The sequence below is a fragment of the Salvelinus namaycush genome, chromosome 30 (assembly GCF_016432855.1).
Source record: "Salvelinus namaycush isolate Seneca chromosome 30, SaNama_1.0, whole genome shotgun sequence".
NCBI classification, from domain to species: Eukaryota; Metazoa; Chordata; class Actinopteri; order Salmoniformes; family Salmonidae; genus Salvelinus; species Salvelinus namaycush.
Genome location: NC_052336.1, coordinates 32,104,959 through 32,177,047, shown reverse-complemented (window position 1 = coordinate 32,177,047; position 72,089 = coordinate 32,104,959). Strand labels below are relative to the sequence as shown.

Sequence of the window (72,089 nt, the reverse complement as noted above, 5' to 3'; positions counted from 1 at the left end):
GAGAAAAGGGTGTCTAGCCCCCTCAAGCCAGTGTCTCCACGCTTTCAGAGCCATGACAACAGCCAGCAACTCCCGGTCCCCCACATCATAGTTTCGCTCCGCCGGGCTGAGCTTCTTCGAAAAGAATGCACAGGGGCGGAGCTTTAGTGGCGTACCCGAACGCTGAGACAGCACAGCCCCTATCCCCGCCTCGGACGCGTCCACCTCAACTATGAATGCTAAGGAAGGATCAGGATGAGCCAGAACTGGAGCCGAGGTAAACAGAGCCTTCAGGTGACCAAAAGCCCTGTCCGCCCCAGCTGTCCACTGCAGTCGCACCGGTCCTCCCTTCAGCAGTGAGGTAATGGGAGCCGCTACCTGACCAAAACCCCGGATAAATCTCCGGTAGTAGTTGGCAAACCCTAAAAACCGCTGCACCTCCTTTACCGTGGTTGGAGTCGGCCAATTACACACGGCTGAAATGCGGTCATTCTCCATCTCTACCCCTGACGCTGAAAAGCGGTACCCTAGGAAGGAGATGGATCGTTGGAAGAACAGACATTTCTCAGCCTTGACGTACAGGTCATGCTCCAACAGTCGACCAAGCACCCTACGCACCAGGGACACATGCTCGGCGCGTGTAGCGGAGTATATTAGAATGTCATCTATATACACCACTACACCCTGCCCGTGCAGGTCCCTGAAGATCTCATCCACAAATGATTGGAAGACTGATGGAGCATTCATTAACCCGTACGGCATGACGAGGTACTCATAATGCCCAGAAGTGGTGCTAAATGCTGTCTTCCACTCATCTCCCCCCTTAATACGCACCAGGTTGTAAGCGCTCCTGAGGTCCAATTTTGTGAAGAAGCGCGCCCCGTGTAATGACTCGGTCATACTGGCTATGAGTGGTAGCGGGTAACTGTATTTTACCGTGATCTTATTTAATCCTCGATAATCAATACACGGGCGCAAACCTCCATCCTTCTTCTTCACAAAAAAGAAACTCGAGGAGACAGGTGAGATGGAAGGCCGAATGTATCCCTGTCCCAGAGATTCGGTGACATATGTCTCCATAGCCACCGTCTCCTCCTGTGACAGAGGATAAACATGACTCCTGGGAAGTGTAGCGTCTACCAAGAGATCTATCGCACAATCCCCCGGTCGATAGGGTGGTAATTGAGTCGCCTTCTTCTTACAGAAGGCGAGTGCCAAATCGGCATATTCGGGAGGAATGTGCATGTTGGAAACCTGGTTTGGACTTTCCACCGTAGTGGCACCTAAGGAAACACCTACACATCTACCTGAACACTGACAGGACCATCCCTTGAGAGTCCTCTGTTGCCACGAAATAATCGGATCATGAGAGGCCAACCAGGGAAGACCCAACACAACAGGAAACGCAGGAGAGTCGATCAAAAAGAGACTAATTCTCTCCTCGTGATCCCCCTGCGTTCTCATAGCGATGGGCGCTGTGACCTCCCCAATCAGCCCCGACCCCAAAGGACGACTATCTAAGGCATGTACAGGGAACGGAACATCAACAGGAATAATAGGGATCCCTAATCTATGTGCTAAAGAGCGATCAATAAAGTTCCCAGCTGCGCCTGAATCTACTAGCGCCTTATGCTGGGGATGCGAGGAAAACTCAGGAAATTCTATATGTAACCACATGTGCGCAACAGAAGACTCTGGGTGAGTTATGTGCCTACTCACCGGAGATGACCCATCAGTGCTCCGCCTGCTACCTCGACTTCCAGGAGAAACACCCCAGCACCGGACAGCAGTGTGTCCTCTGCGTCCACAGTTGGTGCATGGAGTGGTCCTCCCTCCGGTCTCCCTTCTAGCAGCCCCTCCTAACTCCATCGGTGTAGGATCCAAGGGGCTGGGTAATGGAACGGGCGGACCCCGATCTAGACGTCCGCGGGAGGCCAACAGGTTATCCAGCCGGATAGATAAATCCACCAGCTGGTCCAGGTTAAGAGTGGTGTCCCTGCAGGCTAACTCCCTACGAACGTCCTCTCGTAGACTACACCTGTAGTGATCGATCAGGGCCCGCTCATTCCATCCCGCACCAGCGGCCAGAGTACGGAAGTCCAGGGCGAAATCTTGAGCGCTCCTCATCCCCTGTCTGAGATGGAACAAACGCTCTCCCGCCGCTCTCCCTTCAGGTGGATGATCAAAGACCGCCCGGAAGCGGCGAGAGAAGTCATCATAGTCATCCAGGGTTTGGCCCTCTCTTCCCCAGATGGCGTTGGCCCACTCCAGGGCCTTACCAGTCAGATAGGAGATGAGGGCGCCCACTCTCTCTCGTCCTGAAGGGGTCGGATGAACAGTTGCCAGGTATAACTCCAACTGTAGGAGGAACCCCTGACACCCGGCTGCTGTACCGTCATACGCTCCTGGGAGCGAGAGCCGAATCCCACTGGGTCCTGACGATGGAGGGATGACCGGTGGAGTAGGGAGAGGCGCGGGTGGGGGTGATGGGGTATGATTTACCGGGAGACCTCCTCTCTCCCATCGGTCCATTGTCTGCAGCACGCGATCCATGGCGGTCCCTAAACTGTGTAACATGGTCGCGTGCTGTTGAACTTGCTCCTCGACTGGGAGAGAGGGGCTGGCTGCGCCTGCTGACTCCATTTGAAGTTTGGGTCCGTGATTCTGTCAGGGTTGTGTGCGGCGAAGTAGCAGAGTCAAATGCAGGACACAGGTGTTGAGCGAAACACAAAACGAAGGTTCTAGATAGTGTATCCCTCTGTCCTTCGACTCTTGTTGGATGTAAATGTCCGGTTTATCAGGTCCCAGGCTCCCATAACTGTTATGATCATTTATTTACAAGTTAGCTAATTACAATTAGCTGTTTGCTTTAGTGCCATCTGTACCTGAAAGCGCAGATCTAGTCTCACGTGCGGAAGACTCATTGGGAGGGAGAACTTGAATTCACATTGAGCGCCCCAGGACGGTCCATTCACTTTGTGCTATAATTTATTATTATGAAATCCAGCCATTTCATTGGGGCAGTTCCCCCTCATAGCAAATAGCTGACAAAAAAATCCAAGCAATTTTCGCACAGCCTATGCACACGCTGTCAGGGTTGTGTGCGGCGAAGTAGCAGAGTCAAATGCAGGACACAGGTGTTGAGCGAAACACAAAACGTTTACTCAAAAATCACAGCAAAATTCCACAAAGGGAATAATTACAAAACATAATAAGAAATAACAACAACCACTAACGTAACAAACAATCACGGACAAAACAGAAATGAAAGCCAGAGGGTTAAATAGGGAACATAATAGGGGAATTGAAACCAGGTGTGTATAATACAGACAAAACAAAACGAAACAGAAAAATGGATCGGTGGTGACTAGAAAGCCGGTGACGTCGACCGCCGAACACCACCCGAACAAGGAGAAGGGCCGACTTCGGCGGAAGTCGTGACACACGCAGTGGTGACGCTGCTGCTGCTGACAGTCACTGAAGGGCAGAGGAGTAAGTAACTGAACAACTTGTTTTGAGCAATATATTTTGGAAACAGGGAAATGTACGCATTTATCACACTTTTTACACATAAGCCATGAATTGTATAATATATACTGTACAAGAATATAAACGCAACAAGATTTTACTGAGTTACATTTCATTTAAGGAAATCAGTCAATTGAAATACATCCATTAGGCCCTAGTCTATAGGTTTCACATGAGTGAGAATATAGATATGCATCTGTTGGTCACTGATACCTTAAAAAAAATGGGCCTCACATCAGCAAACGGCGCGCCAATGCAACGCCATACACACGTGGTCTGCGGTTTTGAGGCCGGTTGTTGGTACTGCCAAATTCTCTAAAACAACTTTGGAGGCAGCTTATGGTAGAGAAATGAACATACAATTCTCTGGTACCATCTCTGGTGGACATTATTGCAGTCAGCATGCCAATTGCACGCTCCCTCTAAACTTGAGGAATGCTCACTAACAGGGATGGATGTAAACAAATTTGTACCCAACATTTGAGATAAGATATTTTTGCGTATGGAAAATGTCTAGGATCTTTTATTTCAGCTCATGAACAATGGGACCAACTCTTTACATGTTGCGTTTATAATTTTCTTCAGTGTATATTATTATTATATCACAAGTGGGTCGAAACTGAAGGGAATACAGGCAGACACCACATTACTACAAGACAAACTGCTCACTCAAGTTAAAATGCAGTACAAATCACATTATTGTGGGAGCCCCTCCTCCAACCGTATGAATTATGCTGATTGAGAAGGTTTGAATCCTAAGCAACCTGCGTACAATAGACCAACATAGCTACTGTAGTAGGTCAAAGCTGTGGGAAAACAATAATTTGGTTGGTGGTTATATTTGTCTTATTTCATACACGTACATGTGTGTATTAATACGCATGTGTGAATTGGAAATGTGTTTATAGCATACCCCAATATCCCAAGTGCCTAGCTCAAGAGCACATCAACAGATTTTTCACTTTGTCGGCTCAGCAATTCAAACTAGCAACTTTTCGGACACTGTCCCTATGCTCTAACCAGTAGGTCAGAGTTCCAAAACATGTTTTTTAATTTTTGTTTTGGAATTTTGGAAATGTGTTCCAAAGTATTCCCACTCATAGGTTTATTAGGTACACCACCCTGTTCACGAAATTGGATCTCTCCTACAGACTGTGAGACTTGCTATATAAAGCAGCCAGACAGGCATCGAGGCAATCAGTTACTGTTCAATTGAACGTTAGAATGGAAAAAACTTGTAACCTAAGCAGCTTTGAGGGTGGTATGATTGTCGGTGTCAGGCACGCCGGTTCCAATATCGTAGAAACGGATGCCCTCCTGGGCTTTTCACGCTCGACAGTGTCTAGGGTTTACCAAAAATGGTGCGAGAAACAAAAAACATCCAGTAAGCGGCAGTCCTGTGGGCGAAAACAGCTCGTTGATGAGAGAGTTCGAAAGAGAACGGAAAGAATCGTGCAAGCTAACACTAACAGATGAATAATGGCGCGGTGGTGTGCAGAACGACATCTCGAAGCGCACAACTTGACGGTCCTTGTCACGGATGGGCTATTGCAGCAGATGACCACACCTGGTTCCACTCTTATCAGTTAAAAACAAGAAGAAGCAAGAAGAGGCTCCAGTTGGCACACAATCACCAACACTGGACAATTAAGGAGTGGAAAACATTGCCTGGAACATGACAGTGAGTTTGGTTTACTTGAGTGGCCTGTGCAGTCCCTAGACCTCAACCCAAGAGAGCATCTTTGGGATGAGATACTATAGAACGGGCTGTTCACAGCATGAATGTACCGCTGTCCAATCTGCAGCAACTGCGTGATGCCATCGCGTCAGCATGGACCAACATCCCTGTGGAACGTTTTTGACACCTTGTAGAATTCCCCGAATAAGTCAAGCTGTTCTGGAGTTAAAGTGGGGCCGATCCAGTTGTAGATGGGTGTACCAAATAAACTGGTTAGTGAGTGTATGTGGTTATATACAAATGTAAGCAAGGTTTGAAATGGTTATGTTTTTGTCAAATATTGTATCTGTTTGGGTTTCTTGCGGTCAATTTGCAGTCTACAAATTATTTGTAATTATGTTCCGGCCCCCGGACCATCTGCTTAAGAAAAAATCGGCTGAATCTAGTTGATGATCCCTGCGTTAAGCTACAGTATCTGCCACCTTTGTAGAGCATGGGTGGAGTAAGCAATATGTGAATCTCCTTTATTATTCGGCTTCGTATCAATGCCTACTTTTTGTTTTTAATAGATTTGGTTCAATTGAGGCCATTTCTCATATTGAAGAGCTGAATGTTAATATAAATAAAATAAAAAATAATATGGGTGGCCCAGGGAATCTAATCCACAATCCTGACGTAGCAAGCACCATGCTTTTCCAACTGAGCAATACAGGATGTCATGGGATGGCATTGTTTCACCCGAGATTCTTAGACAAGAGTCCCTGCTGAATATGCCTGACACAAACAGCAGAATTCTACCACTCATTCATCTGATAGGACTCTTCTGACCCTCTTATCTGACTTCTCTGACCATTAGGAAGTAGTTTGTGTCCCCCCAGTGGCATGTGGACCTCCCTCTTCTCTTCAAAAGGCCACCACGGTGGCCCTCGATAACTATCTGTTCTACAGTCACTCCCAAGCGGTTAGGCCTTTCTACTAGCATTGACATCCTGCTGCAAAGAGACTCCCACTCAGGTTTTATAATTTTAAAGGGGCAATCCAAGGTTGGAGCAGCCATTTTTGGACTTCTAAATCAATAATATATCACCATTAACTCTTCAAGAAAATGTATTATAAATGCCTCATGAGCTAGTTCAACTGTCGTAGACCATCAGAATCCAAAATATAAGCTTGTAAACAAACACTGTATAGCTTCAAAACATGGTTAAAACTATAATTTTGATCTAATGGATGGTCAGTTTCCATAGCTCTGTCGATGAATTTGAGTCATTACAATTCTCCACCCTCATCCCTTAGCTTTGTATTAACTGTGCAAACTGTTTTTCGAATCCTGGATTGACCCATTAAGTCCATAACAAGATTGTAGTTATGGTCTATCGTTTGTTGGCAAGCAAAGCAAACTGTTTACAAAAAATGTTGCACTAAAACTGATAAATGAAATATAGTATCTCTCTCTGTGAATGCTGACACATTCGTTTGATATGGGACGCATTTTATAAGGTACTTATTTTCTCACAGCTAATACTATTATATAACCCATTTCTGGTTACCCATACGAGTCAGAAAATAGGCTAATCATGTTTGTTAATCTAAGGCAACTTCGTATACATTCTAATTTTTATTCAGCGCCAATTGATTTATTTCAGAGTAAAGTTGGCAATTAATTACACTTAAGACATTCAAGTAAAAACTTGTAACGATTATTTATGAAAAAGGGAACGGAGAAAGAATATAGGTTAAATCAATAAATAAAACGAATCTCTTTACTGCCATTATATTCATATTGGGCTTGCATAAGACTTAAAGTAATTCATGGTCACTATTGTGCCTGTCAGTGGAAAACAAATACCAATGTAATACTTTTTTATTTTATTTGGACTTAAATCAGCAAATTATGAAAACTGCAAAGGGTGTGAAGACTTTCGGGGCTCCCGAGAAGGTGGCCGATGAGACGCCGCTTACTGAGGGGTTACTCAGGGTTACTGCGGGGCTACCACCGTGGTAGGCTGCCTCCCAGACAACCCACATAATTGCTCCAGCAAACCGTCCAATGCCCGGTCATGGTGTTCAGCCAACGTTTGGACCCTCTCCATAGGGCCACGAAGCAGTTCCTCGTGCCTCCTGATGGTGGCTCCTTGGGAGGAGATGGCATCGCGCAGCTGGCCCGGGTCTGCTGAGTCAGTACGAACTGGCCATGACTATCAAGATAAGGTAAGACCCAGATGCAGACCGTGTCGAGGCTAACAATATTTATTACAGGGGCAAAGGTACAGGACGGCAGCTAGGCTCAGGTCAGGCAGAGGTCGGAAATCCAGATAGGGGCAAAGGTACAGTACAGCAGGCAGGCTCAGGGGCAGGCAGAGTGGTCAGGCATCTGGGTTCAGGGTCAGGACAGGCAAGGGTCAAAAATCAGGAGGGTGAGAAAAAGAGTCTAGGGGGAAGAAAATGGAGCTGACAGAACAAATGCTGGTAAGCTTGACAAGACGAACTGGCAACAGATAAACAGAAAACACAGGTATAATTACACGGGGGATAATGGGGAAGATGGGCAACACCTGGAGGGGGGTGGAGACAAGCACAAAGACAGGTGAAACAGATCAGGGTGTGACTTTTGTTAATTTACATGCATTACAATGTAATTTATTGTAAATGTAATGTAAAGCATAGTGCATATCCTGCAGACTTACAGGTTTTCTTGGTGAAATGTTCTCACGATCAAATTGACAGCGGATTTTTTTCAGATTGGGGTGAACTAATCTGGCAGCTTCTGCCATGGTAAGGCCTCTATTTACCACCTGGTCAACGATGATGGCCCAGACTATTAGACACAACAGTTCCCTGCCGTCTGCCTCCCTCCGATGTCCACCTCTTTGACAGGGCCCATGCCCACCTCTTTGACCTCTTTGTTGGGGGCCATTCCCACCTCTTTGAACTTTTTGATGGCGCCAATGCCCACCTCTGATTGGCCCCTTGTCCACAAGCTCGTTGATTTCTTCCTCGCTGTCTATCCTGCTCCATGTTGAAAGAAAATTGTAAGTGTTCACACACCCTTTTATATGGTGACCAGTTGTGGTTACCACCATGTGAAATTTATTAGCAATATGGTGTAGTCATTATGTACTGTTATCATGTATCATACATGTAATTGATGTTTATACCTTACAAACACACCTTTTATTTCTGTAGTTCTCAAAATCCATATGTAGTAGACAAATCACTTTAAAATCTATAGGTTTACCAAACGGTTAAGTGATTAACCATTAAGCCCGGTTGTATTAAATGGTCAAATTTATTTTAACAAATGAGAAGAGAATCATATGAAAGGTATTGTGAGCACTGCAATGTGAAAAGCAATTACTTTATATGAAAGGTATTTCTAGATGAAACACTGATTAGGTTTGGTGAAAAAGTTAGTGTGATTTTGTGTGTGGTCTTTAGTCAATTGAAAATGTGCTTAAAGTTAGGAAAAAACAGCCTTTTTGATGATCTGTTTTGTACTAAGAGTTGTGAAATTTTACCACAAACTTGTGAAAATAGTACCAAAGCGATAAAAAAAATATATATATATATACTGCTCAAAAAAATAAAGGGAACACTTAAACACAATGTAACTCCAAGTCAATCACACTTCTGTGAAATCAAACTGTCCACTTAGGAAGCAACACTGATTGACAATAAATTTCACATGCTGTTGTGCAAATGGAATAGACAAAAGGTGGAAATTATAGGCAATTAGCAAGACACCCCCAATAAAGGAATGGTTCTGCAGGTGGTGACCACAGACCACTTCTCAGTTCCTATGCTTCCTGGCTGATGTTTTGGTCACTTTTGAATGCTGGCGGTGCTTTCACTCTAGTGGTAGCATGAGACAGAGTCTACAACCCACACAAGTGGCTCAGGTAGTGCAGTTCATCCAGGATGGCACATCAATGCGAGCTGTGGCAAAAAGGTTTGCTGTGTCTGTCAGCGTAGTGTCCAGAGCATGGAGGCGCTACCAGGAGACAGGCCAGTACATCAGGAGACGTGGAGGAGGCCGTAGGAGGGCAACAACCCAGCAGCAGGACCACTACCTCCGCCTTTGTGCAAGGAGGTGCACTGCCAGAGCCCTGCAAAATGACCTCCAGCAGGCCACAAATGTGCATGTGTCAGCATATGGTCTCACAAGGGGTCTGAGGATCTCATCTCGGTACCTAATGGCAGAACCTATGACTGATGCTGTAAGCACCATGCTCTACCAACCGAGCCACAAAGATGATGTGTAAACAGTTTAACTTGACCAGATAACCTGATCATGTTCACCTGTGACACGTGAGCATCAGTGAGGGGCAATGGATTGAAAAAGCCTCCATGAATTTAAAGGGACAATCTGCTGTAGCTACATCCATTTATAGACGTTTAAATTAATGATATATGTTACGAATCCCTTTGGCCCGACCGTCTAGGGGGGGATGGTAATGGGACCCGTAACACAACTCATGCAAATTATAGTGAAAACGTAACTGAGAACAAATAACACAGACAACTTAATTACCGTCAAACACTAAATGTTTATTTATAAACACACGGTAAATGGGGGGGGAGCAGGAAAAGGGGCTGAGCGGGACCCAAGGAATGAAAGAATAATAATTCAAAAACACCCCTAAGCTAGACTAGCCTACTTCACAAACAGCTAACTAACCAAAAATACAGGGTGTGGTCCGCCCAGTTCTAACTAGGGTTAACAATGTTTAACTACGGGTAGTGTAGCCCAAGGGCGACTTGTCTGGTTACCCCCTTTTCCCACCATCAATCAAACACCATAACAATACTCACAGGTGGGGACAAAGTGACATGTAGCTACAAACCACACAAGCGATCTACAGACAGAAGGCATGTTACAAAGAGATTGAGCTGGGGAGACAACAACTGACAGGGGTTTTAAACCAAGGGAAAGGGACTGTGATTGGGTAAGGGAAAAGGAGCAGGTGTCTTCCGATTAGCGACTGATTGATGACTGATTGGGGAATGATTATTGTCACCTGTGAGTAGGGGAGAAGGAGAGAAAAGAAATACACACAGGATACACACAGAACACTTGTATCCGTAACAATATAGTACACATAGATTTTCCTAGAATATAACTTATAGGCCTCACGAACCTAGTTCAACTGTCGTACCCCACCAGAACGCAAAATATAAGCCTGTTTCACTCCTTTGTTGTAAACAAGGTAAATGGTTTTTTTTTTAAACACTGTATCGCAGGAGGTTAGTGGAACCTTCATTTGGGAGGGCGGGCACGGAGTAATGGCTGGAGTGAGTAGTATTAGTGGAAGGGCAAAACACACGCATACACGCACGCACACGAAGAGAGAGAGAGAACAGAGGGCCAAGCTGGTTGGTTCAACATGAAAGAAAGGCTCTGTTTAATACACAAGGGCTTAAGATAAAGACGTCCATCTCACAACGCTTCCTTCCCCCACACCTTTCTTGGCCTGAAAGGCAGATACAATAACAAGGTTACAAACAGGGGCCTGCATCCCTCAGGTTAGTGGTCACAACAACATCCACTTTGTCCTGAGAAGGGAAGCCACATCCAAACAGTGCCCTGCGTTTGTTTACCTCTTTATCTGACATATGCTATTCGTCAGGACAGCAAGTGAAGAGGAGGCGGTGTCCCAAACGGTACCCTATTCCCTATCCAGTGGACTACTTTTGACCAGAGTCCAATGGGACAAGCACCAAACTGTGGGTGGGTGAGTGGTCACATGGAGCTTGTGTTGTCATGTGTTGTCTAGGACAGTGTTTCTTAGTGGGTCGGAGACAGACTAATGGGTTGCAGCTAAATACTAGGAGGGCAGCTAAATACTGTGTGGTGGTCTAGTCCGGGTTACTGTAAAGCACAACTTGTGTGTGTGGGGGGTGGTTGGAAGAATTGCTTTGTTGGTGGGTCACACACTTTGTGACAATTGTTGTAAAAAGAGCTTTACAAAATGAATTTGAATGTGTTGTGGTTAGGAACATTTATTTGTTTACTTGGTGGGTCACAAAACTATTTTAAAGGCTTCAGATGGATTGTCAAAAGTGCTTTATCAGACAGTCGTAGTCGGACTAGATAAATGAGTCGACTGTACAGTAGATGTTTTATTATAACTCCACTACTGATTCACAGCTCTGGCATTCGACTCCAAATGTAACATCCTTTAGAGAGGTTCATATTAATTGCTTCTGTTTCCATTGTGGTTTACCACAGATGTGAGAGGATAGTCACACGTTGCTTGTGGGCTTGTGTTGCGCTCGGGAGATGAGTCTTATTATGGCCATTGTTCTGACTGCTGCGTGATAACTAAGTAGGATTCATATTTTGGCTCAATTGACCCCATCAGACCGTCTTTGTATTACTGGTATTCAGAACTGGTAAAAGGCATGGACATTTTATAAGCCAGAATTTTCCTGGTGTAATTAAGAGTATTAATTTGCCAGTAATGACAACATGCAATGTCACAGACCTACTCAGTCTGGTCTCATAGACTAGACGTAACATAGTAAATATAAATCTGGAACACTCAAATTAGTATGATATTTTACATTTGGTATGTGTACATAAGACAGATAGTTACTTAGAGTAGTTGGTGAAAAGAACATATGTACTTCATAGAAACGGTTACCTTTTATATATTCTAACAACTCACATTTGTTAGATTTATTCAAAATTAAGGGCCCTAACCTAGGAGCTAAAATATTTGTCTCCCTCACGACATTGCATGCAGTTGCAATTTGGTAGGCCGTCATTGTAAATAAGAATTTGTTCTTAACTGACTTGTCTAGTTAAATAAAGGTAAAATAAAAAATACTTGTAGACTTTTACTAAAGTAGTATTTTACTGAGTGACTTTCACTTTTACATTAGTCATTTTCTACTAAAGTATCTTTACTTTTAATCAAGTGTGACAATTGAGTACTTTTTCCACCGCTGCCTGACATAGTACATTTTTTTTAGATAGGCCTCTGCAATGATAACAACGAAAGTCAGCTTCAAATGAAAACTGAAACGTGAAATAAAAAGTAATGCTTTCAATTTAGTTTCAATTTAGGCTGGAGGAGCAGGCATTACCAGCAGAACCCCCACCCCCCAGACTAGGGCTTGTGACTAGAAGACTAGAAGAGCCTATTCTAATGGGCGGATCTTTTTGTGCGTTTCTCCACTCCCCCACAAGTTTCAGTAGTAGCCTTGGCATCTCCGTAGCCCGTAATCATTTGCAACCGAGCAGCGCACGTGGAGAGCAAACTGCGGCACCGAATAAACACGCATCTGTGTTGACATTTCAGCACAGCCTTCCCATTCGCCCAGTTCGGATACATTTATGTACACTTTCTTATTATTTTCACCAGAGCAAATGGTACCAGAGGTATTTTCGACAAGTTTTTCAAAAGACTCGTAAGGAATAAAAGTCAAGCCGCCCCAAAAGACTGTTGAGCATGTGCTTGGGACAACACTTACACATTTAAATTGGGACCTCTCTCCCGCAAATTGAAAAGTTGAGCCATTTAAGTATGGTGGATAAAGGTCCTCTATTGACTTCTGCGATCATTTTTTATCTGTCCATCGGGGCAGCAATATTCCAAGTTCTCGAGGAACCGAATTGGAAACTTGCTGCAAAACAGTACAATGCACAAAGGGATAAAATACTAGAAGACTACCCCTGTCTCACCAAAGATGACTTGGACAAGATTTTGGAGGTATGATGATAATAATTTCAGAATATTCTATTGGTCGAAATGTCATTCACGCTGATTGCGAGATTGCACTAATAGTGGTAATTAGCTGTGTTATCTGGTGTTGTTTTGAGTAGCCTAAAAGTCACAGTTCTGGGTGCATCATTCACTTACTGTATGACAACAATCCCTCATTTGCTGTTGGATATTTTAATGTAGTATATTAATTTGTACCTGTAAAGAGAACAAGAATTCTTTGAAGATTGATTCATGCATTTAACTAAATACTAGACATCTAAGCTTGAATGGTGTTTGTCTTACAAACGTCCTGAGGAGTGATCAAAATGTTTATGATTTTACGTAACGGAATCTAGTTCATAAAGCCAAAATCCTGCCAATGTCATTGTATATTTATTATCAGAAGAGTGCACACCTGGCCTGTGTAACAGTTGGGAACTAGATATTAGGTACATAGTGCCTAAATGCATTGAGTCAATCTGCAAGTTCACTGGATAAACACCTGTCATTATGCTTACTTCCTCAATTAATTACAGCCTGTCTTTTGCAAAATTGTTCTTAATCTTGAAGTTGCAATTTACCACAAATCTAGAATCAGCTCATCCCAACCTTATCCTCAACTCAGTACCCCATCAGTGAACAGCTCGTATCTCACCCTAAATCAGGTGTGACTCCTGACTCCACTTACGAACCAAGCTGATATGTAAGATCCCGATGGGACCATTGTTGACCAGCCAAATGCAGATATTTTTTTAATAAGATTACACACCACTGTAGAACCTATCCCACTCATATTGATCGCATATGTATCCTGCTTTGTGGCTACTTGTATTTGTCTTTGTGCACTGTGTACGGGTACTCAAACCTGCACTTTAGAGACCTGCTGCCCTATGCACACAGTCGTTGAATACTGGTCACTTTAATCATGTTTACATGCTGTTTTACCCACTTTATCTGTATATACTGTATTCAAGTCAAGGCTCATCCTATAGAACTACTGCTGTACACACCTTTTCTATTCGTATACCATCCAAAATGTCTATACACACCATCGTTACATATTTATATTCTGGACTCTGGTATGGCTCGTTCTAATATTTCTTAATTCCTTTATTTACATGTGTTTGTTGTGTTGTTAGGTGTAACTACACTTTTGGAGCTAGGAACATAAGCATTTAGCTACAACCACGATAACATTTGCAAAATATATATACCAATCAAATTTGATTTGAGTGTTCATGTCACTATGGGTTGTTTTCTCCACATAGACTTGTCTGTCTAATTTGGCTTAATTGGTTTTATGTAAGATAGTGTCCAGGCCCTCTGTTGTTTTGACTTGGCTATAACCTGTTTTATGACCTGGTTAAGTTGCATTTATGTGGTTTAGATTATGGTGCCTGTGTGTTATAGAATATCCTTTTCTGGAGCAGGGACAAAATGTGCCAATATGTTTGGGTGTGTACTGTAGGCCAATCCATAACCTTTGTGTCTTTTTATACGTTTTCGTACACAGTGTTGTTCCAATGGCAAAGATTTTACTCCCTGTACAAATGATAATGCTCCCAGCAGCAAAGTAGGTGTAGTGTCATTGAACTCCATGCATGGCCTCTCTGTCAGAAGTGTGCTGTGCTCAAATGACCAGAGTCAACACCCCATAATTAAGTGGGGTGATTTGACAAGCCCTCTATGACATATTTTGTTGTTATCCTCAAGTCCCTGTCAGTTGCCACACGTTTTGATGACTTGGCTCAGTTTTTGTCAGGGATGTGGATGTAGATATTTATAGATGAAGACAGTTTGAGAGAGAGAATATTACAACTCACTCCCTTGAAACTTTCAAGTCTATTGTAAAATCCATGCCTTATCTTCATGGTGTCCTTTGAGATGGAAGACGTTGCGGAATCAATGTTTTCTGTCTGTTTTGCTTTCTGTTTGAATGCCACCAGGAAGAGAATGCCATCAGGAAGAGAATGCCATCAGGAAGAGAATGACCTCGAAGCAACAGTCTTAAAACACATTCTGACACTGAAAAATGTATTGTGAGGTGAGGGATCCCAGGTGAGGGATATTATAATATTACATTTGTGGTTGTGTTTGAAGGCATGGATACTATTCTCTATCGCCTGATTGCGTCTGGCCAAAAACAGAGTGCATGTCTTAACATGTCCCCCTCTCTGCTCCACATATGCTGAGGAATTAGGCTGATTTAAAACACCTACACCCATACCTTTACCCCACACCCTTCTGTCTCTCCCCTTCTGGCTGTGGAGTGAAATGGTATATGCATGCATGCTCCATACCTATTCCCCCACCCATGGTACTTTTTAAAATGAAATCAACGTTTATTGGTCGTGTACACAGATGTGCAGATATTATCGCAGGGGCAGCGAAATGCTTGTGTTTCTAGCACCAACAATGCCGTAATACCTAGCAATAATCCAAAACAAATCACTACACACACAATCCCCCTAAAATGTAGTTTTATTTATATATACATACATACAGTACCACTCAAACGTTTGCACACACCTACTCATTCAAGGGTTTTTCTTTATTTTTGCTATTTTTTACATTGTAGAATAATAGTGAAGACAGATATGGAATCATGTAGTAACCAAAAAAGTGTTAAACAAATCAACATATATTTTATATTTGAGATTCCTCAAGGTAGCCACCCTTTGCCTTGAAGGAGTCTTGAAGGAGTTCCCACATATGCTGAGTACTTGTTGGCTGCTTTTCCTTCACTCTGCGATCCAACTCATCCCAAACCATCTCAATTGGGTTGAGGTTGGGTGATTATGGAGGCCAGGTCATCTGATGCAGCATTCAATCACTCTCCTTCTTGGTCAAATAGCCCTTACACAGCCTGGAGGTGTGTTTTGGGTCATTGACCTGTTGAAAAACAAATGATAGTCCGACTAAGCGCAAACCATATGGGATGGCGTATCGCTTCAGAATGCTGTGATAGCCATGCTGGTTAAGTGCGCCTTAAATTCTGAATAAATCCCTGACAGTTTCACCAGCATAGCACCCCACACCATCACACCTCCTCCTCCATGCTTCATGGTGGGAACCACACAAGCGGAGATCATCCATTCACCTACTCTGCGTCTAGACACGGCGGTTGGAGCCAAAAATCTTAAATATGGACTCATCAGACCAAAGGACAGATTTCCACCAGTATAATGTCCATTGCTCGTGTTTCTTGGCCCAAGCAAGTCTCTTCTTCATATTGCAAGCAAGTCTCTTCTTCATATTGGTGACCTTTTAGTAGTGGTTTCTTTGCAGCAATTCGACCATGAAGGCCTGATTCACGCAGTCTCCTCTGAACAGTTGATGTTGAGATGTGTCTGTTACTTGAACTCTGTGAAGCATTTATTTGGGATGCAATCTGAGGTGCAGTTAACTCTAATGAGCGGTCCTCGTGAGAGGCAGTTTCATCATAGCGCGTTTTTTAACGACTACACTAAAGTAAAGCTTGTTTCTGGTCACAGGTTCAGGAATGGTTAAAAAATCACAACATGCACTTAAAATGTACCTTACAAATAGCAGTGTTGGGCGATTTGGAAAGCCTCAGTCAGTCAATAAATAATATAATAATACTCGTAGGAAAGGTTTTCATCTTTAGCTCACAATCTATGGAAACTATACGATTAGAAAGGTTTTAAAAAAGTGAAACGTCACAGCAAAACGGAAAAATATATGGCACATGGAAACCAAACGAGGGTGCTCTATGGTGATAGGTGGGATGGGTTGGGATTAAAGAGCTTGTTTTATTGTTATGTGACTTCTTAAAATGTATGGATATGTAGCAGAAAAGCTGTCGAAAAACAAAGATATTTGTCCTCCGAAGACGTGTGGTGGTGGAGGGGTTAAAAATAAATTTAAAAAAAGGTAAATTACAGATACTCAAAAAACTACTTAAGTAGTACTTTAAAAGTATTTTTACTTAAGTACTTTACACCACTGGTAAAAACATGTTGGCCAGTGGATTTTGTCAGTGACCAGTAACTTCTCAGCGCATTTTTACATTCCAAATAAACATTCACCTGCTCTGTTGCCAAAGATAACCATTGAAGACTACACGCGTAAATGTCATGCTATTTGTATTTAAGCAATATTCTTGGCTGTTCATTCAAGCACCACCACGCTCCCGCGAGTTACAACTTCTCGAGCAGTACATGAGTTGATGCCTTCACACTTTAGCTGTCCAGATCAAAAAGAACCGCCCATCAATCTACTCGTTAAGTTGATTTATTTTAGGCATTTGATTTACAAAAGTAAACCTTCAATAGTGAACATACTAGCAATATGCTGGCTACTGTTGATAGTCTGCTAAATGAAGAAAGAAAAAAAGGACAACTCTATTGGCCTACGGTAGCCATGTTGATATCTATTTTGGAACGTTTGTCTTAAAGGGGCAGCGTCATATTTTCAATGTCATGCTTTAGAAACAAAAATGAATGCAGAAATGAATAAAACAATTAAATTCTAAAGTATAGTTATGACTTGCATTGCTTAATTATACTAAACAGCTTGTTAATACAAATTAATCATTTTAATAGATATAGGAGAAGGGTGCAATTGCGGCCTGCAATTCAGGAACCCTTTATACTTCTATTGGTCAAATTTTAAGTTAGGAGAGGTGGGGGCGCTCCAGTACAGTAGGTGGCGTTAATGCACAATAACATTAGTTGCCAGCCGCTGATAAACCCCAGAGAAGAAGGGACAGGGGTGAACACTGCTAGCCGGAATTTGGCCCAGTAGATTTTTGGCCAACCGGACCAGTGACAAAACAACAAAAGTTAACGTTGGACCCTGGCGTGTTTCATATGCAGCCACGGAGTTCTTTGATTGACAGCAAGCTTGACTAGTTTATAAAAGGTATAGAACCGACTGAATAAAGTATATCCTTGCTATTAATAAAATCATACAAAGTTGTTATGTCCACGGTATCGCATCTGGACAAGTATACTAAAGATCTCATTTATTTTCAATACGAAGTCCATCAAGACTTTCCAGACAGTGACGTTCAATTGAGTGACTTGTCAGTAGCTTACCGAATTGCATTGGTAAGAAAGCTGTTCATTTGGCTCCCAAATTTGGCTTTTTGGTTATTTAATTGCAGATAAATTATTAAAACATTTGATGAAGATGGTGAATCCTCCTCAGGATTCTTTTAAAGGCCAAGTGTAGTCAAAATTAAGTTTTTCCTGTGTTTTATAGGACATCTGATAAGACTAACACTGCCCTATTTGGCTGTCTAATCCATGGAAAACACTGACTCTATGTACGTAGGGCATCAGTTTCTGAGGTGCAGGGTAGAGTACCGGGTGGTTGCCGGCTAGAACAGTGACTAAGATTCAGGGCATGGTACTGGGTGGAGGCCGGCTAGAGGTGACGATTGTTCAACAGTCTGATGGCCTGGAGATGGAAGCTGTTTCTCAGTCTCTCGGTCCCAGCTTTGATGCACCTGTACTGTCTCCGCCTTCTAGATGGTAGCGGGATGAACAAGCAGTGGCTCGGGTGGTTGAGGTCCTTGATGATCTTCTTGGACTTCCTGTGAATCCGGGTGCTTGTAAATGTCCTGAAGTGCAGGCAGTGTGCACCGGTGATGCATTGGGCTGTCCGCACCACCCTCTGGAGAGCCCTGAGGTTGTGGACGGTGCAATTGCCGTACTAGGTGGTGATACAGCCCGACAGGATGGTCTCAATGGTGCATCTGTAGAAGTTTGTGACTGTCTTAAGGACCGCATTTCTTCAGCATTTCCGGTTGTCAGTAATGTGCATGCTGAGGAACTTGAAGCTTTTGACCCTCTCTACTGTGGCCCCGTCGGTGTGGATGTGCACGCTCTGCTGTCTCCTGTAGTCCATGATCAGCTCCTTCGTTTTGACTTTGAGGGAGAGGTTATTTTCATGGTACCACTCCGCCAGGCCTTTCACCTCCTCCCTGTACGCTGTCTCGTTGTTGAGTTTGAGACATGCGTGGCCACGCTGTCATGGGTAAACGGGAAGTACAGGAGGGTGGTAAGCACGCACCCATGTGGGTTTCCCTCGTGTTGCGGATCTGCGTCCAGGATCCAGTTGCACAGGGAGGGGTTCAGACCCACGGCCCTGAGCTTAGTGATGAGCTTGGAGGGCACTATGGTGTTGAAGGCTGAGCTGTAGTCAATGAACAACATTCTTACATAGGTATTTCTCTTGTCCAGGTGGGATAGGCACTGTGCAGTGCATTGGCGATTGCGTAGTCTGTGGATCTGTTTGGGCGATATGCAAATTGTATTTAGTCTAGGGTGTCAGGTAAGGTGGAGGCGATATGGTCCTTAACTAGCTTCTCCAAGCACCTCATCATGACAGAAGTGACTGTTAAGGGATGATAAGTCATTTAGTTCACTTACCTCACTTTCTTGGTTACAGGAACAATTCTGATGAATAGGGTGAGAAGGAAGAGTAAGGGACTGTTGTATTCTATCTTTGGAACAGTTGGTGCTGTGAGCTCGGTAACTGGGGGAAGGGGCCAGTGGACTTAAGGCTCAACTTTAACTGGATCTAGTCTAGAAAACAAAGAATGCATTATACCAGCCATGGGATTTCAAAAGCCTCCAAAAATTATTACTGGGGGTCAGGATGGTTGACTTAATTACATTTCCCAGACTCAATTCCCAGATTTTTTCCCCTTCCATAATTCAGAGGAGGCTTAAGTAATTATGTAATTACTTTAAGCTCCGTCATTTGAAAATAAATGTCCCTTGTCAGTATTTTTGCCATTTTGACGTGTACATTTTTACATGTTGAGACTAGAATCCCTTCTTTTATATATTCAAAAACAGAGGAGAATATAGAGCAGGAGGAGAGAATGCAGGATAGGCAGTCACATGGATCTAAACCATGAACTTCTAGACTCATTTGTACTTTGTTTGGGGCGTAACCACTCAGGCACACACACAATTCATTTATAAAGAGTTGTGTGGCTCAACACATGTCAACTACATGTATCAAATGGCCAATGTGAACTCTGACCTGTTAAATTATTTGTAAAAGTTTAAAAGCAGTGTTAATCTGTAAATTGGGACACTAGCAAAAAGTTCATTAACAGGGAGGTAACTGCTCACAGTGAGCGCTGTGCGGTGAAGTGCTTGCTGTTTTAAAGGTTTTGTGATTGCCGTGTTATGGCCCATCAAGTGCTTGTCCTCAAGAAACAGTCATAAAAGACTGGAAAAGACTGTTCATTATCCTCTGTACAAATAAGAATTGAATATACTGGTGGTGTCTTGGACGGCGGAACTTGGTTCGTGGCTAGCAACCGGTTTTATATCCTCTTTAGGATGTTGCCTGGAGGCAGTAGATAAACAGTAGGGTGTTTCCCTTTCAATGATGATTCGCATCCAGATGCATCAGCTCCGATACGATACAGGAACAATACATTTTCGGTCGAAGCGATTCTGTGCGATGCAGTTTGATATGAGGAACGGAACAATTCGGTTTGATATGATGTGGTTCGATATACTAACATTTGCATGAAGACAGTGATTTTCCATTCTAAATCTGCTGCTGATGGAGCTCAGGAGCCCTAAGTGTTTTGAGCTAGTAATGTATCGTTATCTTAAAAAAATGGAGACATAGCCGATGAATATTAGACGGCTTTGGATTTTACCCGTCTCAAAAGTGAGTGGTTTTGACCGTTTGGAACTATTCGGTGCTGTGAGGCTTGCAAAAACGATTGCTGTCCTTTTTATACAATGAACAACTTTATCCAGTTTATGTAATACACTGACTTTTTAAAGAAAAGCTACCAGCATAATTTATGACGGTGACCCTGAGCAAAATAAATGATTGTCACGATACCAGAATTTTTACTTCGATACCAGGTTTAGTATCACGATACGCGAAACCATCACGATACTCGATTCCAAAACAATACCGCAGCAAAAAAGAAGACTCCTTAGCCAGTCACAGAATGGCACTTGATCCAGACAGATCTTTTGAGTTCAATATCATTATAATTAAATGTTTGATTTTTTTATGTATGCATTAATGAATCAATTATACAATCATACTTTCAATTAGACTTTGTTTTTCTTACTGATCTATCTACATATAACTTAATAGTAATAGTTTATTTGAATGATACATCTTTATTGATAAGCTGGGTAAATCAAGATGTAGCTTGGGCCTATTTACAATACACAAGAGACTGCATATTCAATAGGAGTGTGTGCATTCATTGAATTATTGTGCTTGTTTTTGCTGATTTCATGAGGCTACAGATGAAAAACAATCAGTTTCCCTTCCATTTGGGACTTATTTTATTATGCTGATCAACAACATTTGCATAAAATAAGCAATCTCTTCTTTTATTAAAGTGTATCTTTAAGACCGATGATGTCATTCTCACACACACAGTCCGTTTGTTATTTTTGGGGTGGATCAGCTTTAATATTGCAGATAGATTATGGGTTCTATCAATGTAATTATCTGCATAATTTCCAATACCCAATATATATTTATTTAAAATATTTTTTTCCTTTATTATTTTACCATAATCCTACCACCCCTCCCCTTATTGGAGAAAAATAATGAACAACGATACTTAGGCTTCTACGTACAGCTTATACTATATACATATTACAGACACTGTATATTTTACATGAGTTATCTTTTTTAAATTTGTTTTTATTTGTTTTTAGTCCCACCCTTCAGCTACCCTCAACCCCTCCCATCGATCTCTGAAAACTTTCTAATTGCCATATATTTTTCAACTGTGCTGTAATGTTTCACAAAATTCTGAGCCTTTCTATTCTCATAGTTTCTCCAGATTACAAATTATAATGAATATTTGTACTTAAAGTATTTTTATATTGTTGATCTATTGACTATGGCTTTTCAAGTCACCCAACAGTGCTATTTGCAGAGTTAGCTCCAGGTAAATGTTGCAATTCTTCAGCCATTGCTGAACCTTAGACCAATGCGGCCGCTAAGATGATCTTGACAGGGAGAGACGTGAAGCGGGATAGACGAAATTAATGAATAGTTTTTGATGAGAATCAGTTTTGAAATCATCAATATTTTGCGTTATAGTTGACATGAACACAAACGAGGTACTAGGATAGTGAATTGATGTTAGTTTCAGCTGTAAGCTAGCAAGGAAAGTTGCCCTACAAAGCTTGAAGCTACCAGTATCTTCTTGCATTGTCAAGTGTTCTAGCCTGTAATGCACATTGTTTTGCGAACAGTAATTATCAGTTTCAACCTTTCTAAACGCAGTGTTGCATTATTCAAGTGTGTTAACTTCTGTGCTGCATAAGTGGTGATGCATCCCAGACACCCAGTGAGTGCAGTGGTTCCTCAGGACAGGCTAGAGCTAGCAATGAGAAAGTAGAGCAGGCACTGACGGAGAAGGCTTGCGCTATAAGGGGACATTGGCTGTGCTGATAGACAGACTTGATCTTCTCTCAATCAGTAGATGACACGAGCCACATTTTACAAAAGTACCGAAAGTAACAAAAATTCTAGTACCGAAACAACATGTTTCATGTTCTAGTATCAAAACTCGGTGTACCGTGCAACAATAATATAAATGATGTAAGCCCCAACTGTTGTCTGTCCGGTAGCCTACTTTTATTCCAGTAAACCACCATTTTCTACAGCACATTTGATAACAATATCCCAGCAAATTACATTGGTTGTCACCTAACTAATGAAGCCAATGATTAAATATTGCCTAAGTCATTTTTACAAGCATTTGAATGCTGAAGGTGCTGCGCAGATGAGCAAATATTTGATCAGGGATAGGCCTACCTCTCGTTGGACAACATGGGAAGCTGGGCACTGTGCGCAGAGTTGTTACAAAAACTATTGACAGGTTGCTTGGCATGCAAGATGACTTGTAGATCAATTACTGTCACACACAGTTACATATGCAATTGAGGACGCACCAGTTCAGTCATAAAAAATGAGGTATTTTCGGGAGGAAGGAGGAAAGCAATAGAAAACGTTTTATGACCGACACATACTACAATCGTATTGGTTTGGGGTCCCAAGAACCGATGCACTGGTATCTTAAACGTTGGAACTGGATTCCCATCTGTATTGGTGAATCCTTACATCCCTAATAAACAGGCCATACATTTGTTGGACTTCTTCTCTGTCTCTTGAAAAGTTGCTGGTGTCAGGAGGATTGAGTTAAGTCAGATTTAACGACAGTGGTAAGTTCAGTGGCGCTTAGTGCTTCATCTCTTATCGCGATAACCTTTGAGTGTTCAGCTGATTCTGCATGTGCCTCAATCGTCCTGGGTTTTAAACATTGAATGCTTTTGGCTATAAATAGCAAAAGTTGTCCTACCGTGTCAACTTGCTGCAATTTGATTCATGCCCTTGCAGGTCTAACCCTTCACACACCTCAAGTCTCCCCTGTACAGAGGTGAAGTCCCTCTGTAGAAATAATGGTTTTCAAGTGCGATACACTTTTCAATTTCTGCTTTTGAGGTTAAGACATTCTTGATGATTTACAGATTAACTAACATGCCACTAGTTAAACGACCATGGAGAAATCGGTCCAAGGAACCGAGTCCAACCAGCCCTCAAGAAGGTTAGTCATTAACCTGCACTTTTTTGACTTGTCCTCTTTTAAGGGTAATATGTTATGTTGATAAAATGGACCAATTGCACTTCGAACACAGGTTTGGTGCCCAATGAAAATACCGTCAGTGTTGGCACAAGCCACTACTGCAAAGCTTCTTTGGTGAATCCACTGCTTGCTTCTGACAGCAACAATATTGAATTCTACTTATGTGAAAGAAGTCCAAAAGTAAGATAAGTCTCAACAGTCTGTCACGTAGTTCCATGTAAAGCAGCCAACAAAAAACCATGAAACTAGGTTAATAATTACTGGAATTTTTATTTGTTTATTGTTTTGCCCCTTTCACCAGAATCAATTTGATTACTTGTCTGGAGCTGCGACAAACCAATAAATGATCTGTCTATCACTGACAATCTAGACCTTGAACTCAGTAACGGATATCATTATGTGGAAGGAATGACATTTAATTGTGCATAGCCGAAGCATGAACTGCACTTTTATGTGGATACTGAAATGAACCTAAATCAGTCAGTGTATTTGTCTATGTTCAACATTAGATTGTAGGATATGGCTGGGTGACATGGGCAAAATATAATATCACAATATTTTCCACATTTCTGGCAGTATGATGGCAATATGATTTTGAATAGTGAAAGTTCAACATTTGCTTTGAGTTGTGCATGACCCTAGGGTTGCAACACTAAGTGATTTAAATGGGGATTTCTTCATGTTGATTGTTTTATACTGTTCAGTCAAACGTCAACCAAAAGTGAAGCGACTATTCTGTAGTATTACTACATGTAGCACTAAGACGGGGCATAATGTAATAATGCCTGGTGTCTTAGAATGCATAGCTGTTTCAATGTTTATGCCACCAGTTTTCAAACCATTTAAGGTTGTGTTGGTCTTATCAAAATTACATTTTTACTCATGACATGCCACTGACAGAGTTTCTATGTATGCGGATGACTCAACACTATACACGTCAGCTACTACAGCGACTGAAATGACTGCAACACTTAACAGAGCTGCAGTTAGTTTCAGAGTGGTTGGCAAGGAATAAGTTAGGCCTAAATATTTCTAAAACTAAAAGCATGTTATTTGGAATAAAACACTCACTAAACCTCAACTAAATATTGTACTAAATGTGGAAATTGAACAAGTTGAGATGACTAAACTGCTTGGAGTAACACTAGATTGTAAACCGTCATGGTCAAAACATATTGATGCATTTGTAGCTAAGATGGGGAGAAGTCTGTCTGTAATAAAGCGATGCTCTGCCTTCTTAACAACACTATCAACAAGGCAGATCCTACACGCCCTAGTTTTGTCGCTCCTTGACTATTGTTCAGTCGTGTGGTCAGGCTACAAAAAAGGACTTAGGAAAATTGCAATTTGCTCAAAACAGGGCAGCCCGGCTGGCCCTTGGATGTACACAGAGAGCTAATATTAATAATATGCATGTCAATCTCTCCTGGCTGAAAGTAGAGGAGAGATTGACTTCATCACTAGTTCTATTTATGTTGAATGCACCAAGCTGTCTGTCTAAACTACTGGCACACAGCTCGGACACCCATGCATAACCCACAAGACATGCCACAAGAGGTCTCTTCACAGACCCAAAGTCCAGAACAGACTATGGGAGGCACACAGTACTACATAGAGCCATGACTACATGGATCTCTATTCCACATCAAGTAACTGACGCAAGCAGTAAAATTAGATTTAAAAAACAGATTAAAAAAACACCTTATGGAACAGCGGGGACTGTGAAGCAACACAAACATTGGCACAGACACACACACACACATACGATAAGATGCACACTATACATACACATGGATTTAGTACTGTACAGTCGTGGCCAAAAGATTTGAGAATGACACAAATATACATTTTCACAAAGTCTGCTGCCTCAGTTTGTATGATGGCAATTTGCATATACTCCAGAATGTTATGAAGAGTGATCAGATGAATTGCAATTCATTGCGAAGTCCCTCTTTGCCATGCAAATGACCTGAATCCCCCCCAAAAAGTTCCACTGCATTTCAGCCCTGCCACAAAAGGGCCAGCTGACATCATGTCAGTGATTCTCTTGTTAATTAAGAACACATTCTTATTTTCAATGACGGCCTAGGAACGGTGGGTTAACTTCTTATGGCTGAAGGGGCAGTATTGAGTAGCTTGGATGAAAGGTGCCCATTGTAAACGGCCAGCTCCTCAGTCTCAGTTGCTAATATATGCATATTATTATTAGTATTGGATAGTAAACACTCTAAAGTTTCTAAAACTGTGAGATTAACAGAACTCATATGGCAGGCAAAAATCTGAGAAGTTCCACTTCCTGTTTGGATTTTTTCTGGGGGTGCCATATTTTCAACCAAGGTCTTATTGAATATAAAGAGAGATATGGATGGGTTTTCACTTCCTACGGCTTCCACTAGATGTCAACAGTCAATAGAACTTAGTCTGATGACTCTAATTTGAAGAGGATTCGAAGGAGACAGGAATGAGTAATCACTTCCATGAGGTGCCCACGCATTGAACTGGCGCGTTCACGTGAAAGTGAGCTCCGTTCCTTCTCTCAATTGAAGTCGATTTAATTCTCCGGTTGGAACGTTATTCAAGATGTATGTTAACAACATTCTAAAGATTGATTCAGTACATCGTTTGACATGTTTCTACTGACTGTAACGGAACGTTTGGACATTTCGTCACGTTATAGTGGTCGCGCTTTGAGACTTTGGTTAGGGTATTTGGTAAACAATTCGAAAGTAGCTAATTTGACATAAATAACGGACATGAACGAACAAATCAAGCATTTATTGTGGACCTGGGATTCCTAGGACTGCATTCTGATGAATTCATCAAAGGTAAGGAAACATTTATCATGTATTTTCTGGTTTCTGTTAAGTCCAACATGGTGGCTAATTTGGCTAATCATCTGAGCTCCGTCTCAGATTATTGCATGGTTTATATTTCCGTAAAGTTTTTTTGAAATCTGACACAGCGGTTGCATTAAGGAGAGGTATATCTATAATTCTATGTGTATTACTTGTATTATCATTTATATTTATGTTGAGTATTTCTGTTGAAACGATGTGGCTATGCAAAGTCACTTGATGTTTTTGCAACTAGTGAATCTAACGCCTCAATGTAAACTCAGATTTTTTTATATAAATATGAACTTAATCAAACAAAACATGCATGTATTGTGTAACATGAAGTCCTATGAGTGTCATCTGATGAAAATAATCGAAGGTTAGTGATTAATTTTATCTCTATTCTGGTTTTTGTGAAAGCTATCTTTAGCTGGAAAAAATGGCTGTGGTTTTGTGGTGACCTAACATAATCGTTTGTAGTGCTTTCGCTGAAAAACCTTATTTGAAATCGGACACTTTGGTGGGATTTACAACAAGATTACCTTTAAAATTATATAAAACACATGAATGTCTGAGGAATTTTAATTATGAGATTTCTGTTTTTTGAATTTGGCGCCCTGCACTTCGACTGGCTGTTGTCATATCGATCCCGTTAACGGGACTGCAGCCATAAGAAATTAACTGCCTTGTTCAGGGGCGACAGATTTTTACATTGTCAGCTCGGGGATTCAATCTTGCAACCTTGCGGTTAACTAGTCCAACGCTCTAACCACCTGCCTCTCATTGCACTCCACGAGGAGCCTGCCTGTTACTCGAATGCAGTAAGAAGCCAAGGTAAGTTGCAAGCTAGCATTAAACTTATCTTATAAAAAACAATCAATCAATCATAATCACTAGTTAACTACACATGGTTGATGATATTACTAGTTTATCTAGCGTGTCCTGCGTTGCATATAATCGATGCGGTGCGCATTCGCGAAAAAGGTACCTAACCATAAACATCAATGCCTTTCTTAAAATCAATACACAGAAGTATATATTTTTAAGTCAGGGTATATTCAGCAGTTTGGGACGCCTGGCTCGTTGCGAACTGTGTGAAGACTATTTCTTCCTAACAAAGACAGCCAACTTCGCCAAAAGGGGGATGATTTAACAAAAGCGCATTTGCGAAAAAAGCACAATCGTTGTGCGACTGTACCTAACCATAAACATCAATGCCTTTCTTAAAATCAATACACAGAAGTATATATTTTTAAACCTGCATATTTAGCTAAAAGAAATCCAGGTTAGCAGGCAATATTAACCAGGTGAAATTGTGTCACTTGTCTTGCATTCATTGCACACAGAGTCAGGGTAAATGCAACAGTTTGGGCCGCCTGGCTCGTTGCGAACAAATTTGCCAGAATTTTACGTAATTATGACATAACATTGAAGGTTGTGCAATGTAACAGGAATATTTAGACTTATGGATGCCACCCGTTAGATAAAATACGGAACGGTTCCGTATTTCACTGAATACGGAATAAATGTTTTATTTTTGAGATGATAGTTTCCGGATTCGACCATATTAATGACCTAAGGCTTGTATTTCTGTGTGTTATTATGTTATAATTAAGTCTATGACTTTATAGAGCAGTCTGACTGAGCGATGGTAGGCACCAGCAGGCTCGTAAGCATTCATTCAAACAGCACTTTTGTGCGTTTTGCCAGCATCTCTGCTGTTTATGACTTCAAGCCTATCAACTCCCGAGATTAGGCTGGTGTAACCGATGTGAAATGGCTAGCTAGTTAGCGGGGTGCGCGCTAATAGCGTTTCAAACGTCACTCGCTCTGAGACTTGGAGTAGTTGTTCCCCTTGCTCTGCATGGGTAACGCTGCTTCGAGGGTGGCTGTTGTCGATGTGTTCCTTGTTCGAGCCCAGCTAGGAGTGAGGAGAGGGACGGAAGCTATACTGTTACACTGGCAATACTAAAGTGCCTATAAGAACATCCAATAGTCAAAGGTATATGAAATACAAATGGTATAGAGAGAAATAGTCCTATAATTCCTATAATAACTACAACCTAAAACTTCTTACCTGGGAATATTGAAGACTCATCTTAAAAGGAACCACCAGCTTTCATATGTTCTCATGTTCTGAGCAAGGAACTTAAACGTTAGCTTTCTTACATGGCGCATATTGCATTTTTACTTTCTTCTCCAACACTTTGTTTTTGCATTATTTAAACCAAATTGAACATGTTTCATTATTTATTTGAGGCTAAATTGATTTTATTGATGTATTATATTAAGTTAAAATAAGTGTTCATTCAGTATTGTTGTAATTGTCATTATTACAAATAAAGAAAAAGAATTGGCCGATTTAATCAGTATCAGCATTTTTTTGGTCCTCCAATAATCGGTATCGGTGTTGAAAAATCATAATCGGTCGACCTCTAATGTGTTGGTACCATTCTTTATTCATGGCTGTGTTCTTAGGCAAAATTGTGAGTGATCCCACTCCCTTGGCTGAGAAGCAACCCCACACATGAATGGTCTCAGGATGCTTTACTGTTGGCATGACACAGAACTGATGGTAGCGCTTACCTTGTCTTCTCCGGACAAGCTTTTTTCCCGGATGCCCCAAACAATCGGAAAGGGGATTCATCAGAGAAAATTACTTCACCCCAGTCCTCAGCAGTTCAATCCCTGTACCTTTTGCAGAATATCAGTCTGTCCCTGATGTTTTTCCTGGAGAGTATTTTCTTCTTTGCTGCCCTTCTTGACACCAGGCCATCCTCCAAAAGTCTTTGCCTCACTGTGCATGCAGATGCACTCACACCTGCCTGCTGCCATTCCTGAGCAAACTCTGTACTGGTGGTGCCCTGATCCCGCAGCTGAATCAACTTTAGGAGATGGTCCTGGCGCTTGCTGGACTTTCTTGGGCGCCCTGAAGCCTTCTTCACAACAATTGAACCGCTCTACTTGAAGTTCTTGATGATCCGATAAATGGTTGATTTAGGTGCAATCTTACTGGCAGCAATATTCTTGCCTGTGAAGCCCTTTTTTTGCAAAGCAATGATGACTGCACGTGTTTCCTTGCAGGTAAACATGGTTGACAGAGGAAGAACAATGATTCCAAGCACCACCCTCATTTTGAAGCTTCCAGTCTGTTATTCGAACTCAATCAGCATGACAGAGTGATCTCCAGCCTTGTCCTTGTCAACACTCACACCTGTGTTGACTTCTTATGGCTGGGGGCAGTATTGAGTAGCTTGGATGAATAAGGTGCCCAGAGTAAACTGCCTGCTACTCTGTCCCAGAAGCTAAGATATGCATATTATTATTAATGAATCACTAACTTTTGATATTCCTCATCAGATGACACTCCCGGGACAACATGTTACACAATACATGTATGTTTTGTTCGATAAAGTTCATATTTATATCCAAAAATCTTAGTTTACTTTAGCGCGTTATGTTCAGTAATGTTTTGCCTCCAAAACATCCGGTGATTTTGCAGAGAGCCACATCAATTTACAGAAATACTCATGATAAACATTGATAAAAGATAAAACTGTTATGCATGGAATTTTAGATCCACTTCTCCTTAATGCAAGCGCTGTGTCAGATTTTTTTTAAACTTTACGGAAAAAGCAAACCATGCAATAATCTGAGTACGGCGCTCAGACGACAAATTAACCCAAAGTGGTATCCGCCATGTTGGGTAGTCAACATTATTCATAAATAGCATTAGAAATATTCACTTACCTTTGATGATCTTCATCAGAATGCACTCCCAGGAATCGCAGTTCCACATAATTTATGTCCATTTATGTCCAATAGCTTCTTTTGTTAGGGCGTTTGGTAAACAATCCAAAAGTGCGATCTGGTCCATTCGGACGAAACGTTCAAAAAGTTATATTACATGTCGAAGAAACTTGTCAAACTAAGTATAGAATCAATCCTTAGGATGTTTTTATCATAAAAGTTCAATAATGTTCCAACCGGAGAATTCCATTGTCTGTAGAAATGCACTGGAACGAGAGCAACCTCTCAAGTGAAAGCGCGTGATTGAGAAGGAGGCTGTAGGCAGACCCCTTACTCAAACATCTCCCATCCGGCCCCCCTTCACATAACAAGCCTGAAACCACGTTCTAAAGACGGTTGACATCTAGTGGAAGCCTTAGGAAGTGAAAAATAAACCATATCCCACTGTGTATTCGATAGGGGTGAGTTCAAAAACTATTAACCTCAGATTTCCCACTTCCTGTTTGGATTTTTTCTCAGGTTTTTGCCTGCCATATGAGTTCTGTTATACTCACAGACATCATTCAAACAGTTTTAGAAACTTCAGAGTGTTTTCTATCCAATACTAATAATATGCATATATTAGCATCTGGGACTGAGTAGGAGTCAGTTCACTCTGGGCACGCTATTCATCCAAAAGTGAAAATGTTAACCAACCATTTAGTTCCACCTCCCACATATGCGGTGACATCACCTGGTTTAAACGTCTCTAGAGACGATATCTCTCTCATCATTACTCAATGCCTAGGTTTACCTCCAATGTACTCACATCCTACCATAACTTTGTCTGTACATTATGCCTTGAATCTATTCTATCGCGCCCAGAAACCTGCTCCTTTTACTCTCTGTTCCGAACGTACCTGACGACCAGTTCTGATAGCCTTTAGCCGTACCCTTATCCTACTCCTCCTCTGTTCCTTTGGTGATGTAGAGGTTAATCCAGGCCCTGCAGTGCCTAGCTCCACTCCTACTCCCCAGGTGCTCTCATTTGTTGAATTCTGTAACCGTAAAAGCCTTGGTATCATGCATGTTAACATTCGAAGCCTCCTCCCTAAGTTTGTTTTATTCACTGCTTTAGCACACTCTGCCAACCCGGATGTCCTAGCCGTGTCTGAATCCTGGCTTAGGAAGACCACCAAAAACCCTGATATTTCCATCCCTAACTATAACATCTTCCGACAAGATAGAACTGCCAAAGGGGGCAGTGTTGCAATCTACTGCAGAGATAGCCTGCAGAGTTCTGTCTCAGCCACAGTCAAGGTCCTAAACGATATCATAACCGCCATCGATAAGAGACATTACTGTGCCGCCGTATTCATCGACCTGGCCAAGGCTTTCGACTCTGTCAATCACCATAGACTCAATCACCACATTATTATCGGCACACTCAACAGCCTTGGTTTCTCAAATGATTTCCTCGCCTGGTTCACCAACTACTTCTCTGATAGAGCTCAGTGTGTCAAATCGGAAGGCCTGTTGTCCGGACCTCTGGCTGTCTCTATGGGGGTGCCACAGGGTTCAATTCTCGGGCCGACTCTCTTCTCTGTATACATCAATGATGTCGCTTTTGCTGCTGGTGATTCTCTGATCCACCTCTACGCAGACGACACCATTCTGTATACCTCTGGCCTTTCTTTGGACACTGTGTTAACTAACCTCCAGACGAGCTTCAATGCCATACAACTCTCCTTCCGTGGCCTCCAACTGCTCTTAAATACAAGTAAAACTAAATGCATGCTCTTCTACCGATCGCTGCCCGCACCTGACTTAGAATATGTGGACAACTACAAATACCTAGGTGTCTGGTTAGACTGTAAACTCTCCTTCCAGACTCACATTAAGCATCTCCAATCCAAAATTAAATCTAGAATCGGTTTTCGCAACAAAGCGATTTCGCAACAAAGCATCCTTCACTCATGCTGCCTAACATACCCTAGTAAAACTGACCATCCTACCGATCCTTGACTTCGGTGATGTCATTTACAAAATAGCCTCCAACACTCTACTCAACAAATTGGATGCAGTCTATCACAGTGCCATCTGTTTTGTCACCAAAGCCCCATATACTACCCACCACTGCGACCTGTATGCTCTCGTTGGATGGCCCTCGCTTCATACTTGCCGCCAAACCCACTGGCTCCAGGTCATCTACAAGTCTCTGATAAGTATAGCCCCTTATCTTAGCTCATTGGTCATCATAGCAGCACCCACCTGTAGCACGCACTCCAGCAGGTATATCTCACTGGTCACCCCCAAAGCCAATTCTTCCTTTGGCCGCCTTTCCTTCCAGTTCTCCTTCCAGTTCTCTGGAACGAACTGCAAAAATCACTGAAGCTGGAGACTCCTATCTCCCTCACTAGCTTTAAGCACCAGCTGTCAAAGCAGCTCATAGATCACTGCACCTGTACAAAACCCATCTGTAAATAGCCCATCCAACTACCTCATCCCCATACTGTATTTATTTATTTATTTTGCTCCTTTGCACCCCAGTATCTCCACTTATCCATAATCTCATCATATAGCCTCTACACACTGCATCTGCAAGACGTTGGCTGGAGCGCATGTGACAGTGGGCACATTTGCTATATCTCGCAGGCTGTTTTTTGTGCCAAAACCATTGACAATATTAAAAGTGGGATGGAAACACAGAACATCTGTATTTTATTTGGTAAATGAAAAGTTTTTTATGACTATGCATTTCATTTCTATTTCTATTCACAATAAGACATTTTGATGGAAACTCATTGCTGCTGGTAAAATGTGCATATTTTTTGGTGTGACTATTATTCACTTGAAAATCTTTGGACAAATCAAATTGAGGGAAACCTAGCTAATGACCATTCACACCTCTACCTATTCGCGGACTCCCCCCCCCCCCCCCCCTTTAAAAAAAAAACCTTCTCATGCTCTGGAGAGAATGACCAGACAATTCTCAACCGAGTGTTCCTGGTTGCATTGATTGTAGTACAAATCACCCCATTGCTGATTCTAAAAGCAGTTGTCCTGACAAGGATGGGCTTATAAGTGACTCCATTGTTTTGTCACTATAAGGCAATCAGCCCCGATAGCAGCTGTTCCCAGTGCCTTCCACCACTGTCTCTTGCACTCATGCTGTAAATGAAAAAGTACCTATGGAGTGGAGCCCAGCTCTCTGCAGCCAGCTGTCCTGGTAACAGAGTTTGTCATTGTGGTTTAGCCGCTCTTCGGTTATCAGAGTGTAGCAGTGCCAAATAATTAGTGATAGGAAGTTCGGCTCTTTTTACTGACTCAGATGTTTGAGTCAGATTAAACAACAAACAAACAAACCCCCATTGGCATTCACACCATCATCAGTAGTTTTGTGGTCGCGCCATCAACAGACCAAATAATTGACCTTATTTTTCAATATGGTCATTGAAGTGCATACATTATGTCTATAATCCGTTGTTACAGTTATTTAGATTGTTCAACTAATGGGTGCTAAAGTTGTATATCTATGAAAGCAAATCGAAACTAGATGGTAATTGTTCATGAAGTACAAATGATGGGATTTGCTTTAATCTTTAAGAATTTTTGTGGTAGTGGTAGATGTTTAAAAAGTTTTACTGTACTATTTAAAGCAAATAAGTTTTTTAGTATGTATGGTTTAGAAAACTTTGTAGTGATAGTGTCTGCAGTAGTAATGGTGGCGACTGGTTATAGTTGAAAAGTAGGTAGATGAAAAGTTAGAATAGCCTGAACATATGAAAGTTGGTTTTGAATTTTGCTTGAATGATTTGAGTGACTGTTGTTGGGCTATGCTAACTTAATCTAATTTGTTTAGTGATAGATGAGAATCAAAATAAGAATTTGAACTTAGGATAGCGTAAACATGTGAAAGTTGGTTTGGTGTCTTTTAGCTTGAACGGTTCAAGAATTCATATTGGCGAGTTATTTTACGCACATTTTATATAGTTATAGTTGATCTAAGTTTAAAATAATTTGAAGTTAGGATAGCCTGAACATGTGATAGTTGGTTTGGTATATGTAGTTTGAATGATTTAAGAGTTACAATTATTGTTTGTAGTAATTATATGCTAATTTATAGAGCACAGCTAGACGAGAGCTAGTGCGAGGCAGTGCTAGCTAGCTACTCCCAGGTGCAGACCTGCACCAGATCTAGTGCAAACCAGAGCTGTAGTGGTGGTCACAGTAATAATCAGTAGTTTTGCGGTCAGTTGTTGTGGTCAGTAATTGTGGTGTTCAGTAGTTATGGTGATTTAGATGTTTGGTCAGTAGTTGTGTGACAAAATATGTGTGGTTGTGGTCAGATGCTGTGGTGATTAGTTGCGTTCAGTAGTTGAGTGGTCAATAGTTGTGTGGTCATAAATTGTGTGGTTGTGGTCAGTAGTTGTGTGGTTGTGGTCGCTAGATGTGGTCAGCAGTTGTTGCCTGATGGTGGTGGTCAGTAGTTATGGTGATTTTAGATGTGTGGTCAAAAAATGTGTGATGTGTGCTCTGAAGTTGTGGTCAGATGTGTGGTTGTGGTCAGTTGTTGTTTTGTGGTCACTAACTGTGGTAATCAGTTGTGTGGTTGTAGTCAGTAGTTGTGTGGTGGTGGTCAGTAGTTTTGTGGTGGTGGTCAGCAGTTGTGGTCAGTAGTTGAGTGGTCAATTGTTGTGGTCAAAAGTGTGTGGTTGTGGTCAGTAGGTGTGTAGTTGTGGTCACTATATGTTGTCAGAAGTAGTGTGTTTGTAGTCAAGTAGTTGTGTGGTCAAGTTGTGTGGTTGTTGTCACTAGTTGTGTGGTTGTTATCGCTAGATGTGGTAAGAAGTTCTGTGCTCTGTGGTTGTGGTCAGTAATTGTGTGGTTTTGGTCACTATGTGACCACGATGTGGTAAGCAGTTGTATGGTTGTGATCAGAAGTAGTGTGGTCAGAAGTTGTTTAGTTGTGGTTAGAAGTCTTTTGGTGGTTGTCAGTAGGGATATTGTGGTCATTAGTGGTTGGTTGTGGTCTGTTGTGTGGTCAATAGTTTTGTGGTTGTGGTCTGTTGTTTGTGATCAGTTGTGTTGTAGGTCTGGTCTGTTGTTGTGTGGTCAGTCATTGTGTGGTTGTGGTCCCCAAATGTGGTCAGTTTTGTGGTTGTGGTCAGTAGTTTTGTGGTTGTGGTCACTAGATGTTATAAGCAGTTATGTGGTTGTGGTCAGTAGTTGTGTAGTTTGGTCTCTAGATTTTAAAAGCAGTTGTAGGGCCCTATAAAATCGTATAATTTTTTTTCAAATTCCCTTTTTTTCTATAAAAAAAATCTGAATTCTGTGTTTTGCGATTGACGCTAATTTTAGCATCAGAAAGAGTGTCTTAACGTGAATGAATAAGACGTCAGCTATTTAAGATATAACAGTACATTTGTAATGATGCAACTAAACATTGCACTATTTTTTTATCAAGGCAAATGCTTCAATACAGATTTCTAAGTGTTTCATTAGAAATGAAAAAAAGTAATGCAATAATCTAGGCAACATTGCAGCAAGCAATAGGCAAAACCCAGAGTTATACTTATGTGTAAAAAAAAAACCTGTTGCATTCATTGTTTTTTGTAAAATAAAGTGCTTCACATAAGTGTTTCATTATAAATGTGAGAAAAAAAGATTAATGCAAGAATCTAGGTAATATTGCAGCAATAGGCAAAACCTATGGAACTACTACTATGATTGTCAGCCTCCTTGTGTTGAGCACGGTGAGTGCTTCTCGCTTGTCGAGTCTTGTATTCGCTGAAACTCCTCTCACAGTCGACTAAGCTGACTGGGAAAGAGATGTAGGGCACTGCCACTTCTGCAACTCTTGGGAATCTCGCACTCAGGCCCCTCCAGTAATCAGCAAGCGCCAAAGCTCCCTGGACACACAGAGCTGATAGGCAATCCATTCTTCACTCAGCTCTGTTGATGGGCTTGCCATGGGTTTCAGTTGTGTGTAGCCTTCAATCTGCTTTTCCATGGCTTCAGCCTGCCTAGGATCGAACACTCTAGTCGGCCTGTAGACCTCTCTGGCTGAATGTGTGTCGCAGTGCTTTGAGAACTTTGTGAAGGCCAAGTGGAATGTATCATGGAGATGGTCAAGCACCTCCCTCCTCTCTCCAATCCCCATCTTTCTCAATAGCACATCTGTCTTGTCACCATACCCACGTGTTTTTGCCACGTTCCATTCACTAGGTAAGAGACCAGATCCTCCATGATATTGTATGCAGACACTGCTGTGGGACGGTGGGTTCCTTCCAGGATTGACAGAGCTGTCATCAGTTTGGAGCAGCCCCCGGAGATGAAGGTTAGCTTAACAGTGAGGGCCTTCACCTTCTCTGTTTCCAGCTGGCTAAGGATGTTTGTGACTGCCTGGGATTATGACTTTTCTGCCAACAAAAACTCTCCGTACAGATGAACATGCTCTGCATGGTACTTCACTGCCTCAAACCAGCTATTCCATCTGGATCTCACTGCTTTAGGAGGAGCCTTGGCCTGCACAAACTCCTTCATAATGAGGAAGCTCACCCATCTTCTCTTTCTGGCAGGATTCTTGAAGAAGACAGATCTCATCCATGTCACAATTGATGCAACTTCAGAGAAGTATTTGTAGTGCTGCCAGGTCTCACCCACCAGATTGATGGCATGGCAGAGACAGGTTACATGGACACTGTTGGGCATCACTCCTTTCAGAACCTCCTTGTATGCCTTAAGGCAGTAGGAGGCATTATCTGTGACCACTGCCCGGGCATCTTTCAGGTTCAGATTGTTGCTGTGGAGGGAGGCTAGTACAGCTGGGAAAACGTTGAGTAGTTGCATCTGTCCATGAAAATGACATCCACCAGAAAGTACTGGTTTTCAACACCTGCAATGAATGATAAGGGACGACTTTGTATAGTTGTATGGTAATGGGCAGTAGCTGTGTTGATGTGGTCAGTAGTAGTGTGGTTGTGGTCACTAGATGTTATAAGCAGTTGTGTGGTTTTGGTCACTAGATGTGTTGAGCAGTTGTGTTGTAGTCAGAAATTGTGTGGTAGTGGCCAGTAGTTATGTGGTTATGGTCCCTGCATGTGGTCAGAAGTTGTGTAGTTGTGGTCAGGTTGTATGGTTGTAGTCAGTAGTTGTGTAGTTGTGCTCTGCAGTTGAGAGGTCAGTAGATGAGTGGTTGTGGTCAGTAGTTGTGTTGTCATCACACATTTTGGTAAGCAGTTCTTTGGTTGTGGTCAGATGTTGTGGTCAGTAATTGTGTGGTTGTGGTCACTAGATGTGGTAAGCAGTTGTGTGGTTGTGGTCAGAAGTAGTGTATTTGTGGTCAGAAGTTGTTTAGTTGTGGTCAGTAATGGTGTGGTTGTGGTCTGTTGTCAATATTTTAGTAGTTGTCAGTAATTGTGTGGTTATGTTCCCCAAATGTGGTCAGAAGTTGTGTGGCTGTGGTCAGTTGTTGTGTGGCTGTGGTCAGAGGTTGTGTGGTTGATCAGTAGTTGTGTGGTCATTAGTTATGTTGTTGTGGTCACTACATGTGGTAAGCAGTTGAGTGGACAGTAGTTGTGTGGTTTGTGGTCAGAAGTTGTGGTCAGTTGTGTGGTTGTGGTCAGTAGTTGTATTGTGGTCAATTGTTGTGTGGTCAGTCATGGTGTGGCTGTGGTCTGTTCTTGTGTGGTCAGTAATTGTGTGGTTGTGGTCCCCAAATGTGGTCAGTAGTTGTATGGTAGTAGTCAGTAGTTGTGATGATGTGGTCAGTAGTAGTGTGGTTGTGGTCACTAGATGTTATAAGCAGTTGTGTGGTTTTGGTCACAAGATGTGTTGAGCAGTTGTGTTGTAGTCAGAAGTTGTGTGGTAGTGGCCAGTAGTTATGTGGTTATGGTCCCCACATGTGGTCAGATGTTGTGTAGTTGTGGTCAGGTTTTATGGTTGTAGTTGTGTAGTCAAATCAAATCAAAGTTTATTTGTCACGTGCGCCGAATACAACAGGTGTAGACCTTACAGTGAAATGCTTACCGACAGGCTCTAACCAATGGTGCGGGAAAAAAAGGTGTGTGTGTGTTTGTAGGAAAGTAAAGAAATAAAACAACAGTAAAAAGACATTTGAAAAAAGAGTAGCAAGGCTATATACAGACACCCGTTAGTCAGGCTTATTGAGGTAGCATGTACATGTAGGTATCGTTAAAGTGACTATGCATATATGATGAACAGAGAGTAGCAGAAGCGTAAAAAGAGGGGTTGGCGGGTGGTGGGACACAATGCAGATAGCCCGGTTAGCCAATGTGCGGGAGCACTGGTTGGTCAGGCCAATTTAGGTAGTATGTACATGAATGTATAGTTAAAGTGACTATGCATATAAGATAAACAGAGAGTAGCAGCAGCGTAAAAGAGGGGTTGGGGGGGGCACACAATACAAATAGTCCGGGTAACCATTTGGTTACCTGTTCAGGTGTCTTATGGCTTGGGAATAAAAACTGTTGAGAAGCCTTTTTGTCCTAGACTTGGCACACTGGTACCGCTTGCCATGCGGTAGTAGAGAGAACAGTCTATGACTGGGGTGGCTGGGGTTTTTGACAATTTTTAGGGCCTTCCTCTGACACCGCCTGGTGTAGAGGTCCTGGATGGCAGGCAGCTTTGCCCCAGTGATGTACTGGGCCGTACGCACTACCCTCTGAAGTGCCTTGCGGTCGGAGGCTGAGCAATTGCCGTACCAGGCAGTGATGCAACCGTTCAGGATGCTCTCGATGTTGCAGCTGTAGAACCTTTTGAGGATCTCAGGACCCATGCCAATCTTTTTAGTTTCCTGAGGGGGAATAGGCTTTGTCGTGCCCTCTTCTCGACTGTCTTGGCGTGTTTGGACCAATCTAGTTTGTTGTTGATGTGGACACCAAGGAATTTTAAGCTCTCAACCTGCTCCACTACAGCCCCGTCGATGAGAATGGGGACGTGCTCGGTGCTCCTTTTCCTGTAGTCCACAATCATCTCCTTAGTCTTGGTTACGTTGAGGGATAGGTTGTTATTCTGGCAACACCCGGCCAGGTCTCTGACCTCCCTATAGGCTGTCTCGTTGTTGTCGGTGATCAGGCCTACCACTGTTGTGTCGTCAGCAAACTTAAGGATGGTGTTGGAGTCGGGCCTGGCCATGCAGTCGTGGGTGAACAGGGAGTACAGGAGGGGACTGAGCACGCACCCCTGGGGAGCTCCAGTGTTGAGGATCAGCGTGGCAGATGTGTTGCTACCTACCCTCACCACCTGGGGGCGGCCTGTCAGGAAGTCCAGGATCCAGTTGCAGAGGGAGGTGTTTAGTCCCAGGTTCCTTAGCTTGGTGATGAGCTTTGAGGGTACTATGGTGTTGAACGCTGAGCTGTAGTCAATGAACAGCATTCTCACATAGCTGTTCCTTTTGTCCAGGTGGGAAAGGGCAGTGTGGAGTGCAATAGAGATTGCATCATCTGTGGATCTTTTTGGGCGGTATGCAAATTGGAGTGGGTCTAGGGTTTCTGGGATAATGGTGTTGATGTGAGCCATTACCAGCCTTTCAAAGCACTTCATGACTACGGACGTGAGTGCTTACGGGTCTGTAGTCATATAGGCAGGTTGCCTTTGTGTTCTTGGGCACAGGGACTATGGTGGTCTGCTTGAAGCATGTTGGTATTACAGACTCAATCAGGGACATGTTGAAAATGTCAGTGAAGACACCTGCCAGTTGGTCAGCACATGCTTGGAGCACACGTCCTGGTAATCCGTCTGGCCCCGCAGCCTTGTGTATGTTGACCTGTTTAACTTCTCTAGGGTAGGGGCCAGCATTCGGAATTTTGGATGAAAAGCATGCCCAAATTAAACTGCCTGCTTCTCGTGCCCAGAAGATATGATATGCATATAACTGGTAGATTTGGATAGAAAACACTCTAAAATTTCCAAAACTGTTAAAATAGTGTCTGTGTGTATAATTGGCAGGCGAAAACCTGAGAAAAATCCATTCGGGAAGTGTTTTTTTTCTTTTTGTAGTTTTCTATTCAATGCCATTACAGTATCCATTGACTTAGGACTCAAGTTGCAGTTCCTATGCCTTCCACTAAATGTCAACAGTCTTTAGAAATAGTTTCAGGCTTGAATTCTGAAAAATGAGGAAGTAAGAGCAGTCTGAATGAGTGGACCCTAAAGTGTCACAGAGCTTTTTCATGCGCGCGACCGAGAGAGTGCCTTTCTTGTTTACCTTTTAAATTGACTACGTTATTGTCCGGTTGAAATATTATCGATTATTTAGGCTAAAAACAACCTGAGGATTGAATATAAACTTCGTTTGACATGTTTCTATGAACTTTACGGATACAATTTTTTATTTTTTTTGTCTGCCTGTTTTGACTGTTTGAGCCTGTGGATTACTGAAGAAAACGTGCGAACAAAACTGAGGTTTTTGGATATAAAGAGACTTTATCGAACAAAAGGAACATTTATTGAGTAAATGAATGTCTGCTGAGTGCAACCATATGAAGATCATCAAAGGGATTAATTTTATCTCTATTTCTAACTTGTGTAACACTTCTACTTGGCTGGTTACTGTTTGTAATGATTTGTCTGCTGGGCTATGTTCTCAAATAATCGTAAGGTATACTTTCGCCGTAAAGCATTTTTTAAATCTGACACCGTGGTTGGATTCACAAGAAGTTAATCAACAGCCAGTGAAACTGCAGGGCACCAAATTCAAAACAACAGAAATCCCATAATTAAAATTCCTCAAACATTCCTTTTACACCATTTTAAAGATACACTTGTTGTAAATCCAGCCACAGTGTCCGATTTCAAAAAGGCTTTACGACGAAAGCACACCAAACGATTATGTTAGGTCAGAGCCAAGTCACAGAGAAACACAGCCATTTTTCCAGCCAAAGAGAGGAGTCACAAAATGCAGAAATAGAGAGAAAATTAATCACTAACCTTTGATGATCTTCATCAGATGACACTCATAGGACTTCATGTTACACAATACATGTATGTCTTGTTCGGTAAAGTTCATATTTATATCCAAAAATCTCAGTTTACATTGGCGCGTTATGTTTAGTAGTTCCAAAACATCCGGTGATTTTGCAGAGAGCCACATCAATTTACAGAAATACTCATAACAAACATTGCTAAAAGATACAACTGTTGTGCATGGAATTTTAGATCCACTTCTCCTTAATGCAAACGCTGTGTCAGATTTCAAAAAAACTTTACGGAAAAAGCACACCATGCAATAATCTGAGTACAGCGCTCAGACACAAAACCAGGCCATACAGATATCCGCCATCTTGTGGAGTCAACAGAAGTCAGAAATAGCATTATAAATATTCACTTACCTTTGATGATCTTCATCGAAATGCACTCCCAGGAATCCCAGTTCCACAATAAATGTTTGATTTGTTCGATAAAGTCCATAATTTACTTACAAATATCTCCTTTTTGCAAACAAGGTTCTAAAGACTGTTGACATCTAGTGGAAGCCTTAAGAAGTGCAATATGACCCCATAGACACTGTATATTCGATAGGCAATGACTTGAAAAACTACAAACCTCAGATTTCCCACTTCCTGGTTGGATTTTTTCTCAGGTTTTTGCCTGCCATATGAGTTCTGTTATACTCACAGACATCATTCCAACAGTTTTAGAAACTTCAGAGTGTTTGCTATCCAAATCTACTATTTGGACCTAGCAGCAGCCTTACGTGTGGCAGCGAGGACAGAGTGACAAAACAACGAGAACTCTAATCTCATATTCTAGCTTTTATGGCTGAGTAGCAGGCAGTTTAATTTAGGCACGCTTTTCATCCAAAATTCCGAATGCTGCCCCCTACTCTAGTGAAGTTCAGATGGTGAGGAAAGCACTTTTAAAGAATAACCAGGCATCCTTTACTGATGGAATGAGTTCAATATCCTTCCAGGATACCCGGGCCAGGTCAATTAGAAAGGCCTGCTCGCTGAAGTGTTTTAGAGAGCGTTTGATAGTCATGAGGGGTGGTCGTTTGACCGCAGACCCATTACGGATGCAGGCAATGAGGCTGAGATCCTGGTTGAAGACAGCAGAGGTGTATTTAGAGGGCATGTTGGTCAGGATGATATCTATGAGGGTTCCCGTGTTTACAGATTTGGGGTTGTACCTGGTAGGTTCATTGATCATTTGTGTGAGATTGAGGTCATCTAGCTTAGATTTTAGGACAGCCGAGGTGTTAAGCATGTCCCAGTTTAAGTCACCTAGCAGTACGAGCTCTGAAGGGCAATCAATTCACATATGGTGTCTAAGGCACAGCTGGGGGCAGAGGGTGGTCTATAACAACCGGCAACGTTGAGTTACTTGTTTCTGGAAAGGTGTATTTTTAGAAGTAGAAGCTCAAATTGTTTGGGCACATACCTGGATAGTATGACAGAACTCTGCATGCTATCTCTGCAGTAGATTGCAACACGCCCCCTTTGGCAGTTATATCTTGTCGGAAGATGTTATAGTTAGGGATGGAAATATCAGGATTTTTGGTGACCTTCCCAAGCCAGGATTCAGACACAGCTAGGACATCTGGGTTGGCAGAGTGTGCTAAATCAGTGATTAAAAATAACTTAGGGAGGAGGCTTCTAATGTTAACATGCATGATACCAAGGCTTTTACGGTTACAGAAGTCAACAAATGAGAGTGTTTGGGGAATGGGTGTGGAGCTAGGTGCTGCAGGGCCTGGATTAACCTCTACATCACCAGAGTAACAGAGGAGGAGTAGGATAAGGGTACGGGCTAAAGGCTGTAGGAACTGGTCATCTAGTGCGTTCGGAACAGAGAGTAAAAGGAGCAGGTTTCTGGGCGCGGAAGAATAGAGTCAAGGCATAATGTACAGACAAGGGTATGGTAGGATATGAATACAGTGGGGGTAAACCTAGGCATTGAGTGACGATGAGAGAGGTTTCGTCTCTAGGGACATCATTTAGACCAGGTGAGGTCGCTGCATGTGTGGGAGCTGAAACAAAAGGGCTAGCTAAGGCATATTGATTAGGTCTGGAGGCTCTACAGTGAAATAAGACAATCACTAACCCAAACAGCAATGGACAAGACATATTGACATTAGTGAGAGGCATGCGTAGCCAAGTGATCATAGGGACCAGTGGCAAGCTGGAGACATGGCGATTCAGACAGCTAGCAGAAGGGCCTTAGGGGGACATCGTGACGGAAGAAGTCTTTTGTAGCCCCCTCGGACGGTTACGTCGGCAGACCAGTCGTGTTGGATCTGTAGGGCTCCGTGTGGGCAGTATAACGGTCCAGGTCAATTGGCAAAATAGGTATAGTAGCCCAAGAAATTGGCTGATGGTCCTCTTCAGCAAACAGTCCAATATGCTCTAGACAGCTAGCGGGCCGCGGCTAGCAGGCTAGCGGATGGGCCTTCAGGGGACGTCGCGACGGAGGAGCCTGTTGAAACCCCTCGGGTGGATTATGTCGGTAGACCAGTCGTGATGAAATCGGCGGGGCTCCGTGTCGGCAGTAAAAGGGGTCCAGGCCAATTGGCAAAATATGTATTGTAGCCCAAGGATTGGCTGATGGACCTCTTCAGCTAGCCGGGAGATGGGCCTAGCACGAGGCTAGTTCCAGGCTCACTGGTGCTTGCTTCGGGACAGAGATGTTAGCTAGCTGCGATGATCCAGGTGAAAAGGTTCGGAGCTTGCGGTAGGAAACCGGAGATGTGGTGAAAAAGCAGTCCAGTATGCTCTGGGTTGAATCGCGCTGTGCAAACTGGCAGGAGTTGACCCGGGCTAAGGTTAGCTGATGACCGCTAGCAATGGCTAACTGACTACTAGCTAGTAGTTAGTTAGCTGGCTAGCTTCTGTTGGGGGTTCTAGTTCTAAAGTATAGAAAATAGCAGATCCATACCACATTTGGTGAGGCGGGTTGCAGGAGAGTATGTTGAAACTGAGGTTAAAAATATAAAAAAGAATATAAAATATAAAAATATAAAAAAGATATATACACAGGACACGACAAGACAAAGACGTCTGAACTGCTACGCCATCTTGAAATCTATTTGATTCTACTTTACCTTTTCAAAATATTTGTAGGAACAAGAAGTCTTTTGCGAAAAGGCAGTCAGGCCCGAAGTTAATTTGCTCATGTTAACTAAAGATAAGGTGTGCAAGTTGTGTGTGTGTAGCTACCATTTCACCTCACACAGCAGTTTAGGTATTTGTACGTAACCTTTATTTCGATAGGGTTATTTTGACAAGGTCTATTTTACAGATGAGCCCTGTAATTAATTGTGTAATTGTGTTGGGGAATTTTTTGACAGATCTAGATTCCATTTTCTTTTGCAACTGTTCCGGCATGAACGTGGGGTGTTGTAGAACATTTGCCCATTTTAAAATAAGGTGAAATTATGTTTCTGTCACCATCTATTTGTTACGGTTACATAAATCCATTTTACAGACAGACCCATTGTTCAAGCTAGCAAACTCAAAGATATTGCAGAAATGTTATACATATTCCGTATCCTTCCCTATAGCTGTAAAATGTACTATCCTACTTTACAGCTTCCTACAGAGCAGGTCTAGCACCACTGGCCACAGTGAATCACACATAGCTCTGGGTTTATGGCCTCCAAGAGTGATTCCTGCACCCTTTGCTGAGCTAGAGCTGACCTTCCATTGACCTTCCACATTAGTGCAGCGAAACAAAGGCTGCATCCTGTGTATAGCCTCGCTACTGTTATTTTTCTGCTGATCTTTAATTATTTATTTAAAAAAAAAATATATATATATATATTTTTTACTTAACACTTTTTCTTTGTTTCGTTGTTGGATAAGGGCCTGTAAGTAAGCATTTCACTGTAAGGTCTACCTACACCTGTTGTATTCAGCGCATGTGACAAATAATTCTTCACTCTCCCTTAGTGTGCACTCTTATGGATTTGAGTAACCATGGGGGCTCCCCACAGCCAATAAATACACCAATCTATACACCAAATCCAATGCTTTTAAATCCATGACAAATGCACACTTTAGAAGTGTGGAGAATCGTGACGCAGCCCAGTGTTTGTCAGCCAGCCTACCATTGGATATCTGTAGCTTTTCAAAAGTAAACCCGGGTCTTACAATAGGATGAAGAAATGGAGCAGGCTCTCTAGGTTCACTCCCACGACCTTGCAACTGCTTTTCAATTTGCTCTGTAATCGACCATTAAATCATAAACTTATTTTTGGCTGCTCTTCAGCTTGAGATGGGAACAGCTGTCGTTATGCCCTCACAATTCTTCTGTGCCTTTTCCTCGGAGTCAGCATTTTCTCTGACTCTCCACACTTAAGCACTTTTCCTCAAGCGGTATATGCTTTTTTTTATCAGTTTCTAGATGCCATGCAAGTATTTGGGTTAAAGCACAAGAGTACTGACCACATCAGGCCACAGATATGGATATACAGACATAGTCATCTTCACAACCCCAAAACATATCTATAATACAGCCACAAAAAGCAGCTGTTTATCCCGTGTCATGGTGGGGGGGGGGTGAAATAACATCCTAGAGTAAATATTACAAGCTGATCTCCAAAGGGTTCACTGTAATGCATTGATGTTTGTTTTGGAGGATTATGGATCTTTTACTTTGCCTTTCTAAGCAACTACTTCCAGAGAGAGGAACAGTTCCTTGGAGACGAGATGACGGACACAATCTATACCCTTTGTGTTTACTTTTCACGAGCAGGCCTTTCAATTCTTCTTTTTTTCTGAGCAAAATGTCTGGAGCGAAGCAGAATGTCCTAATGAAATGGCTAGTTTCAGTTTCTGTTTATGTGCGGCCCTCGACTCACAATATTTGACTTGTTTCCATTAGTGTAAAATACTTTCAGCTGCTGTCGGCAGGTGCTCCTTTCTCACGGTCGGTAATCTGATAGACCCGACACTGCCATTTAAGGTAATCCCCATCTGAAAAAATACAACAACAAAAAACACATTCAGGAATGACAACTCAAAACTTTATCTTGGGTTGGGGTTAAATTCCTTTCAAGACGTGCAGGAATGAATTGACATTGCAGATTATAAAAATTGCTTCATTGCTCACCACGGGTTCTTGCCAGAGAGTCATTTCCCCACTTATGAAGGGCAATTCCACGTCAACGGAAATTTATTGAGACAGATGTTTCACTTTCAAATGTATCCCAAACAATAAACAGTGATTGCAAAGTTTAACAAACCATGTAACTCTATGCACAAGAATGACTTCTTAACAATTTCCAGAGGGCGAAAGGGAGAGCGAGCAAGGGGCTATTGAGACTGTTTTCACACTCACGCTTTGACCGCCAGACGACAAAGAGAAAGAAAATAGTTATGAGCTGAACAGTATGCCAAGAAGGGAGGACAGTAGCAGGTGACCCAACGGTAGTTTGTGACTACTATGATTTGCCATTGTAGTCAATTTAATTGCTGTGATTCCGTTAAATTTTGGGGGAAATTTCATTACCGATTTGGTAATGTAATGATGAGTTTTATAATGTATATCAGTAAAAATGATAGGTCAAACTTGTAACGTCTGCAAACTTTCATCATCCACCCCCATGAGGGAGAGAAATTAGAAAATATCTTAAAGATATGTGGGTTTTTTGTAACGAAATGACAACGCACTAGGCAATAGGTGTATAGTCTGACAGAAGGCAAATCATTTCTCCAAAATGAAATATGTGTTGATATTAGTTGGCAGTGTTCTTTACTTCAACTCCAACAAAGAATTCCTATTTATTACTTTTAATACCTGCAAATAAGCTACTTGACTTGATTGTGTTTTGATGTATTTATAATACATTGTCTTTTTGTAAGACCCCTTTTCCATCTGTTTGACCATTACTCAAAACTCATCAAGCCCAAAAATTACCAAAATAACTGCTACTCGGTGCCTTTATTAACTGGGTTGTCTGCCCAGATAACAGCCAAACACTTGTTTTCATTGGGGGGAAGCTCTCTAGCACTCTGATTTGGCACAAGGGTGTGAAAACGAAGCACCAACGGATTTTCCGATTCTACATGCAAGTGGTCCCTATGACACACTGTGGCGACAGCAAGCGATAGGATGGCCACCTACTGCTTTCGGCCCGAGCATCGGTCCTCTGTGTCTCTTCTTTAACGAGTCCATCAATTCCCTTGTCATGGGGCCTGATGGAGACGAAGAATGACTGTTGATTCAGCAGGCAAAGGAATTGGCTCCTCTAGTGCTTGACTAATTACAGAGCTGAACTGTCGCAGGCCCGTTATTAGAGAGAGCCCTCATCTGCTGCACTGCCAGCACTTATGAGCTCAAGCACATTTTGCCCTTGAGCACATTTGGATGAATCTAAAAGAGCTTTGGTGTGTGGGAATGCATTGCCCCATCCCAGTTTAGAAGTTATTGCCTAAGGGTGTACGCTCATACCTGGGGGAATGGGCTTCTTTGGCTTTTCCTTGTGGCTGCTCAAGCACACGCATAGCTTGATGGATTCTGTAATTAAAGTTATAAGATGGTGGTGCTGAGGAGCGTGCCCCGTCTTGCTCGTTCCTACTCAACCTTTTTTTATGGCTATTTTTGCATTAATTATTACTTTGTTTGCTCAGAATGTTTGTCCAATAATTTCCTACGATGACAAATACTTCTGGGTCATGAATCGGAAGCTACCACACTTATCTCTCAGCCTCCCAGAACTGGAATACCACATAAGCTCCTTTGTTCCCCACACAGCAGGCTTACTTGTTGCTGCTGATCTAGATAACTGAAGGCAATGCCTGAGACGAAGGAAAGGGTGACTCCAAGCTATGCTGAAAGACTGGCTACAGCCTCCTCTTCCTAGTATCCTGATGACTAATGTCCAATCGCTGGAAAATAAATGTGGAACTCGGAGCAAAGCTTAATTTGCAGCGTTGTTTTTACAGGACATGGCTTACGGACAATACATGCGACTCTGCTATTCGACCAGATGGCTTTTCCATTTTCCGTATGGATCGAACGGCGGCTTCTTGTAAGAATAGCAGGGGTGCCTTCTTCATGAACAATTCCTAGTGTACCAAAGTTTAAAACATCATGAGCTCCTGTTCACCCGACCTGGAGTTTCTGATGCTAAAATACCAACCCTTCTATATGCCGAGTGAATTCACGTGAGTTATCACAGCTGTGTACAATACCACCTCAAGCAAACATCAAGCTAGCACTCAACGAACTGTGCAAGAACATTTGCCAGCAAGAGTCCTCTCACCCGGAGCAGTCTTTTATTGTGGTGGGAGATTTTAAACAAGTAAGTTTTCACAACATTTTTCCTAATTATCACCAACATGTACCCTGCCCCACGAGAGGACACAACATGCTGGACCATGTATCCTGAACAAAAATATCAACAATTTCAACAATTTTACTGAGGTACAGTTCATATAAGGAAATCGGTCAATTTCAATAAATAAATTAGGCCCTAATCTATGGATTTCACATGACTGGACAGGGACGTAGCCATGGGTGGGACTGGGAGGGCATAGGCCCACCCACTTGGGAGACTGGCCCACCCACTGGGGAGCAAGGCCCAGCCAATTAGAATGAATTTTTCCCCACAAAAGGGCTTTAATACAGACATTTACATTTTACATTTAAGTCATTTAGCAGACGCTCTTATCCAGAGCGACTTACAAATTGGTGCATTCACCTTATGATATCCAGTGGAACAACCACTTTACAATAGTGCATCTAACTCTTTTAAGGGGGAGGGGGGGGTTAGAAGGATTACTTTATCCTATCCTAGGTATTCCTTAAAGAGGTGGGGTTTCAGGTGGGGTTTCAGACAGAAATACTCTTCAGTTTAATCAGCTGTCCGGGTGGCTGGTCTCGCAGGTGAAGAAGCCGGATGTGGAGATCCTGGGCTGGCGTGGTTACACGTGGTCTGAGGTTGTGAGGCCAGTTGGACATACTGCCAAATTCGTAAAAAATGATGTAGGCTTATGGTAGAGAAATTAACATTAATTTATCTGGCAACAGCTCTGGTGGACATTCCTGCAGTCAGCATGCCAATTGAATGCTTTCTCAAAACTTGAGACATCTGTGGCATTGTGTTGTGACAACTGCACATTTTAGAGTGGCATTCTTTTGTCCCCAGCACAAGGTGCACCTGTGTGATGATCATCCTGTTTAATCAGCTTCTTGATTTGTCACACCTGTTAGGTAGACGGATTATCTTGGCAAAGGAGAAATGCTCAATAATGGGGTTGTAAGCAAATTTGTGCATAATATGGAACATTTCTGGGATCTTTTATTTCAGCTCATGAAACATGGGATCAACACTTTACATGTTGCATTTATATTTTTGTTCTGTGTGTGTGTGTGTGTGTGTGTGTGTAATATATATGTGTGTGTATATACAGTTCAAGTCAGAAGATTACATACACCTAAGACAAATACATTTAAACTCAGTTTTTCACAATTCCTTACATTTAATCCGAGTAAATTTTCCCTGTTTTAGGTCAGTTAGGATCACCACTATATTTTAAGAATGTGAAATGTCAGAATAATAGTAGAGAGAGTGATTTATTTCAGCTTTTATTTCTTTCATCACATTCTCAGAAGTTTACATACACTCAATTAGTATTTGGTAGCATTTCCTTTAAATTGTTTAACGTGGGTCAAACGTTTTGGGTAGCCTTCCACAAGCTTCCCACAATAAGTTGGGTGAATTTTGGCCCATTCCTCCTGACAGAGCTGGTGTAACTGAGTCAGGTTTGTAGGCCTCCTTGCTCGCACACGCTTTTTAAGTTCTGCCGACACATTTTCTATAGGATTGAGGTCAGGGCTTTGTGATGGCGACTCCAATACCTTGACTTTGTTGTCCTTAAGCCATTTTGCCACAACTTTGGAAGTATGCTTGGGGTCATTGTCCATTTGGAAGACCCATTTGCAACCAAGCTTTAACTTCCTGACTGATGTCTTGAGATGTTGCTTCAATATATCCACATACTTTCCCTCCCTCATGAAACCATCTATTTTGTGAAGTTCACCAGTCCCTCCAGCAGCAAAGCACCCCCACAACATGATGCTGCCACCCCCGTGCTTCACGGTTGGGATGGTGTTCTTCGGCTTGCAATTATCCCCCTTTTTCCTCCAAACATAACGATGGTCATTATTGCCAAACAGTTCTATTTTTGTTTCATCAGACCAGAGAACATTTCTCCAAAAAGTATGATCTTTGTCCCCATGTGCAGTTGCAAACCGTAGTCTGGCTTTTTTAATGCAGGTTTTGGAGCAGTGGCTTCTTCCTTGCTAAGCAGCCTTTCAGGTTATGTCGATATAGGACTCGTTTTACTGTGGATACAGATACTTTTGTACCTGTTTCCTCCAGCATCTTCACAAGGTCCTTTGCTGTTGTTCTGGGATTGCTGTGCACTTTTCGCACCACAGTACGTTCATCTCTAGGAGACAGAACATGTCTCCTTCCTGAGCAGTATGACGGCTACGTGGTCCCATGGTGTTTATACTTGCGTACTATTGTTTGTACAGATGAATGTGGTACTGATTATTGGAGGACCAAAAAAGCTGATACCGATTAATCGGCCAATTTTTTTTATTATTATTATTATTTGTAATAATGACAATTACAACAATACTGAATGAACACTTATTTTAACTTAATATAATACATCAATAAAAATCAATTTGGCCTCAAATAAATAATGAAAAATGTTCAATTTGGTTTACGGTAAATAATGCAAAAACAAAGTGTTGGAGAAGAAAGTAAAAGTGCAATATGTGCCATGTAAGAAAGCTAACGTTTAAGTTCCTTGCTCAGAACATGAGAACATATGAAAGCTGGTGGTTCCTTTTAACATGAGTCTTCAATATTCCCAGGTAAGAAGTTTTAGGTTGTAGTTATTATAGGAATTATAGGACTATTTCTCTCTATACCATTTGTATTTCATATTGGATGTTTTTATAGGCACTTTAGTATTGTCAGTGTAACAGTATAGCTTCCGTCCCTCTCCTCGCTCCTACCTGTGCTCGAACGAGTAACACATCGACAACAGCCACCCTCGAAGCAGCGTTACCCATGCAGAGCAAGGGGAACAACTACTCCAAGTCTCAGAGCGAGTGACATTTGAAACGCTATTAGCACGCACCCCGCTAACTAGCTAGCCATTTCACATCGGTTACACCAGCCTAATCTCGGGAGTTGATAGGCTTGAAGTCATAAACAGCAGAGCTGCTGGCAAAACGCATGAAAGTGCTGTTTGAATGAATGCTTACGAGCCTGCTGGTGCCTACCATCGCTCAGTCAGACTGCTCTATGAAATCATAGACTTAATTATAACATAATAACACACAGAAATACGAGCCTTTGGTCATTAATATGGTTGAATCCGGAAACTATCATCTCGAAAACAAAACATTTATTCCGTATTCAGTGAAATACGGAACCGTTCCGTATTTTATCTAATGGGTGGCATCCATAAGCCTAAATATTCCTGTTACATTGCACAACCTTCAATGTTATGTCATAATTACGTAAAATTCTGTTTAATGCTAGCTAGCAACTTACCTTGGCTTCTTACTGAATTCGCGTAACAGGCAGGCTCCTCGTGGAGTGCAATGAGAGGCAGGTGGTTAGAGCGTTGGACTAGTTAACCGTAAGGTTGCAAGATTGAATCCCCGAGCTGACAAAGTAAAAATCTGTCGTTCTGCCCCTGAACAAGGCAGTTAACCGTCATTGAAAATAAGAATGTGTTCTTAACTGACTTGCCTAGTTAAATAAAGGTGTACATTTTTTTTTTGCCAAATCGGTGTACCGATTTCCGATTGTTATGAAACCTTGAAATCGGCCAATCCGATTAATCGGTCGACCTCTAATACACACACTATATATATATATAAACATCCGTGACGCTTACATAGCCGGTCCCACTTTGGCCATTTGGATCACATGTCTCTGTTCCTATTCCCCGCCTAAAAGCAGCAACCCAAGAGGGAGCTACCAACACCTAGAATAGTGAGGCTCTGGACAGAGGAGGCAGACTTTTTTAAATTTTGATTGGAATATCAAATATTCATCCATCCAATCCTTAGTTACAGGCTTCATAAGGGAATATGTTGATGATGTTGTACCCAGAATAACAATCCGGACATACCCCAACCAAAAACCATGGATGAACAGGGATATCCGTACCATGCTGAGAGCCCATACTGCAACATTCAGTGTCAGCAGATGACTTGGTGGCGCGACGTGTACAAAGCAGGTATGAGCGCCAAAAATCCATTAGGGACGCAAAACTGGAATTGATGTTCAACAACTCAGACTCGACTCATGTGGCAAGGACTACAGTCTTTCACGGACTAGAGAGGCAAATCCAGCTGTGTGGTACCCACTGAAGCTTCCCTCCCAGATGAGCTTAACACATTCTATGCTCATTTCAAGGCAGATAATACCAAGCTAACCAGGAAGAGTCTCGGTTGTCCGGACGATCAGGTGCTTTCGCTCTCCAAAGCTGACATTAGGAAAACTCTCGAGTGAAGCCTCACAAATCCGCCGGCCCAGATGGCATCCCTGGCCACGTCCTCCGAGTGAGTGCTGACCAGCATCTTAGAAATCTTCAACCTGTCCCAGTGCCCAAGAAAAACAAGGTGACATGCCCAAATGACTATCACCCGGTCACACTCACCCCGGTCATCATGAAGTGCTTCAACTGGCTGGTCATGGCCAGCATGCCAGGCACACTGGACCCACTCCAAAATGCTTACCGCTCCAACAGATCCACAGAAGATGCCATTTCTATTGTTATTCACATGGCCCTAACACATCTGAACAAGAGGAACACCTATGTGAGGATCCTCACAACTGGATCCTGGACTTCCTGATGGGCAGACCACAGGCTGTGAGGATTGGCAACAACATCATCTCCACACTGACTCGTCACATAGGGGCCTCCCAGGGGTGTGTCCTTACCCCTCTGCTGTACTCCCTTTTTACCCATGACTGGGTAAACGGGGAGTTTGCTGACGACATCAAGTTTGCTGATGACACCCCGGTTCTAGGCCTGATAACCAACAACGACAAGTCAGCCTTTAGGGAGGAGGTAAGTGAACTGGCATTGTGGTGCGAGCACAACAACCTCTCCCTCAATGTCAGCAAAGCAAAGGAATTGATTGTTGACTGCAGGATGCAGTAGAGAGTTGGCAGTTTTAAGTTCCTAGGTGTCCACATCACCGAGGACTTGACATGGATCAACAGCACCACTTTTATTAAGAAGGCGCAACAGCGTCTCTACTTCCTAAGGCGGCTGAATTCGGCATGCCGCCCCGGGTCCTGTCCAAAAACTACAGCTGCACCATCGAGAAGGTCCTGACCGGTTGCGTCATGGCCTGGTGTGGGAATTGCTCCTTCCACGACCGCATGTCCCTCCAGGTGGTGGTGAAGATGGCCCAGTGCATCATGGAGACTGTTCTCCCACCCATCCAGGACATCTACTCAAAACGGTGCCTGAGCCATGGATATCCTGTAAATACGACTAATAAAACTTGAAACTTATGATTATTTAGGTCCTCCTTGGAGACTCTCTCATCTCCCATTTACAGGTTTTGTTTGGTTCTTTTTTTTTTGTGTTTGCACCAGCTGCAATTCCTGAAAAGGCCTGCATACTTAGTATGTCAGAGGAAGAATGCTTAGTTATGTATAAGTGAAGGAAAATTCATACACCAAGTTGTCACTGCAGTTTGGTAAAAAGCATGACCTAGTTTTGTCATATCTGAGTATGTGGGTGGGCCTGGGAAACTCCTAAACGTGTAAAACTACATTTGGAAGAGTTCACACAATCCTGAGACTGTTTCCCTCCATTTTCTACATTAGCTCTCTACTTACGCTTCCAACTTAAACCAAAACTAAACTCTGCTATTGCCTTACTGACTTCCCATCTCTAAATCCAGAGACATTATGGAAAGGCCAAAACCTTTGTTCAGTTCAAATTACTTCGCCACTATTGGCCTATTTATTGCCTTACCTCCTTACTTAATTTGCACACACTATATCCAGATTTTTCTATTGTGTTATTGACTGTACGATTGTTTATCCCATGTGTAACTCTGTTTTTGTGCTTTGCTTTATCTTGGCCAGGTCGCAGTTGTAAATGAGAACTTGTTCTCAACTGGCCTACCTGGTTAAATAAAGGTGAAATAAATAAAAAATTCAGGTTAGCAATGGGCCTCCTAGGGTCCTTGAGTGCAATTTAATTTTTTATATTTTTTATTTCACCTTTTATTTAACCAGGTAGGCCAGTTGAGAACAAGTTCTCATTTACAACTACGACCTGGCCAAGATAAAGCAAAGCAGTGCGACACAAACAACAACACATAGTTACACATGGAATAAACAAGCGTACAGTCAATAACACAATAGGGAAGGAAAAAAAAGTCTATATACAGTGTGTGCAAATGGCATGAGGAGGTAAGGCAATAAATAGGCCATAGTAGCAAAGTAATTACAATTTAGCAGATTAACATGAGTGATTAGATGAGCAGATGATGATGAGCAGATGATGGTGTGTAAGTAGTGATACTGGTGTGCAAAAGAGCAGCAAAGTAAATAAAAACAATATGGGGATGAGGTAGGTAGATTGGGTGGGCTATTTACAGATGGATTATGTACAGCTGCAGCGATTGGTTAGCTGCTCAAATAGCTGATGTTTAAAGTTAGTGAGGGAAATGTAAGTCTCCAGCTTCACCGAATTCGTTCCAGTCACTGGCAACAGGGAACTGGAAGGAAAGGCGACCAAAGGGGGTGTTGGCTTTGGGGATGACCAGTGAGATATACCTGCTGGAGCGCATGCTACGGGTGGGTGTTGTTATGGTGACCAGTGAGATATACCTGCTGGAGCGCATGCTACGGGTGGGTGTTGTTATCGTGACCAGTGAGCTGAGATAAGGCGGAGCTTTACCTAGCATAGACTTATAGATGACCAGGAGCCAGTGGGTCTGGCGACGAATATGCAGCGAGGGCCAGCCGACTAGAGCATACAGGTCGCAGTGGTTGGTGGTATAAGGCGCTTTGACCATTGGCTCATCAGTGCATCTGCAATCATTGGATCATCAGTGCATCTGGAGATAAAATCAACAGCTCACAGGAATGATGTGGTATGGGAAATGGACCTGTTTATAGCGAGAGAAATTACATGCATCCCAGTTTTGCCTTTCACTAACTGCCACACTGCTGTTTTTGTCCCCAGGTGGTGTCGGATGCTGCCGGACAAGGTGTCACCATCACTGGCAGCAAGACTTTCAACAACTGGAACTGGCCCAATGCTGTCATATTTGCTGCTACTGTCATCACAACTATAGGTAGGCAAACTGTCCTGAGAGTGTCACATGGAGCTTATGTAATTGTGGTTTATAGTCAGGAGAAAAGGGAATATCTTAATTGATGCAACAAGACAGGAATATATTCCATAATAATTTATTGTGCAAGGATTTGTGGATCTTATTTCAAAATCTTTCAGTAATGATCTGCTTAACTTTACTCTAATGGGATAAACTCTCATTTAGGATGGACTGCTTTCCCTTTTAGTCCATGTCTGTATAATCTAAATGTACGGTACAGATAAAATGGGATCGGGTAAAGAAAAGCCATATTAAAGAACTGGTCTTTATTGTCGGTTTAGTTTGTCAGCAGAGTAATTTATCTTATTTTGGTACTCTGAATGCCAACAGGTTTTTTTCTGATGATTTTACATGTTTATTCAGCCTTGCCAAGTCTCTATCATTTCTCATCACTGAAAAATATTTTATAAACTGTGGTTATGAAATGTGCGTTCTTTTGGTAGAATGTGTTAAGGTTTGAATGCTGTTGATTTGAGTACTACTATTAAAACCCCTTCCTGTCCTTTCTTGCTCTGACAGGTTATGGCAACATTGCCCCCAAAACATCAGCAGGACGGGTGTTCTGCATCTTCTATGGGCTCTTCGGGGTGCCACTCTGTCTTACCTGGATCAGTGAGCTGGGGAAGTTCTTTGGAGGCAGGGCCAAGCACCTGGGCCAGTACCTTACCAAGAGAGGAGTTTCACTGGTAAGAAAGATACTTTTTGTCTTAGAAATATTTTTTTCATCTAGCATGGCTAATTTGTCTTTGTCTAAGTTAAAATGATCAGAGGGAAATCAGTGAATGTGTTTCCTTGCATTCCACTGCATTCGACTCACTTCGTCGGTTTTTATATTCTTTTTTGTTTTTCAGCGAAAGGCCCAGTTCACTTGCACAGCCATCTTTGTCCTTTGGGGTGTACTGGTCCATCTGGTCATCCCCCCATTTGTATTTATGTCTCAAGAGGGTTGGACCTATGTGGAGGGCTTGTACTTTTCCTTTGTCACCTTGACCACGATTGGCTTTGGTGACCTTGTAGCAGGTAAGCTCATCCTCCCTTTGCGTTATCAAGCTCTTCGCATGTTTATGGGTATTTGTCCTTACACTTTGCAAGTGATATTTTTTTGCCAACGTGTATTTTGTAAGGTACTAATTATTTTCCAATCAATTGGTCTACATTTTTAAACGTATATTTTTCCATATATAGACACACCCTATGTGTTTCAATAAAATCAACTATACACCTGCACGTCGAACATCTCATTACAAAATCATGGGCATTAATCTGGAGTTGCTATCTCCTTTGCTGCTGTAACAGCCTCCACTCTTCTGAGAAGGCTTTCCACTAGATGTTGGAACATTGCTGCGAGGACTTGCTTCCATTCAGCCACGAGCATTAGTGAGGTCGGGCACTGATGTTGGGCGATTAGGTCGCGGTTGTCGTTCCAATTCATCCCAAAGGTGTTCGATGTGGTTGAGGTCCGGGCTTTGTGCAGGCCAGTCAAGTTCATCTACACCGATCTCTACAAACTATTTCTGTATGGACAGGAACACAGGAACATTGTCATGCTGAAACAGGAAAGGGCCGGTTCTGATTTTTATATGCACATTTTCGTTTGAACAGTTTCATTTAATTCATAAGTCTTTGGATCTCAAAAAGCATTGTCATGTGGTTAATTTAAATGCTATCTAAATGAAAATGATACAAATATAAAATTAACTTACACTGCCATTGCCAACTATGTAAAAAATTGCCTACATAAAGCCAAAAAATAAAAACAGGTAGAAAATATCATGATTAAAAATAAATATCCTGTAAAATCCCATTGGCTACACATTGCCTGTCTGTAACAAACTTTAAACATTGTGTCAACTGTGTCCGGCCTGATTTGCAACATTGTATAAAATATTCTGGGCCCTCAGTTTCTTGCGCCAGTGAGCTCGGCACAGACAAAACTGTAGGCTATTTCTGCAAGGGATTAAAAGTAATCAGGTGTTTTATGAAGTTTCCACTCGAACAGAGCATTACATTTTTCCCTTTCATGCCGAGTGGTTATCGAAAGGGAGAGAGCTGGAAATATTTTTCTCATACATTGACAAGCTATTGTCATTCTCAATGGATTCTAAAATCTTACTTCCTGTTTTGAGGTGAAGAAAAAATTACTTTGAAGCTCCAAAGTTAAGACAATTTATAGGCCTACATTTGCGCGCAGGCCAGGTAGCCTATGCCTACTTCTATATGCGTAATCAGGTGTGTGTCCTTAACATTGACAGGAGCGCTCCAAACAAAACACAATGAATAAATTGACAATTCGGAAAATTGAATGAAATAAAGCAACATTTGTTTCTCAAGTGTAGCATATGTTGTGAGCTCTGAAAAGTGTCCCGACAATATGAGAACGGTAATCGACTAATATTAATATATGGAATGCATTAACAGAATTTACTGTAACCAAACAAACATTGTAGTTTATTATGGGAATTAACGGTCAATGTAAGCTACTACTGGTGATATACAGTATGTAATGGGGAATTGATTGACAAACATGTAAAGGGCAAACGATTCACACAATTTATGAAACAATGAATGTGCATGAAATGGTGGGAAAGTGCGCATTCCTGAGAGAGATGTGCCTTATAGATATTAGCTGATTTCACTTCTTATTGGACCGTGGCATCCCCAAGGCCTCCTCAATGGATTAGTCCACTGAGACGGATGCAAATCAGACTGGTTTTACGTACCATAAAAAATATCTATTTGCGATTGCTCGGCTAAAAAAAATTACCAAACAAGAGTTGCAGAGTTGCAAAGAAAAAGCCATATCTCAGACTGGCCAATAAAAATAAAAGATTAAGATGGGCAAAATAAGACACTGGATAGAGGAACTCTGCCTAGAAGGCCAGCATCCCGGAGTCGCCTCTTCACTGTTGACGTTGAGACTGGTGTTTTGAGGGGTACTATTTAATGAAGCTGCCAGTTGAGGACTTGTGAGGCGTCTGTTTCTCAAACTAGAAACTCTGATGTACTTGTCCACTTGCTCAGTTGTGCACCAGGGCCTCCCACTTTCTATTCTGGTTAGAGCCAGTTTGCTCTGTTCTGTGAAGGGAGTAGTACACAGCATTGCACGAGATTGTCAGTTTCTTGGCAATTTCTCGCATGGAATAGCCTTCATTTCTCAGAACAAGAATAGACTGACGAGTTTCAGAAGAAAGGTCTTTGTTTCGGGACATTTTGAGCCTGTAATCGAACCCACAAATGCTGATGCTCCAGATACTCCACTAGTCTAAATAAGGCCAGTTCTATTGCTTCTTTAATCAGCACAACAGTTTTCAGCTATGAAAACATAATTGCAAAAGGGTTTTCTGATGATCAATTTTGCCTTTTAAAATTATAAACTTGGATTAGCTAACACAACGTGCCATTGGAACACAGGAGTGATGGTTGCTGATGATGGGCCTCTGTACGCCTATGTACAGTTGAAGTCGGAATTTTACATACACCTTAGCCAAATACATTTAAACTCTGTTTTTCACAATTCTTGACATTTAATCCTAGTAAAATTTCCCTGTTTTAGGTCAGTTAGGATCACCACTTTATTTTAGGAATGTGAAATGTCAGAATAATAGTAGAGAGAATGATTTATTTCAGCTTTTATTTCTTTCATCACATTCCCAGTGGATCAGAATTTTACAATTAGTATTTGGTAGCATTGCCTTTATATTGTTTAACTTGAGTCAAACGTTTCTGGTAGTCTTCCACAAGCTTCCCACAATAAGTTGTGTGAATTTTGGCCCATTCCTCCTGACAGAGTTGGTGTAACTGAGTCAGGTTTGTAGGCCTCCTTGCTTGCACACGCTTTTTCAGTTCTGCCCACAAATGTTCTATAGGTTTGAGGTCAGGGCTTTGTGATGGCCACTCCAATACCTTGACTTTGTTGTCCTTAAGTCATTTTGCCACAACTTTGGAAGTATGCTTGGGGTCATTGTCAATTTGGAAGACCAATTTGCAACCAAGCTTTAACTTCCTGACTGATGTCTTGAGATAACATAACGATGGTCATTATGGCCAAACAGTTCTATTGTTATTTCATCAGATCAGATGACATTTTTCCAAAAAGTACGATATTTTTCCCCATGTGCAGTTGAAAACCATAGTCTGGCTTTTTTATGCCGGTTTTGGAGCAGTGGCTTCTTCCTTGCTGAGCGGCCTTTCAGGTTATGTTGATATAGGACTCATTTTACTGTGGATATAGATACTTTTGTACCGGTTTCCTCCAGCATCTTCACAAGGTCCTTTGCTGCTGTTCTGCGATTGATTTGCACTTTTCGCGCCAAAGTACGTTAACCTGTTTAGGCCAGGGGTGCCGCTAGCGGCACTCCTCCCACATTCCATTGAAAAGGCAGAGCGGCAAATTCAAAAAAAAAAATCTTTGAAATATTTAACTTTCACACATTAACAAGTCCAATACAGCATTTGAAAGATAAACATCTTGTCAATCCAGCCAACATGTCCGATTTTTTTAATGTTTTACAGAGAAAACACCACATATATTTATGTTAGGTCACCACCAAATAAAAAAAGACAGACAGACATTTTTCACAGCACAAGTAGGCTGCAGGTAGCATGCACAAGCCAACCTAACTAACCTAGAACCAACCTAAATAACCTAGAAAAAACTACCTCAGATGACAGTCCTATAACATGTTACACAATAAATCTATGTTTTGTTCAAAAAAATTGCATATTTTAGCTATAAATCAGTTTTACATTACTGCTACCATCATAGCTAGTCAGAAATCGCACGGGAGTAGCCAGAGAAAATACAGACACCAACGTCAACTACCTAATTACTCATCATAAAACATTTCAGACAAATATATGGTGGATAGCTAATGAAAGACAAATATCTTGTGAATACAGACAATATTTCCGATTGTTGAAGTGTTTTACAGCGAAAACACAATATATCGTTATATTAGCTTACTACAATAGCTAGCACACAGCAGCATTGATTCTAGTCAAACGGTAGCGTTAGCACAGTTCGACAGATATATGAAAAAGCATCCCAAATTGGGTCCTTATCTTTGTTGATCTTCCATCAGAATGTTCTCCAAGGGGTCCTTTGTTCAGAAACGTCTTTATTTCGATCCAGAACGAACAATTTCCCTCTTGAATTAGCAAGCACACTTGCCGTGCGATGCTAACCTCTCATTCTTGAACCAATTCTTGCGTCGCATCACGTCTAAAGTCCAGAATAAATTTCAATAATATAATTAAACTATATTGAAAAAACATACTTTAGGATGATATTGTGACATGTATCAAAGAAAATCGAAGCCAGAGATCATATTCACCTTTAAAAAGGTTCTTCCATGAGCCGAGTACAGGTCCTACTTCGCGCCCAGGGGAAAAAAAAAAGTGCGCACGTCTCAGTCCAAGAGGTTGTGTTCAGTCCCTGATCGAGATAATCAAGTGATTTCTTCTCTCACTTCCGCATGACACCCAGGCGAAGGCGTATGACGTGTTTCTACAGTCATAAGTGACATGCCCTTTTATAGACAAGCTCTTGAAGAGAGAGTTCGCTTTTGGAAATCTCACTTCCGGTTAGGAAATGGTCTGTAAAAGGAGTTCTGTTTCACTTAGAGAAATAATTCAAACGTTTTTAGAAACTAGAGACTGTTTTCTATCCAATAGTAATAATAATATGCATATTGTACGAGCAAGAATTGAGTACGAGGCCGTTTAAAAATCATACGATTTTCACCAAAAGTGAAAATAGCACCCCCTGGTCCTCAACAGGTTAATCTCTAGGAGACAGACCGTGTCTCCTTCCTGAGCGGTATGACGGCTGCGTGGTCCCATGGTGTTTATACTTGCGTACTATTGTTTGTACAGATGAACTTGGCACCTTCAGGCATTTGGGAATTTCTCCCAAGGATGAACCAGACCTGTGGAGGTCTACAATTCTTTTTTGAGGTCTTGGCTGATTTCTTTTGATTTTCCCATGATGTCAAGCAAAGAGGCACTGAGTTTGAAGGTAGGCCTTGAAATACATCCACAGGTACACCTCCAATTGACTCAAATTATGTCAATCAGCCTATCAGAAGCTTCTATAGCCATGACATAATTTTCTGGAATTGTCCAAGCTGTTTAAAGGCACAGTCAACTTAGTGTATGTAAACTTCTGACCCACTGGAATTGTGATACAGTGAATTATAATTGAAATAATCTGTCTGTAAAGAATTGTTGGAAAAATGACTTGTGTCATGCACAAAGTAGATTTCTTAACTGACTTGCCAAAACTATAGTTTGTTAAACCTCTACCGCTTCTCCCTCCCGGATCCGGGATCCTCCTCATCAAAAAAGCTGACTAGCATAGCCTAGTCTAGCGCCACAGGGATATCATATAATATAATTTCATGAAATCACAAGTCCAATACAGCAAATGAAAGATAAACATCTTGTGAATCCAGCCATCATTTCCGATTTTTTTAAATGTTTTACACAGAAAACACAATATATATTTATATTAGCTCACCACAATAGCCAAACACACAACGCCATTTATTCACCGCCAACATAGCTTTCACAAAACCCACAAATAGAGATACAATTAATCACTAAACTTTGAACAACTTCATCAGATGACAGTCTTATAACATCATGTTAATACAATACATTTATATTTTGTTCAAAAATGTGCATATTTAGAGCTACAAATGGTGGTTTTACATTGTGAATACGTAGCCATAATGCACCAAATTGTCCGGAGAAATTTTGGACAGTCACGTAATCTAACCAAAAAACTCATCATAAACTTTACTAAAAAATACATGTTGTACAGCAAATGAAAGATAGACTGGTTCTTAATGCAACCGCTGTGTTAGATTTAAAAAAATAACTTGCAATATTGTGAGACAGCGCCCAGCAATTCTCCGCCTTGTTGGAGCCAACATAAACCACAAAAATACGAAATAACATCATAAATATTCTCTTACCTTTTGTTGATCTTCCATCAGAATGTAGTGCAAGGAGTCCTAGTTCCAGAATAAATCGTTGTTTTGTTTTAGAATGTCCATTTCTTCTGTCGAATTAGCAACTTTGGCTAGCATTGTGGCGCACACGTGTCCATCAAGTCTTGGCGCATGGAACGAAAAACTCCAAAAGTCACAATAAACGTCGAATAAACTGGTCAAACTCGGTTGAAAATCCATCTTTATGATGTTATTATCATATGTATCCAATAAAGTCCGAGACGGAGCATTTCGTCGTGTATACCTAACGCATTTCAGAAGACAATGTCGTGTTCCCTGGTGCGCAGCTGAATACTGACGATAGGGCGGACCTGTCACTCCAAAAGCTCTCATTCGGTCTCACATCAAGCTAGACACCCCATTCAACATTCTACTGCCTGTTGACATCTACTGGAAGGCGTATGAAGTGCATACAGATCCATAAATATAAGGCAATTGAATAGGCAGGCCCTGACACAGAGCCCCATTTTCGGAAGTTTGCTGCCAAATGAGTTCTGTTTTACTCACAGATATAATTCAAACAGTTTTAGAAACTTCAGAGTGTTTTCTATCCAATAGTAATAATAATATGCATATTGTATGATCTAGAACAGAGTACGAGGCCGTTTAATTTGGGCACGATTTTTTCCCAAAGTGAAAACAGCGCCCCCTATTTCCAAGAGGTTAACAAGAAATTTGTGGAGGTTGAAAAACGAGTTTTAATGACTCCCAACCTAAGTCTGTGAACTTCCGACTCCAACTTACAAGTGCAATTATTTTGTAAATACTGGTGTTGAAAATTCAATTAACAAAGTAAAATAATCGTCCGTTTCCAGCTACAATAGTCATTTACAACATTAACAATGTCTACACTGTATTTCTGATCAATTTGATGTTTTTTTAATGGACAAAAAAATTGCTTTTCTTTTAAAAACAAGGACGTTTCTAAGTGACCCCAAACTTTTTAACGGCAGTGTACCTCTTTCGAAAAATTGGACATTGACATTTATACATACTCAAACTTTCCCTTCCTGTTTTTCTTTATTCAGGTGTGGATCCAAATGCAGACTACCCTACTCTGTACCGTTACTTTGTGGAGGTGTGGATTTACCTGGGTCTGGCCTGGCTCTCCCTGTTTTTCAACTGGAAGGTGCGCATGGTCGTGGAGGCCCACAAGGCTCTGAAGAAACGACGCAAGCGGCGCAAGCTCTCCCTTGACGAGCTGAGGCACTACAAGGAGAGCCACAAGGCCCTCCACCTGCCGCCCACCGCCAACGACGTTAACATCTTCAGCTTCCTGTCCAAGAAGCAGGAAGGCTACAACGACCTCATCAAACAGATTGGTGTCAAGACAGATGGTGGCGGGGTCCACTGTGATGGTAATGATGCCAGTAACAAGGCCAAGGAGGCGAACCGCTCCCAGAGCTGCAGCGACACGGTTACCTGCAACGGCAACACTATCCTCAGCCTGGACCGCTCACCGCGGCAGAAGCGGCGCTACAGCTTCAGTGACCGCGTCACCGTGGCCTTCTCAAAGTCCAAGAACTACCTCCTGGGCTCGGAGAACGGGATGCTGCTCACAGAGGACCATGGGGAGGGTGATTTGGACGGGGACCAGGAGAGGATGTACGAGAACCAACTGGACAAAGAGGTGGACCAGGAGAGCGGAGGTGGCGGCCTGGGCGGTGGTGGAGGTGGAGGTATGGGTGGCCGACGGCTGTGGGACTCCAAAGAGTACCAGTCCCTGATCTTCCAGAATGCAAACATCACTTTTATTGACGAGGAGAACGTCCTCAACAACAACCTGGAGGATGAGGACGATGATGCTAAAGCCAAGCTGTCAATCACCACGTGCGACGAAAATGTAGAGTCGGAGACTGACTCCAAAGAGGAGCAGGGCTCTGAATCAGAAGAGTCCGTGTTCACCAGCGATGGATCAGAACATGACCATTCTTATGAGAAGCTTGTGGAGGAATATTCAAAGGAGGACAACACAGAGTCCTGAGGAACTGAACTGGACTTGACTGAACTAAACTTGGAATAATTCCTCATTTGTCATCGCTATGACAAAAACATTTTTTACAATTTAAGGCATTGCCACATTCTCGTTGAACTTGGATCTAATGAAGGAGAAATCTTTTAATATTCTGTTAAAATCAAAGACTGTGAAATGAACATTACAGGTTTTATGTCTATCACTCTGGTGCATTTTTTTAGATGTAAGTGGTATATTGCCCGTGTCTTATGTTCAAAACCTTTCATTGGAGTTGAACACATCTTTCATCTCCGAGTCCTGGAGTCTTTCATGCAATTTTTTCTCAAAAACCATGAGAACATTTTGCTTAGTCACCAATACATCAGATAATAACAGGCTCACCGTTTAGTCATTTTAACTAACTTTTAATCCGATAGCAGAAAATACATTGTACAATTTTCAAAACTGATATTTTTGAAGTGCTGAATCGAAGGAATAATAGATCGTATTGAAGAATACTGGCTGATGAAGGATGACAATGGACAATGTAGTAACTAGGCACTATACGCTTTTGTTTCAGTAGTCTTCAGTTTTGAGCATGTTAATTCGGTTATAGTTAAATTAAGAACTTACAAGATAATCATATAAAAAGTAATGATAAGCAGATACTTGGAGTGGACAAGTGACTGTGAATTTTTTTGTAAATGCACTTTGTAAACAGCCATTTTGATGAAATGTTTAGATTTTTGTGCTAAGAATTGTGAAAGATGCTTTTGAAAATTGCACCAGAGTGATTGAAAAAGACGAACAGTCTTCCCTCAAACGATCAAATAATGTGCCAACCTCTGGTTGGTTGAGTGTCTATGTTAAACAATGAGTTTATGAACTTATTAACTCCTTCTGGTTATAGACTGAATGGAGTGACACCTATGGACTCATTGTCCTACATTAATTCACTACTGTTTTCATAAGATATGATCGTCTAACATTTGTTTGAAACAAGATTGAGTTTTTCAATCAATTTGAGATGATGCCTTAGGTTAAAGGTCTTAGGTCTTTTGCTCAAAGGTTAATAGGAAATAGCAAGGGTGAATACATTTTTCAGAGGATTGCTCCTGGCTTCTTTGATTTATATTCACCATATTGGTGTTTTTTTGTAATATTTATACAATGAAGGAAAAAGCAGCCCTTTTGTTAAAGGGGCAATCCACAGTTGCTACATACATTTTTGGACTTATACATTAACGATATACACTGAGTGTACAGAACATTTGGAACATCTTCCTAATATTGAGTTGCACCCCTTTTCGCTCTCAGAACAACCTCAATTCGTCGGGGCACTACAAGGTGTCGAAAGCGTTCCACAGGGATGCTGGCCCATGTGGACTCCAATGCTTCCCACAGTTGTCAAGTTGGCTGAATGTCCTTTGGATGGTGGCCCATTCTTGATACACATGGGAAACTGTTGAAACCCAGCAGCGCTGCAGTTCTTGACACACTCAAACCGGTGCGCTTGGCACCTACTACCATACACGGTTCAAAGGCACTTAAATATTTTGTCTTTCCCGTTCGTCCTCTGAATGGCACACACACACAATCCGTGTATCAATTGTCTCGAGGCTTAAAAATCATTCTTGAACGTGTCTCCTCCCCTTCATCTACACTGATTGAAGTGGATTTAACAGGTGACTTCAATAAGGGATCATAGCTTTCCCCTGGTTTCACCTTGTCATTCTGTCATTGAAAGAGCATGTTTCGTACGCGGTGCATACTCATTGATTCTTGAAGAATATAACTAGAACAGCTGTTGTACCCCATCACTAACTTGTTTTACTCTAGTGTTTGTAAACTCTAAATGTAAACAAACACTTTAGCCTCAAAACATGGTTAAAACGATGATATATCATGGATGGTTCGTCCTTGTATCCATAGCTCTGTCTATGACTTTAAGAGTGGTTACATTTCTACAGCCCCCTCCTTCAGCTTTTTTACAAAACAGTGGGAGGTTGACTGCTTTGCAACTATTTCAATTGGGGATTGGCCCACTTTAATTGCGTACTGGTGTAAATGTCTCTCAATGCACAATTTCATCAACTGATAAGTGCAGTGTAAAATCCATTTCAATGCAGATTAATGTTGACCACCTGAGCCAAGCCCTTGTCCTTGAAGAGGTTGAGTGGGTTTGCGTGCACTTTTTTCTCTCACCTTTTGTTTTCTTATCATTTCTTTGTTTCACTAAGTGAAACCCATGTCTGAGATTGATGTTTGTTTGACTGTATTTTTTAGGGGTCAAATTCTGAACACGAATAACATTTTGAGAGCTTCCTGAACCAATTAGATCCGACCTGGAAAGTGAAACCTTGAAGTCTTTTTTTGGACCAATGTAGAGTAGACTTGCATGCAAAATAGGGATTAGTGTTCCATTAGACATTTCAGCCAATAGGTGGGATATCCATAAGTGCCCCCTTCATTGTATTCATGCGAAGCGTTCTTACACGCTAGTTCTGCGCCACGGCACAGAACCACCTTGAGTTTGGAGTCTGGTTTCCTAGTGTAAAGTTTAATTTTTTTTTTACTCTCTCACTTTGTCTCATGGCTTTTTCTCTGTTATTCTTTTGTAAAAATGTTATGGTCCCTTGCCTCTTTTGAATGTTGAATCAGCTCATTTGAAACGGTCTTCGTAAGGAATTTCTCCAGTCACAATATTAATTTTCTCACGTAATCTCTCCTCCTTTTTATTTACTGTCTCCCTTTTGAGAGACCTTTTCGTATTTGCCATGTAAACATTGGAAAAGTGCCCGTCAGTAGCCACCCACTCTGCATTGTCCAGGACATGGCCTTGCTGCCTGTATTTACTCTTGGGGGCTCGTGCTGGTGTGAATGCCTGAAATGTAACTCATGTGGGCGGTCAAGGTTAACACGTGACAGCGTAATGCTCCCTTAGCATAAGGTTAGTCATGAGACAAGGAGGCAGCAATGTCAGTGTTCACTGTTTGTTTTCCTCCGTGTTCATCCACAGCGATTGCTTCCCCCTCCCCCCCGCACAAAAACCTTACTCTGCATATTATATAAGTGTTGTGCAATATTAAGGATGCCCATACCATTTACTCACAACTAGTGTTTTTTTCCCCCTTCCCAGAAGATTCAGTTACGTCTGACATATCTTGTTAGTGGACAGATACCTTTCATCTTGTTAGTGGCCTGCTATCAATATTGAATCTACACTCCTCTACATTCTGACTCTTGAATGTTGTTTCCAATGTGCTGAATACAGCATGGATCCGATATGGATACCAGGTGACCTTGTTAGTGCATATCTGTACATCATGAGGGGAAAAAAACGAGTTGCTAATATGGCCCCAGTTGTATTACAACGGTGTTCATGAGTGCTTAATGCTCCATGGCGGTGTTAGCGTAATCTTTAGTGTTGCTTACATTATCTTAGTGTTTATTTTTTAGAGTGCGTCCATTTTGTGTATACCGACACCAGATGTAAATGTCCTAAATCATCACACTTTCACCATCTCCAGTAAAATGGTACATTATATTCACATCTTTCTACAGAACAGGTATGTTGAACTACTGGAAAATGGTTAGTGTGTTCCAGAAAATTGTCCAACTGCCTGTTAGAATTTAACTCTGTACTCGATCTAAGGCTACACCAGTCACAAATGGTTTCACCAGACCACTTGAGTGCAGCATTGTTTAAATGCAGCTATGGTACTTTCCTAGATTCTCATTAAATTAAACCGTTTACTGTTTCAACATTATCAACAAAGAACAAGTTATGTTGGTTGGACTATGTCTTAAGTTTTACTCCTGTCATTGCTCCTTTGTGTAAAATTTACTCCATCTTTTGTTTTTATTATTAAATTATTGCAATTTTTATGATTGTTTTGTACATGAAATCACAGCAAAACTGTATATATTTCATTTTGAATAAACATATTTATAAAGTGTTTATTTAAAAAATGTTCTTCACATCTAAATCAAACCCTGATTTTGACCGTAAAACATTAAAATAGCACCATCTACTGTCAAAATGTGTCAAATACTGTGCCGGCAGAGCATGCTAACCTCAAAAAAACCAAACACAGGATCATAATTTCCACTCTTTCAATCAAGGAGTTAAATGAACCGGAGCTAGTAGTTACTTACTCAAGGATGACTTTTAATATTACTTGGTAGTGTTACTCCACACACAGGGCATGGCAAAGGTAATTGATATGGAAAATCATGGCTCATCATGGCTCCGTTCCTACAAATATATGGTCTTAAGGCTTTTTCACACTGAGCAACGCAGCATCAATTGACGGAGACAATTCAGTGTATTTCAATGGTGAAGGTGCGAGGGGTTGGCGCATCAGTTGCATGAGGTTGCATTAAACAATGCACTCAACACAGTGCCTACTCATCCGTTAACTCTGCATGGAAAGAATCGCTAGTGTGTGAGGCCTCACTCAGTCGATGAAGCTGATGATATGATAATATATTTTAAATGGACATACAGTAGAGGACATGAATTACTACTTATTCTGCTTAAAGTTAGACTTTGGGTAAACACAAAAAGAACGTCTTTAAACTGTATAACTGATCAATGCACCATCATACCAGGTCATTTAATGCTTAAAACAATTGATAAAATATTTGGCTACATCCAATGATTGGCTTCTGTCCAAAAACGAATCCTGTGAAATGACGTCAACACGTCAAATGTTATTTGTCACGTGCTACGTAAACAAGTGTAAACGAATAGTGAAATGCATAGTTACGGCCCTTCCCAACAATGCAGAGAGGAAGAAAATAGAGAAATAATAGAAAAGTTATAACACACAATGAAAGTAATATTAAATACACAATGAGTATATATACACGGGGTACCAGTACCGAGTCGATGTGCAGGGGTACAAGGTAAATGAGGTAGATATGTACATATACCTAGGAATAAAGTGACTGGGCAACAGGAGAGATAAAACAGTAGCAGCAGCGTATGTGATGAGTCCCACAACAAATGTGACCGACCGCCTCGATTCGGTCTTATGTAGCAACATTTGAAATTGTGTTTTTTGCATTGGATAAAAGTAGAGACTCGGAGAAAGAAAATGGTATATCATACACTACAGTTGAGGAACAATGGGAAAGTAACTATGCTTTCAAAGTTGAAAAACTTGTAACCTGACTTTTGAGAATATGCCCATTGAAAGTTTTGGTACCTACTGGAGAGCTCTTCTTTGTCTACACCCATTCAGCATCGTTCACACCCTCTTAAGCTTTAGCCCCACCCATCTCTTTAAAGAGTCACATGTGAGGCTATGTACTAAACAACAAAACATTTCAAGACTAAAGGCTGGCTTAGACTGCAGGTGTGTTCGTGAATTTAATCTTGAGTGACAGAGTGTGCTCTGGGCGTTCGTAAACTCAGAGCATTGTCAAATTGTCCATCTTTGTAAATTCAGAGTGTTCCACTCTCGGAGCGTTCAAAGCATACACTGGATGCTCTGGCCGAGGAGTATGGTTGATCCAAGCGTTCTGACCTAACAACAGCCGTGAAGAACCCAAGCTAACTGGCTAACATTGGCTAGCATGCTAGCTAATTGCAGACACAAATGAGAGAACCGCTCATTTTACTCACCCTAGCAGAGGTGGTTGGGCTGTTTTTATGTTATCCAAAGTATTGGTGATGCAACTGTGCTGCTGGCAACAATTTAATTACGCTTTTTTTGCCAACGTTTACTGACACCGGCCATATTCAACGGGTGTTGAGTGTTCTTAAATTCGTCAGTTATTTTGCACTCTGGCCCCTCTCACTAGAGTGCTCTGAAATCGGGAGTAGATAGTCAGAGCGAATTTACCAGCTACGTCTATCGACAGTTGTCGCAGTGACATAAACATTCTATTGAAATACACTACCGGTCAAAAGTTTTAGAACACCTACTCATTCAAGAGTTCTTCTTCATTTTGACTATTTTCTACATTGTAGAATAATAGTGAAGACATAAACTATTAAATTACACACATGGAATCATGTAGTAACCAAAAAGGTGTTAAACAAATCAAAATATATTTTATATTTGACCTTCTTCAAATAGCCACCCTTTGCCTTAATGACAGCTTTGCACAATCTTGGCATTCTCTCAACCAGCTACAACTGGAATGCTTTTCCAACAGTCTTGAAAGAGTTCCCACATATGTTGAGCACTTGTTGGCTGCTTTTCCTTCACTCTGCGATCCGACTCATCCCAAACCATCTCAATTTGGTTGGTTGAGGTTGGGGGATTGTGGCGGCCAGGTCATCTGATGCAGCACCTCATCGCTCTCCTTGGTAAAATAGCCCTTACACGGCCTGTAGGTGTGTTGGGTCATTGTCCTGTTGAAAAACAAATGATAGTCCCACTAAGCGCAAACCAGATGGAATTGCGTATCGCTGCAGAATGCTGTGGTAGCCATGCTGGTTAAGTGTACCTTGAATTCCAAATAAATCACAGTGTCACCAGCAAAGCATCCCCACACCATCACACCACCTCCTCCATGCTTGACTGTGGGAACCACACATGCGGAGATCCGTTCACCTACTCTGCGTCTCACAAAGACACGGTGGTTGGAACCAAAAATCGCAAATTTGGACTCATCAGACCAAAGGACACATTTTCACCAGTCTAATGTCCATTGCTCGTGTTTCTTGGCCCAAGCAAGTCTTCTTATTTTTGGTGTCCTTTAGTAGTGGTTTCTTTGCAGCAATTTGACCACGAAGGCCTGATTCACATAGTCTCCTCTGAACAGTTGATGTTGAGATGTGTCTGTTACTTGAACTCTGTGAAGCATTTATTTGGGCTGCAATTTCTGAGGCTGTTAACTATAATGAACTTATCCTCTGCAGTAGAGGTAACTCTGGGTCTTCCATTCCTCAAGAGAGACAGTTTCATCATAGCACTTGATGGTTTTTGCGACTTGAAGATACTTTCAAAGTTCTTGAAATGTTCCGTATTGACTGACCTTCATGTCTTAAAGTAATGATGGACTGTCGTTTCTCTTCTCTTTTCTTATTTGAGCTGTTCTTGCCATAATAAGGTATTTTACCAAATAGGGCAATCTTCTGTATACCTCCCTACCTTGTCACAACACAACTGATTGGCTCAAATGCATTAAGATGGAAAGAAATTCCACATTTAACACTTAACCAAGCACACCTATTAATTTAAATGCATTCCAGGTGACTTCCTGGAAGCTCATTGAGAGACTGCCAAGAGTGTACAATGTTATCAAGGCAAAAGGTGGCTATTTGAAGAATCTGAAATATAAAATGTTTTGATTTGTTTAATTTCTTTTTTGGTTACTACATGATTCCATATGTGTTATTTCATCATTTTGATGTCTTCACTATTATTCTACAATGTAAAAAATAGTAATAATAAAGAAAAACCCTTGAATGAGTACATGTTCTAAAACCTTTGACCGGTAGTGTAGTTACTTGAATAGTGGAGTCTTGTGTTTAGACATGTAGCTAGCTAGCGAAACAATGAATCATAATCCCAACTCATAACGTTGCATGAATCTGCAGATAACTAACCAACCAGGTTCAATGTTAGTTAACCTCTAACACCTCCCAAACCCGGATCCGGGAGCACCCCCCACCACCCCCCACTGACTAGCATAGCTAGCATAGCGTCACAAGT

The 72,089-nt window shown here is 41.8% G+C and overlaps 1 protein-coding gene across 1 annotated transcript; it reads left to right on the top strand.

Annotated features, from left to right (window-relative positions):
• The first annotated feature begins 12,430 nt into the window (after positions 1–12,430).
• On the top strand, positions 12,431–65,525 carry kcnk5a (potassium channel, subfamily K, member 5a). Its single transcript, XM_038969717.1, has 5 exons — positions 12,431–12,900; positions 55,299–55,410; positions 55,969–56,135; positions 56,301–56,469; positions 63,491–65,525. The coding sequence occupies exons 1-5, from the start codon at positions 12,715–12,717 to the stop codon at positions 64,444–64,446; spliced, it is 1,590 nt and encodes a 529-aa protein (XP_038825645.1). The 5' UTR covers positions 12,431–12,714; the 3' UTR covers positions 64,447–65,525.
• The last annotated feature ends 6,564 nt before the right edge of the window (positions 65,526–72,089 follow it).

What these genes read in the sequence shown, in the direction of transcription:
- kcnk5a (XM_038969717.1), top strand. Translation starts at nt 12,715, where the DNA reads ATGGTGGATAAAGGTCCTCTATTGACTTCTGCGATCATTTTTTATCTG. An exon ending in CCAAGAGAGGAGTTTCACTG is followed by an intron (nt 56,136 to 56,300) that starts GTAAGAAAGATA and finishes TTTGTTTTTCAG; the next exon opens with CGAAAGGCCCAGTTCACTTG. An exon ending in CTTTGGTGACCTTGTAGCAG is followed by an intron (nt 56,470 to 63,490) that starts GTAAGCTCATCC and finishes TTCTTTATTCAG; the next exon opens with GTGTGGATCCAAATGCAGAC.